Below are 72089 nucleotides of genomic sequence, written 5' to 3'. Positions count from 1 at the left end.
CCGATCACAACGAAATTTTGGGTGGGTAATTCTGAGACCCCCTGGAGTAAAATAGGCTATATTGTTTTTCCAATTTTTCCCCAATTTTCCAGTTTTTCCAAACATGATGGAATAATATTTACCGATATGAACAGTGATGTGGCTTTTATTGAAATTCTACAAATACTGTTTACATTTTGATGATTTGCATGTGATATGATTTAACGGATGTTTATATAAATCGTTTAAAATAAAATAAAAACCTTCAATTTCTGATATTTTGCCTTTTTATTTGGGGCTCCCAATTGAAGCCCCGCCCCTAGGGCGGGTACCATTGCTAATAACATAAACTTATGGTTACATTAGACGTAAAATTATGGTTGCATTGGATATTCTTCCTTCGTATGCAGCACAAGGCTGCGGGGTAGCATCATTGGCTAAGGATGCATGTAATGTAATGCAGTTCGTGCTCCATGTGTGTGTGTGTTGGTTCCGTGTTTTGTGAAATACCATATTCCTTGCGACACAAACGGGATCGTGTGAGATCTCGCGAGAGCACGCCACTCAGCTAATGGCATGACAATGAAGCAGTTATCCTACATGGTGTCAGAAGTGGGATATCAACCCACATTTTACGAAGGTTTACGAGGTCTACCCATACAAACCCAAGCTGTGCCACGGATCTGAACCCATGGGTAGTCCCACTGTCTGCTGGATTGTCTTGTTGCCAAATGTAAAGAAATCTCCAAGTATCCCCAAGACACTGGAGCCTCTTGTTGCCAAATGTAAAGAAACTGCTGTTTAGGAGAAATCTAATTCTTTCTTCAAGTATATATTTTTAAACACAACATGAATATTGATTTTCCTTTACAGACCAGTTTGCTCTTTTTGATAGACTTTAATGGATACTTCATTACCTCCTGCAAATGCTTTATCAAATGCTCCATCCAATGCGGTTATGAGTTTGTCACGTGGAATGTTTGTGTATAATGTGGAAAAATCAAGTTAATAAACATTTAGCCTTACCCTTGTTACCATCGCCAGAGGAGAGGGTATTTCATTTGAGTCCGTTTGTTACTTGGCCTAAAAAAAAAATTGACAAGTACGTAGTGTGTTCAAAAAGTATCCGACCTTTATTTTTCGTGCGTAAAAAAAAAGAAGCTAGGGAGGCGTTGATTGGTGCACGTATGTAGGCGATCCTAATGCACACGCGTGAATTTTTTCCCACCTGCAGAAGCTGTCATTCGACGGCAGACCGCCGATGAGTGAGGACATGTAAGTGAGCGCCGTCGGATTTTCGTTTTTGACAAAATGACGGAAAAACTTGAACAACGCTACTGCATCAAATTTTGTGTTTTTTGGCCTCGGGGATGTTGGATGCTTCCATTGTGATGACTGCAACTTGGTTTCTGGGTCGTACCCATCAACCCAGGACTCATCGCCAGTGATCACTGTGTTGAGGAAGCTGGGATAGCTGTTCACAGTCTCCAGCATGTCCTGTGCGATCTCCAAACGGAGTTGCTTCTGCTCAATCGTTAGCAGCTTTGGTACGAACTTCGCTGAGATTCTCCTGAAGCCCAAATCCTCCTTCATAATGGAATGAACGGTGTTGAATCTTGCGGATCGTTTCCACTTGGGAATCGCCAAGCTTTACACAAAATTTGATGCAGTAGCGTTGTTCAAGTTTTTCCGTCATTTTGTCAAAAACGAAAATCCGACGGCGCTCACTTACATGTCCTCACTCATCGGCGGTCTGCCGTCGAATGACAGCTTCTGCAGGTGGGAAAAAATTCACGCGTGCGCATTAGGATCGCCTACATACGTGCACCAATCAACGCCTCCCTAGCTTCTTTTTTTTTACGCACGAAAAATAAAGGTCGGATACTTTTTGAACACAGTTATGTTGATCCTTCTGGTTTGTGTGTGTGTGTGTGTGTGTGTTTGCCCACACTTATTCTTGCCTACAGGTCACAGTTTTTAATCAATCTTCAGTAAACTTCACCAAATGGTAGAGTTTGTGGGTCCAACAAAATTAAAAAAAAATTTGAGGTCAAAAGGTCAACATAGGCCAAAGGTCAACCACTTTTTTTCAAATTTCTAAAATCCTCCATTTTCATCCGATTGACTTGAAATTTGAATAGGATTTTCATGTCAGCTAACTGAAGTCAACCACCAACTACTTTTGAGGTCAGCATCGGCCAAAAGGTCAACATAGACCAAATTTCTAAAATTGTAATATTTCATCCGATTAACTTAAACTTTGAAGACGATTTGCATATCAGGTCACAGAATTCAACCACCAATTATTTGTGAGGTCAAAAGGATGCTCTACTGAGTGCCATGCTACTTTGTACTATTTTGCCAAGTGTCATCGGTCACGTGGTTCGGCTGCCATATTTATTTCAACACAAAAGCCTTTAAAACCACTGAAAATACGTCCTGGCAAGGGTCTGCAATCTCTGATTGCTCTTTCTAGTTACCCTCACCAGAGGAGAGGGTCTTGCATTTGAGTCCGTTTGTTTGTCTGCTTGTTTGTCCGCACAGAATAAATATGATTTTCTCTGCAACCGTTGGTCCGATTGACAGGAAATTTTCACCATATATGCAACTCCACCTGTATAATTTTTTAATGATAATTATGACGTCATAGGTCACGTGGTTCGGCCGCCATCTTGTAAAAATCGAAAAAAAATTGCTCCTCTATGTCCCTGAAAGCGCTGAATAGAAAAAATTGAGACATGGCTCATTGTAAAGAACTCTCCATGGGGAATAAAATATGTTAATGATGATGTCATAGGTGCCTCCATTATGACATCATAATTCGACAAGTACAAAACTTTATCCAATCAAGATGAAATTTATTGAGCGCCATGTCGGCATAAACTGGTGGAGAAAATAATAATAATGATGACGTCATCGGTCACGTGGTTAATGTTGTGTTGTGGATTAATGTTGTGGATACTGTCGATAACAGGTTTGAAATCATCAATGATCCAGAATTTCTGAATACCATAATAAAATGTCACCTTTTCATGGTAGTTACCCCGTGCAAGCGAAGCCAAAGGCAGGGGTAAGCAATTGGTTCATGTCTGTCTGTCCATCCGTCTGTCCATCCACCACCTGTCTAACTGTCTGTCTTATCATTTTATAATTATCAGTTTGTGATCGAGGAACAACTTATTTAAATTGATTGGTTTATTTTGAACACGAACCGGAACATGAAGAGAAAGACAAGTCTGCTGTTGTACCGTATATTGGCTCTGAATTCATCCCGATTGCACATGAGCAAGGAGGAGTGAGATAATATCTTCACTATGTCTTTGTTAAATGAGACTGGCAGTTAAAGAAAAATGAAAACAATTCAAAACAGAAATGTACCGTTTTTAAGGACGTCATAAACGACACATACAACAGGAACGAATAACTAATGTAACATCTTGGATAGAGTGGTGTAATAGCCGCTGGAGAAAACGGTGGGAAAACCGGGAATATATTTATACGCCTTCAAACCTCTTTAAATCTTTATCCAAATTGAATTATATACAGTGCCTTCAGAAAGTGTTCATGCCAATTGACTTTTTCACATGTTGTTGTGGCACAGCCTGAATTTAAAATAAATTAAATTGAGATTTTTTGTCACCGATCTACATATATTACCCCATAATGCCACAATTTCAAAGTAGATTTTTTTTTACGGCGTAGCCCACAGGGCAATGCCGTCTAGAACAGCCTTTGTCTGTCCGTATATCACGACAAACACACAACAATCAGAGCTCAGATGCAACCTATTTCTTTTGGTCGTCCCTGAGATGTCTCTAAAACATGATTGGAGTCCACCTGTGGCAAAGAACAAGTGAGGTGACCAAGAACCCAATGACTACAAACAGAACTACAGAGTTCCTTGCCTGAGATGGGAGAACCTACCAGAAGGACAAAATTATCTGCCCTTCACAAATCTAGGCTTTATGGGAGAGTAGTCAGACAGAAGCCACTCCTGAGAAAAAGGCACATGACAGCATACCTGGAGTTTGCAAAAATGCATGTGAAAGACACTGAGAGCATGATGTAAAATATTCTGTGATCTGATGCGATGAAAATTGAACTCTTTGGCCTGATTGCAAAGCTCTATGTCTGGCAGAAACCGAGCACAGCTCATCACCCATCTAACACCATCCCCACTGTGAAGCATAGTGGTGGCAGCATCATGCTATGGGGATGATTTTCAGTGGCAGGGACTGGGAGAATTGTAAGGAGAGAGGGAACAATGAATGGAGCCAAATAAGGCAAATCCTTGAGAAGAACTTGCTTCAGAGTGCAAAAGACCTTAGACTGCTGCAAAGATGTACATTCCAACAGGACAATGACCCCAAGCATACAGCAAAGCAACACTGGAATGGCTTCAGAACAAGAATGTGAAAGTACTTGAGTGGCCCAGCCAAAGCCCAGACTAGAATCCCATTGAGAATCTGTGGAAAGACTTGAAGATTGCTGTTCACCAGCACTCCCCATCCAACTTGACAGAGCTTGAGCAAATCTGCATGGACGAATGGGAGAAACTCCCCAAATCCAGATGTGTAAAGCTGATAGACATATCCAAGAAGACTCGAAGTTGTAATCGCTGCCAAAGGTGCTTCTACAAAGTACAATATTAACTCAGGGGGTTGAATACTTATGTAAATTAGATATTCCTATCTTTCATTTTTAATTACTTTGAAAAAATTTCCAAAAAATAATTCCACTTTGACATTATGAGGCATTATGTGTAGATCAGTGACAAAAAAACTCTTTAATCCATTTTAAATTCAGGATGTAACAAAACAAAATGTGAAAAAGTCAAGGGGTGTGAATACTTTCTGAAAGCCCTGTACTTGAAGACTGTAGAAAATAAATTGCCTTCATCATACTTCCAAAAACTATGCTAAATATCGATTTATAGTACGAGAGGGTATGGCATGTGGGAGTGTGCATATTGAGTGAAGAGGAGGCCTCTAATATGGCATACGGGTATGTATGATGCCAATTGACGCTGAGTTCTATGGTGATAAATCAAGTCTCCACATCCTAAATTCTCACCTTATGTCGTCTTATTACAATGTATGAGGGTGACGTCGAAGACTGTTTCAGTCGCGCTACACTACAGAATTTTTTTACTGATCTTTAAGATCATTATTTAATTAAAATTGTATTAAAATTGAGGAACAAGATGGCCATACCGTTGGTAGATTTCCCCTTTGTGGATTCGCGAGTAATTTATTGATGCAATATTTGTGGATTTATTCACCAGATGAATTAAAATGGACCGTTATCACAATAACCCCCTCAAACCTCTAACACCATATTATCACCATCAACTCGTCTTTGTTGTCGCCATCATCAATATCGCTATCACATTATTGGATCAAGTTTATCATAATCATTATTATTATTATTAAAGATAAGTTTCATTATCTTAATAACTCGAAGAAAACAAGTACACATACATTCAAAGTACACCGCCCCCATGCCAAATAATTAAATATCCTACAGCGCAGCATTGCCGGGGCGCCTCCAGCGCCCGGCAATACCGCATTGCAGCTCATAGAGGCTGCATTGGGAGGGAGAGGTGTACACTAATTGATTGATTAATTGTATAATTAAAATCAATAAAAGATTATCACAAAATATTTTCTTAATCAATTGGCCAATAGCATAACTAAACCACTAGTGCTTCATCCGAGGATGTATCTTTTAGAAATTTAATTAAAATTGTCATTAATAAAAAATTAAATAATTAATTGATTAATCAATAAATAATTAATCGATTAATCAATAAATAATTAATTAATCGATTAAATGATTAATCAATAAATCAAAAATATCCTTGATAGCCACATCCCTTGGTCACTGTCATGTCCAAATATTAGCTTCCCAGCTCAAAAGGTGCCTGAGATATTGGCCAAATGAGAAAGAAAATAAATAAATGATTAAACATGAAAATAAATAAATAATAATCATTAAAAATTAAATTATTAATCAATTCGGTCACAGAACACATAAACGACCACCATTTCATCAGAATCTGTAACTGAAAAAAAAAAATTTTTTTTAGTAATTAATCGAATAATTAAATAATTAATCGATTAATTGATTAATTGATTAATCAATAAATCAAAAATATCCTTGATAGCCACATGACTTTGTCACTCATGTCCAAATATTAGCTTCTGAGCTCAAAAGGTGCCTGAGATATTGGCCAAATGAGAAAGAAAATAAATAAATGATTAATAATGAAAATAAATAAATAATAATCATTTAAAAATTAAATTATCAATCAATTCGGTCACAGAACACATAAAGCACCACCATTTCATCAGAATCTGTAGTTCAAATTTTTTTTTTTTTTTAGTAATTAATCAAATAATTAAATAATTAATCTATTAATTGATTCATTGAATAATCTATAAATCAAAAATATCCTTGATAGCCACATCACTTGGTCACTCATGTCCAAATATTAGCTTCTGAGCTCAAAAGGTGCCTGAGATATTGGCCAAATGAGAAAGAAAATAAATAAATGATTAATAATGAAAATAAATAAATAATAATCATTAAAAAATTAAATTATTAATCAATTCGGTCATAGAACACATAAACCACCACCATTTCAGCAGAATCTGTAACTTTAAAAAAAAAAATTTTTTAGTAATTAATCAAATAATTAAATAATTAATCGATTAATTGATTAATTAATAAATCAAAAATAGCCTTTGCAGCCAAATCACCTGGTCATCAGCATGTCCAAATATCAGCTTCCTAACTCAAAAGGTGCCTGAGTTAATGGTCAGAAGAGAAAGGAAATTTGATTAATTAAATAAGTACTTAATGAATCGCTAATAATTAAATAACTCCTCAATTAATTTATTAATCAAAAAACAAAAAATGACGTTTTTGACAAAGGACTTGCTCACTATTGTGCCGAAATTTCAGCTTCCTATCTCAAAGGATGGCTGAGATATCGCCCGGACAAACAAACAAACAAACAAGTACACATACATTCAAAGTACACCGCCCCATGCCAAATAATTAAATATGCTGCAGCGCGGCATTGCCGGGGCGCCTCCGGCACCCGGCAATACCGCAGTGCAGCTCATTGAGGCTGCATTGGGAGGGAGAGGTGTACACTAATTGATTGATTAATTGTATAATTAAAATCAATAAAAGATTATCACAAAATATTTTCATAATCAATTGGCTAATCGCATAACTAAACCACTAGTGCTTCATCCGAAGATGTATCTTTTAGAAATTTAATTAAATAAGTCATTTATAAAAAATTAAATAATTAATTGATTACTCAATAAATAATTAATCGATTAATCAATAAATAATTAATAGATGAAATGATTAATCAATAAATCAAAAATATCCTTGATAGCCACATCACTTGGTCACTTATGTCCAAATATTAGCTTCCCAGCTCAAAAGGTGCCTGAGATATTGGCCAAATGAGAAAGAAAATAAATAAATGATTAATAATGAAAATAAATAAATAATAATCATAAAAAAATTAAATTGGTAATCAATTTGGTCAGAGAACACATAAACTACCACTATTTCATCAGAATCTGTAACTTAAAAAAAAAATTTTTTTGGGTCATTAATCGAATAATTAAATAATTAATCGATTAATTGATTAATTAATAAATCAAAAATATCCTTTGCAGCCAAATCACCTGGTCATTGGCATGTCCAAATATCAGCTTCCTAACTCAAAAGGTGCCTGAGTTAATAATGGTCAGAAGAGAAATGAAATTTAATTAATTAAATAAGTACTTAATTAAACGCTAATAATTAAATAACTCCTCAATTAATTGATTATTCAAAAAACAAAAAATACTGTATTTGACAAAGGACTTGCTCACGACTGTGCCGAAATTTCAGCTTCCTAGCTCAAAGGATGGCTGAGATATCGTCCGGACAACCAAGAAAGAAAACAAGAAACCAGAGTGAAAACTGAGTACTCCCTTTCAGCGTGCGTCACTGCCGAGCCCCCTTTGGTGCCCGGCAATGACGATTTGCAATGCCTGGAGATGGCATAGGAAAGGAGCGGTGTACAACAAACAAGTACACATACATTCAAAGTACACCGCCCCATGCCAAATAATTAAATATGCTGCAGCGCGGCATTGCCGGGGCGCCTCCGGCGCCCGGCAATACCGCAGTGCAGCTCATTGAGGCTGCATTGGGAGGGAGAGGTGTACACTAATTGATTGATTAATTGTATAATTAAAATCAATAAAAGATTATCACAAAATATTTTCATAATCAATTGGCTAATCGCATAACTAAACCAGTAGTGCTTCATCCGAAGATGTATCTTTTAGAAATTTAATTAAATAAGTCATTTATAAAAAATTAAATAATTAATTGATTACTCAATAAATAATTAATCGATTAATCAATAAATACTTAATAGATGAAATGATTAATCAATAAATCAAAAATATCCTTGATAGCCACATCACTTGGTCACTCATGTCCAAATATTAGCTTCCCAGCTCAAAAGGTGCCTGAGATATTGGCCAAATGAGAAAGAAAATAAATAAATGATTAATAATGAAAATAAATAAATAATAATCATAAAAAAATTAAATTATTAATCAATTTGGTCAGAGAACACATAAACTACCACTATTTCATCAGAATCTGTAACTTAAAAAAAAAAATTTTTTTTGTCATTAATCGAATAATTAAATAATTAATCGATTAATTGATTAATTAATAAATCAAAAATATCCTTTGCAGCCAAATCACCTGGTCATTGGCATGTCCAAATATCAGCTTCCTAACTCAAAAGGTGCCTGAGTTAATAATGGTCAGAAGATAAATGAAATTTAATTAATTAAATAAGTACTTAATTAAACGCTAATAATTAAATAACTCCTCAATTAATTGATTATTCAAAAAACAAAAAATACCGTTTTTGACAAAGGACATGCTCACTACTGTGCCGAAATTTCAGCTTCCTAGCTCAAAGGATGGCTGAGATATCGTCCGGACAACCAAGAAAACAAGAAAACAAACAAGAAACCAGAGTGAAAACTGAGTACTCTCTTTCAGCGTGCGTCACTGCCGAGCCCCCTTCGGTGCCCGGCAATGACGATTTGCAATGCCTGGAGGTGGCATAGGAAAGGAGCGGTGTACAACAACCAGAGTGAAAACTGAGTACTCCCTTTCAGCGTGCGTCACTGCCGAGCCCCCTTTGGTGCCCAGCAATGACGATTTGCAATGCCTGGAGATGGCATAGGAAAGGTGCGGTGTACAATAAACTTTATTTTATGTTTTTTATACAGGAATACCCACCCACCCACTCCCAACCACCATCCCACACGAACATCCAGACAAACCTGATGTTTAAATTGATTTTCATTTCGAAGGAGAGGAGATGCTGGTAAATGTAATGGTAAAAATGGTAAAATTGGTAAAAATGCTGGTAAAAGGTAAAAATGTAATGCTGTTCGTGTTCCGTGTTTTGTGAAATCTACTATGTAAGAGAGCCGTTGGTCTGTGTGTCTATGTGTTGCCATTGTTCTCAGAGATGGTTGAACGGATTTTCGTCAAACTTTCAGAGGTTCATCAGTGAATGCCTGGGAGTGTTTTAGGCAAAAAAAATGTTTTTGAAAAAAGAAAGTTCATATTTTTGGATTTTTTTTAAACCGCTCTTTCATGCCTAGGCCTTTTTGACTGATGACAGTATGTACAACATACAAGTACACATTCACATAAATAAATTTAAAAAACCATCACCAGACATTTGAACACAAATAATAAAACAATTCTGGAAGCAGTCGAAGTTGGTGGCAAAGTTTCTTCTTCTTTCTGAGCATCATCATACTTAACTCAGAAACGTGATGAACGGCACATTCAGCAGCATATGTTCAACGAAAAGGTAAAATGATGATTTGACATTTGTGATGGATTCTGATTTGGATGCAATTGCTTTTCCATTATATTTGCCTTCATTTCAAATATGTTAATGTTTCTTTTTCGCTTGAGTAATGCTGGGTACTCCAGCTATAAACACTTGTCTAGAACAGCCTTTGTCTGTCCGTATGTCCCGACAAACGCACAACAATCAGAGCTCAGGTGCAACCTATTTCTTTTGATCATCCCTGAGATATCTCTAAAACTTGATTGGAGTCCACCTGTGGCAAAGAACAAGTGAGGTGACCAATAACCCAATGACCACAAACAGAACCACAGAGTTCCTTGCTTGATGGGGGATTGCAGACATATATAGTGCGTATCAAAAAAAAGGTAATCCGAATTCAAGGGGTTAATATGCAAAGGTTATTTATTTTGACAATTTACATGTGGTTTACTAATTAAGAGGAGATCCTCAGCTTTCCATTGATGCCTTCCATGCATCATTGCTGTCACACATGACCGAGTACATGTTCATTGAAAATGACAAGTTCAAATCGCATTTTTACAAGTTTGGCTAATCGATGCAAGTCAGGATAATTGGTGCAAAATGAACGTCAGATGTGATCTTTTCTCAGGAATGATTGGCCTTTATGCACCCACACCTTCAACATGTCCACCTCCCCTTTCAACACAAAGCTCTCAGCGGCGGAGCATGCCCTGAATTGCTCGTCTCACCAAAGCCGGGTCATTGCGCAAAGCATCCACTTCATGTCGAATACGGCCCTGCAATTCGTCAAGATCATGGGGAGGAGTTACGAACACCTTGTTCTTTAAATGTCCCCAAAGGAAATAATCACATGGTGTGAGGTCAGGTGATCTTGGCAGCCATTCCACTGCATGGTTGAGGGCGATGACTCGGTCTCCAAAGAGTTCCCTCAGTCGATCTCGGACAGCAATAAGACGATGTGCTGGGGCGCCGTCTTGGGCCCACCAGAGATATCTGAAGACACCATGAACCTGTCGCTCAAAGTTCTCCTCCAGCTGTGGTAAAACTTCATCATTGATCATCTGTAGATACCTGTTACCATTGACATTCCTTTGAAAGAAAAATGGTCCGATCACCTGACCACTTCCACAAAGTCCCAACCAAACAGTCCACTTTTGTCGATTCATATTGGTGTCAAAATTAAATTCTGGGGGTTGTCCTGTCGGTGCATATTCAAGAACATTATGGGTATTGACCTTGCCATCCATAGTGAAAGCAGCTTCGTCGCTGATAACGAGATACCGCAGGAAATTGACATCTGCTTCACAACGTGCTATCAACCATCTGGCAAGCACCAGCCTCCTGGCAAAAATCCCCTGGCGTAAGTTGATGCCGGATGTGAATCCGATATGGATGTTGGTGGAGGTCCGGTCTTGTGATTCGGTTGAATGTTGCCGAAGGCAATTCCGTCCCATTTTGTCTTGCGCTGGTATCCCTAGGATGCTCCAAAACTTGCTGCCTTACTGCTGCAATGTTCATTTCCGATCGCCCAGTGCGCCTCCTACCTGAATTCTCCTTTTTGCGGTCCAGGCTAGTGCCATGCTCTTGGTATTTTCTAACATTCGCCCAGATGGTTTTGGCTGCCGGAGGCTCCCGTTCTGGGAAACGTTCCCTGAAAGCATCACGAGTTCGCTGCAAACTTCCAGTTTGGTGAAAGGTTGTAACCATGAAGGTCCGCTGTTCAGTCCTAAGTTGAACCATCTTTTCAATGACTCAGACTGTCTCTGAACCCATACACTGTAGGCCCATCTTAAATACCCATCTTCAACAAAGGATGACGCAACTGATGATTACCAGACCAGCTTAACAATTTTACATAATCAACTTGGCAGTTGACAAGTAATGCATCCATTTAAAACTGTCTTGCACCGATTAGCCAAACTTGTAAAAATGCGATTTGAACTTGTAATTTTCAATAAACATGTACTCGGTAATGTGTGACAGCAATGATGCATGAAAGGCATCAATGGAAAGCTGAGCATCTCCTCATACTTGGTAAACCACATGTAAATTGTCAAAATAAATAACCTTTACATATTAACCCCTTGAATTCGGATTACCTTTTTTTTTGATACGCACTCTATACTTTACTCGGGGTACAAATACAAATACAATTTTGTCTGGGGGGTAACATAGGCTATGTGGCCGCGGCCTCATTCGGGGGGCATGGGGAACCGGGAGAGAGGCATAATTCTCAATGTAAATGTGTACCGTGTAGCGCCACCTGGTGATGGTGGCAAAGGGTATTACAATTTCATTTTTTTACCTGTGAAACACTGAGGTTGTGAAGCACTCTTTGCAACGGAAATTTTTTCCTCCTTCCCTTTCCTCCCTCCCCCAAAACGGAGGGGGCCTGTCAAAGCCAACCCCCCAAAATTTGTATTTAGATAGTACATCTTTCCCCTCCTTCTCCTCTCACCTCCCCTCCCCCTTCCACTCCCTTCCTCACCACACCCTCTCCTTCCCCCACCCCTCCGTCCCACACTTTTACCCACCCATAAACTATTACTCCCGCAATACCCACAACCAGAGCTGTAGATAGAGAGAGTTTGGCCAACTAAACAATAGGCGCCATGATGTTACCCAAGGTCAAGTGCACGCGCGCGTGCATTCAAGCGTGCATGAACTTACTGCTATTAGGGACGGGTTTATTTTTATGTTCCTGAGTTTCATACATTGTTTAGTCAGTTGTGAATGCGTGGAAGTTGGGATGGATGAGTGGACGTTGGGATGGATGAGTGGAAGGAGGGATGGATGAATGGAAAGAGGGGTGGATGAGTGGAAGGAGGGATGGATGAGTGCAAGGAGGGATGTATCAAGCGGGTCAGTAGTGGAACACACCCCTGAATACATTTATGAAAGAAACTATGAAGGAAGTGTAAAATATCTCAGGTCTGTTGGCTTCCTATCCCTACTGACAAATTGTTTTTCGAGCGTGGTGCATTATGATTACTAGCAACGGTACCGGCCCTACGGGCGGGGCTTCAATTTGGAGGCCCAAATGAAAAGGCAAAATATCAGAAATTGAAGGCTTTCTTTGTTTTAAACGATTTATATAAACATCCGTTAAATCATATCACACGCAAATCATCAAAATCTAAACAGTATTTGTAGAATTTCAATAAAAGCCACATCACTGTTCATATTGGTAAATATTATTCCATTGAAGGAGCTGTGCTCCTACGCAAGTTAAAAGGATTGACGCGACAAAAGACGGGAATTCATCCGAGTTGCTTTATTCCACAAAACCAAACTCGGGTACTCTGAAAAGCCCGTTTATCGGGCAGCAACACATAGACAATCAAACGCGGCGAGAGTGGGTGTGCCCGGGCGGCCCGGGCGAGCCCGGGAAAGGCAAGTCTGGACATGCCCGGGAAAAGCGAGACAGAGCGTCTCTGGGCGGCCCGGGCGAGCCCGGGAAAGGCGAGTCCGGACATGCCCGGGAAAGGCGAGACTGAGCGTCTCCGGGCGGTCTGGGCGAGCCCGGCACAGCGATCGCTCCCCGGTTGCGTCCCCGGCAGGTGCAAGGTGATTGTGTATGTTCAGCGGCAACCGCTACACCATCGTGTTTCAAATTTGGGCAATGGGCTCTCCAATAATTAATCGATGTGTTCATGGTTTGAATTGCGTAACGTAACGTTTGTGACGATGTTTTCATTATGACGATGTTGTGACGATGTTTGTGTTCACGGTAGTGTTTGATGTGACGGTGTGAACGTAATTTCGTAATTTTTTTGTTTTTATTTTCGTAATCGTTTAATGAACGTTTAATGTTTAATGAACGTTTAATGAGCGTAAGAATAATGTGTAATGATCGTTAAATGAATGAATGTAATGAATAATTAGATGCGAAGTGAAAGACGCCTCAGAGCTGTCACATTCATAATCGCTATGTCGTATGTACTAGAGTCCCTGTATAAAGAGAGTTGTGTCAACTCAAATTTGGACGCCATTTTGTGTCTAAGTGTGTCGGATTAGATATACATGTACATTCGCGATATGGGGTGATATATTCTAAACCTGCTAAAAAAAAATTTACTACACATATTTAGTCTTATTATTACATACAGGTGATATTTGTTTTGTCAAAAACTCAGCTATTGCCGTGAAAAAGAGCTGTGTGGTGATATTAAAAGTGGTATGGCAATGCATATTACAAGCCAACACTGCATATAAGAGCTAACATTATAAGTAAGACAAACCAATGCTGTCGTTCTCTGAATTTTAATAACTTTTAGAAAGGAGTGTGGGCATATCCAATATTTTTTAAAGGGTGCCGAGACAATTCCGGTGTAGGATTTCCAGCCGACATATAGTCTAACACACTTAAAACAAATTCTGTACGTGGTATTGCCATATTTCTGACTTTTTATTATTTTGTTATTTTTTATTATTTATAATTTTTATTTTATTATTTTTATATATTTTTATATTTATATATTTATATATATTTTTTATATATATTTATATTTTTTATATATTTTATAAAATTTTATATTTTTTATTTTTTATATAATATATTATTATTTTAATATATATAATATATATATTATATATATATATATATATATAATATATAATATATATAATAATATATATAATATATATAATATGTATATATTATATATATATATAATAATATATATAATATATATATAATAATATATATAATAATATATATTATATATATATATATATATATTATATATTATTATATAATTATATATTATATATAATATATATATATATATATATAATTATATTATATATAATTATAATTATAATTATATTATAATTATATTATAATATTATTATATATTATAATACAATATATAATATATAATATATATATAATATAATATATAATATATAATATATATAATATATATTATATATATATTATATATATTATATTATAATTATATATATAATTATATATTATATATATATATATATTAATATTATATATATATTATTTTATTATATATTATATATATATATATATTATATAATAATAATATATATATTATTATATATATAATAATATATATATAATAATATATATTATATATATAATATATATATATATTATATATATTATAATAATATATATAATATATATAATATAAATATAATATATTTTATAATATATTATTTTATATAATATATATTTATATTTATATATTTATATTTATATTTATATTTATATATATTTATATATATTTATATATTTTTATATATATATATTTCTGACTTTATTATTTTTATTATTATTCTGACATATTTCTTTTCCATATTTCTGACTTTATCACTTGGAAATCTATACATCTTATATTTCCCAGATTGGTTTGAACAACCAAAAGCAGAACAACCAGTCATTTTGTTTGGCAATAAACAACATTCCCGTACCAAGCTGACGTTCACGCACGGTGAAGTTAGACACAAAATGGCGCCACGAAATCACATGACCAGAAATCTCGGGTCAGCGCATGGCGCAACTCTCTTTATACAGGGACTCTAGTATGTACTCCCCATACATGTTTCCTTCATTGTAAAAACTACCAAGTCAACAGTTAAAAGGATTTTGAGCCGATAGGTGTTACGGCCTTGGCAAGATCGATGGAGACAGCGATCTGAAGCTTATACACCACCCAAATAGCCATGTGGAATTCTCTCATGTAGAGATTAAACTCACGTCGTTTGAACTTTGGCCGAGGTCATTATTTACTTTTAATGATGTTTATATACGAATCAAAAAGAAGATAATTGGTTTTGGGTCGTCCTTTCCGCATATCTCGTGGGATTGTGAGTTGGAGAGACGACCGTGATGGTGGGGAGGGGGTTGGCATTCTCTCAAGCATGGATTCAACCTATGTCCTTATAAAAGGTCTTTGTCCAAGGTCACCGAGTCCGATCGGTGCAGCTGTGCAGCGATCGGTGCAGCCGTTTGTGCGGCACCTGGGAAAATAACGTTATGCGGGAGTCCAAACCTGAAAATGCTGGAGGCCAAAGCTGAAATTGGAAAAAACAATATAGCCTATTTTACTCCAAGGGATCCCAGGATTACCCACCCAAAATATTGTTGCGATCGATTCAGACGTTTTTGCGGTACCTTCGAACGGACGGACAGACAGACGGACAGACATTTGGTGAATTATAGTAAGATAGAGCCCCGCAGTTCTGAATACGTCACTGTTGGTATGAAAGAGCCTCGCAGTCGCAGCTCTGAGGGAGTCATTGTTGTTTGTATAGAGCTTCGTAGCTTGGAAGATGCGATTGTTGTTATTATAGAGCGGCGTAGTTCTGAAGATGCGACTGTTGTTATTATAGAGCGGCGTAGTATTGAAGATGCGACTTGTTATTAAAGAGCGGCGTAGTTCTGAAGATGCGATTGTTGTTATTATAGAGCGGCGTAGTTCTGAGATACGAATGTTGTTATTATAGAGCGGCGTAGTTCTGAAGATACGACTGTTGCTATTATAGAGCGGCGTAGTTCTGAAAACGCCAATGTTATTATTATAGAGCCTCGTACCCCTGAAGATGCGACTGTTGTGATTATAGAGCGGCGTAGTTCTGTATATGCCACTGTTGCGTTTCGGCAAAGAGGAAGAAGAACACCTTTACTTCACTAAGTCACTTCCTACATTTTCTCATGAAGTGTGTGAGCTTCTGGTTAGCTGGTCGTTCCATTTGCTATGTTGTCGAGCTGGTTCATCCGGATGTTGAGGTAACATAGATGAGATAGTGCTTTCGGTTTCGTTTATCGACATTCTCCAGTGTTTAAGGTTCCGTTCTGTCCTCCTTGACTTCGCTTCCTATCAGTATCACAGCTCGCGGAGTTGATGGAACCATTTGGGCCTGTCATCAGGGTAGGTAGGGCATTATTGTTATTTTATTACTCTCTGTACAGTATATATATATGGATATTGTCTCGTGCTGATATAAATGAGTGAACCTTTTGGGTGGTGGTTCTGTGGAGACGACTCACGCTGTCCCAGCATTTATTTATATTCCTAGTAATAGTATGTACTACTACAGTTACCTGAGTCTACAACTTACAAGACGAGGTCGTCACTAGTTAATGTGTTCTTAGGTTTATGATTCACGGCGACCGAAGTCTTTTGTGTGCGTGCTGCGTAATATTCCTTTATATGGGACATCGTCCTTTTTACATAAACATTATATTAGTTTTAAAAGTACAAAGTCTTCCTTAGATGAGACAAGAACCTAAACGTACGTGCTTTAGCATGCAGTCTATGTTTTTAATGGTGGATAAAACTACCTCGTTTATTTATTGATTATATGCACATTAACTCGACTTTTGATATAAAATTGTTCTTGAACCCCCCTCGCCCCCTCTTGTTATGTGCAGCACAAAGATTCCTGCACCAGCCAGCAATGTTGGGAAATACTCATTGATGTCTCCGGATAACAAACCGGTCCTGGGCACAGATCATGGTGGAGCGGATTGGTCAGTACAAACGTGTGTGTGTGTGTGTGTGTGTGTGTGTGTGTGTGTGTGTGTGTGTGTGTGTGTGTGTGTGTGTGTGTGTGTGTGTGTGTGTGTGTGTGTGTGTGTGTGTGTGTGTGTGTGTGTGTGTGTGTGTGTGTGTGTGTGTGTGGTGTGTGTGTGTGTACACGATGGGTCCACATTGAGACGTGATCCATAGCTGGAGTTAGCACAGGTGCAGGAATGACTGATGTGGTTGTATTGTTCGATTTGGGTTGTCTTACCATGGTGATCTCGCATTTCCCTTGTCAATTTTCTGCCATTTTTGTCGTTCTCCATTACCTAAAATTGCAAACCTGCTTTACACTATTCTTCAAACTTAGCACCATGCCATTCCTGCTTTGCACCATTCTTCAAACTTAGCACCATGCCATTCCTGCTTTGCACCATTCTTCAAACTTAGCACCATGCCATTCCTGCTTTGCACCGTGCTATTTATGCCATGACTCAGTCTGGTATTTTAAACCTTGCCATTTTGGCAGATTGCTGCTTGCTTTGCAAAAACAAAACAAAACAATGGTCAATATTGAGATTTAAATGCTAAGATCAAAACACTTAAGAGAGGTTGGGTTGGTGTTAACTGTGACGTCGATTGAGACCTGTTCCTTTTTGGCATAGCGAATGTGGTATTTGTTTGATTTATTGTTATTATTATTATTTTGGTGATGTAATTTTTAAAAAGTTAATGTTTTGTCAAGTTCCTTAACATGCAACTACTGGTGTTTACGTGTGCATGTCACTTACAACCGTCTCATCAAAGGGGCACCACAGGAATTGTATTGTAAGCATTTACCATATTGAGGGCAGTAACGCAACAATTCTGATAGTCCATGCCATCTCTAACTATTTTTTTTCATGATTTTGTCAATTTGTACAATTTTTTATCAACATTTATGAAACGAGACGAAGCAAAAACTGTATGGTTATTTGGGCACACTGAAGAATATGCTACATTGATGGAGGATGACGAATAACTTTTAATGAAAAGGGAATACTCGGACAAGGGGTGTGACAGGCAAAGTGTTAGTTTTTTTTGTGTGCAGAGTTGGCAAAATTGCCACCAACACCCTGAACAAACCGCTGTCCTAACTAGTGCTGGGAAGGCAATAGGGAACCGGCCCAGGGTCATTCTTGTCTTTGTGTCTGCTTTAGCAACACTGAACTTTCCTTCAGGCAAAATACCAGAGAGAAATAGCGTTCGATTAAATCATAGCATTTTCCAACATTCTTTTCACCTCCTTCCGAACAGGTTTGATGTTACATTATCGCTAATTAAACTAGAGAGTTCATAGAACACCTTACTCCACTCGGTCTTGAGAAATAGGGCATGGGAAGCGTCTTTAAAACTCTTGCTTTGTGTTTCCAAGTACAAAGAACGTTTCCTACAAGATGCCATTTTATCTGAATCTCGATATTCTCCAACACTGAGAGTGCATGTGGCAAATTTTATTGGTCAATATGGCGTATTTTGTCCATGTACTCCTAAATTGGAGGTTTTTGGAAATGTGAACAAGGCGATTTGTGTTTTACAGTGCTAAAGTATATAATGAGGCCAAGCAAAGTGAGGTCGAGGCCGTTTATTCCTGATACGTGAAATACCCTGCAACCCATGCCTGTAGAAAACAGACTTTTTGGTCCACAGGCCGCATTTTTAATCCATTACGAAGTCATATAACTTTGTTTATTTTTAAAAAAAAGAATTTTTAAATTGAACTAGAAAGAGCAGTCGGGGATTGCACAACCTCACCATGGGTGTTCAGTTGCAAAGGTTGTTGCAGAACACTTAAGCATTCCATTTGAAACGGTTGATAAGGAACGGCTGGCTTGGCAAGCGCGAGATAGCTGTTTGGGAACTGAACACATCCCAAGACTTGTTTTGGGTGGCAAATAAATGGAAGGATGTTTTGGTCGAAATGAATGATAGCATATGAACGGTCTAAATGAGTAGAAAGGGGTCTTCTGGGTCTAGTGGGGTATTTGGGTCCTAAAGGATCTAGACTCAAGAAGGTCTTAGGGGTCTACAGTATCTTAAATTGTCGTAGGGTTATAAAATGTTTTTAGCTTCGGTGTCTCAAGGGTCTCAGGGTATAAAAGGGTCTAATGTCATTAATACACCGACTCGCGTTAAGTGCAGACAACCAAACACGAAAGATCTCGTGCATAGCACAATACTTGAGAGATCCAAATAAACAATAGTTGCCATGGAAACAGCAATTTGGTCATTTGTAAAATTTGACCTATCAATTGTTTTAGATGATGGAATGTCGTGCATAACAAATTTGGTTGAGACATTTTCTAAATGCTGCTTAATAGGTATTTTGGATGGCATGAACCTTGACCTTTGACTAATTTTGACCAGATTTTACACACGACACCACACATGCTTACAAACTAGAACGGCACTCGGTGGAGCACATACCTCCGCCAGCTCAACAGTTTGTTTTGTATCCCACTGATAGGCCGGATCTGGATTCGGACCTAAACCCAAATCGAATCGGCTTGTTCTTGTCACTGAACCGACTCGTCCACCAAGTTTATTCATAACTCGTCCATAACTTTTTTTAATATAATGTTTTTTCTGGCTTTTCGCCCGATCTCTCAATGGTGAAGAATCACTTGAAAATTAAATAATTTTCGTATCCGAATCCATATTCAGATCTTCAACAAAATGGAATTGATTAGTCCTTCTCACACATCCAACCTCTCCACCAATTTTCGTACAAATCTATGCACAACTTTTTGAGATATCCTGCTATGTATCGTTTTTGGCCCCATCTCCCAATGGTGATGGATCACTTTAAAAATTATACTAGCCGGATCCGAATCCAGATCTTCACCAAAATATATTCATTTCGTCCTTGTCACACACATTACCTCTCTGCCAAATTTTGTCCGACCATAACATAACCTCCATCCTCCTTCAGTGGTGGAGGTAATAAGCTGTGTAAGTTTCAATCTGATATCTTGGAAAATTCCTGAGGTTTGACAATAATAAAATCACAAAAAAGAAAAATACAATTTCATCATAATCGCGTGAAATTGTCATGGACAGCATTTTCCCGATTCCTCATGGGACCTTTCCCTATGCCACGTGGGACTTTTCCCTATGCCACTAACCAAGATGAGTAGAACCTGAAAAAAGAGAAATTAAAATTCTATCTTGCACCCTAAGCTTGGTAGTGAGATGGTTTACCAATGAGGAGCCTTTTGATTATGATTGGGGAACCTCAAGTGTTATTGCAGAAAGCCCTCAGACAGAAGGTCTAACTGGGTCTATTTGGCTTTGGGGTCTAAGGGCTCTAATGGGGTTTGTAGGGTCTAAGTTCTAGAGGATATTAAGGATCCTAGGAGTCTGAGAGGTATAAAATGTCTTAAGAGTCTTGGGGGTCTAAAAGGTGTAAGGGCTCTAAAAGTCGACATGTCGAAAAGGTATGTTCCAATAGTCCATAAATAGACGCCGTCAAGGTCTAATCATCTATATATATAAAACTGTGTGTGTGTGTGTGTGTGTGTGTGTGTGTGTGTGTGTGTGTGTGTGTGTGTGTGTGTGTGTGTGTGTGTGTGTGTGTGTGTGTGTGTGTGTGTGTGTGTGTGTGTGAGAGAGAGAGATACCGATAGACTCCTAAACGGAGAGGCTTACGTGCTTGATATTTGACATAGACATGGCCATTGAGCCTGGGACGAACATGGCCGAACTCAAAATATTTGACGATCCATATTTTTTATTCATATTTACCTCAGCGCATTTCAGCGAAGTACCCGCTAATCTCAGCCGGTTCCAGAGCAGCTCGCTGATTCGCTCAGAGCGATCACGTGATGTTCCATTACCGCCACCAGACTGATTCGCTCACAGCGATCACGTGATGTTCCATCCCGTCACACGTCACACGTTTTTTCACCTTTTATGCGATCGTGTTTTGTATCGATTTTGTGCGATATGAATTAAATGTCTTTGAAACAGCTGTGAAACGTCTTTCCACAACCCTTCCGTAACCGATTGGAGCAGGTTATTGCCGCACAAAACGAGATCCGCGAAGCGAGTTCGTCGAGTCGTGCTGACCAAGATGGCGACACGGCGGCTTCACTTTTCACGGAGTATGAGCGTTCTATATATTTTCAATTCAGTGCGCCCGTGATTTGTGGCATAGACATGACCATTGGGCCTTCAGGGTGTAATTTGTGCGAGGCTTTTGTCCGAGTGAGCTTGAGTCGAGAGGGCGAATGTACGGGTTGGGAATGTACGGGTCTCCCTTCCCCCGCCCGGCAACGCCGGTACTGGAGGACGTCACAGGATCAGTGAGTCTCCAAAATCCGCTTTGTGCTGTTGCGAATATGCAGGACTATGTCCGATTGTTGTGCTGCTCTCCGACCATGAGAACTGCAACGTCATTGTTGACTGGCCATCCCCTTCCCTCCCCCTTCCCCCTCCGTCCCCCCTTCCCTTCTCCCCTCCCCCCTACCCCCTCCCCTTCTCCCCTCCCCCTCCCTTTTCCCCCCTCCCCCTCCCTTTTCCCCCTCCCCCCTCCCTTTCCCCCCTCCCCCTCCCTTTTCCCCCCTCCCCCTCCCTTTTCCCCCCTCCCCCTCCCTTTTCCCCCCTCCCCCTCCCTTTTCCCCCCTCCCCCTCCCTTTTCCCCCCTCCCCCTCCCTTTCCCCCCCTCCCCCTCCCCCTCCCTTTCCCCCCCTCCCCCTCCCCCTCCCTTTCCCCCCTCCCCCTCCCCCTCCCTTTCCCCCCTCCCCCTCCCCCCTCCCTTTCCCCCCTCCCCCTCCCCCTCCCTTTCCCCCCTCCCCCTCCCCCTCCCTTTCCCCCCTCCCCCTCCCCCTCCCTTTCCCCCCTCCCCCTCCCCCCTCCCCCTCCCTCTCCCTTCCCCCCTCCCCCTCCCCCTCCCTTTTCCCCCTCCCCCTCCCTTTTCCCCCTCCCCCTCCCTTTTCCCCCCTCCCCCTCCCTTTTCCCCCCTCCCCCTCCCTTTTCCCCCTCCCCCTCCCCCCTCCCCCCTCCCCTTTCCCCCTCCCCCCTCCCCCCTCCCCTTTCCCCCTCCCCCTCCCCCCTCCCCCCTCCCCCCTCCCCTTTCCCCCTCCCCCCTTCCCTTTTCCCCCTCCCCCCTCCCTTTTCCCCCTCCCCCCCTCCCCCTCCCCCTCCCTTTTCCCCCTCCCCCCCTCCCCCTCCCTTTTCCCCCTCCCCCCCTCCCCCTCCCTTTTCCCCCTCCCCCCCTCCCCCTCCCTTTTCCCCCTCCCCCCCTCCCCCTCCCCCTCCCTTTTCCCCCTCCCCCTCCCCCTCCCTTTTCCCCCTCCCCCTCCCCCTCCCCCTCCCCCTCCCCCTCCCCCTCCCTCTCCCCCTCCCCCTCCCTCTCCCCCTCCCCCTCCCCCTCCCTCTCCCTCTCCCCCTCCCTCTCCCCCTCCCCCTCCCTTTTCCCCCTCCCCCTCCCCTCACTTTCCCCCTCCCCCTCCCCCCTCCCCTCACTTTCCCCCTCCCCTCACTTTCCCCCTCCCCCCTCCCCCCTGCCTTTCCCCCTCCCCCCTGCCTTTCCCCCTCCCCCTCCCCCTCCCTTCCCCCTCCACCCTACCCCCTCCCCTCCCCCTCTCCCCTCCCCCTCTCCCCTCCCCCTCCCTTTCCCCCCCCCTCCCCCTCCCTTTCCCCCCCTCCCCCTCCCTTTCCCCCCCTCCCCCTCCCTTCCCCCCCCTCCCCCTCCCTTTCCCCCCCCTCCCCTCCCTTTTCCCCCTCCCCTTCTCCCCTCCCCCCTCTTCTCCCCTCCCCCTCTTCTCCCCTCCCCCCCCGTTCCCCTCCCCTCCCCCCCCCGTTCCCTCCCCCCCCGTTCCCCTCCCCTCCCCTCCCCCGTTCCCCCGCCCAGCAATGCCGGGTACTTCTGCCAGGTCCCCCCTCCCACCTCCCCCTCCCCCTCCCCCCTCCCACCTCCCCCTCCCCCTCCCACCTCCCCCTCCCCCCTCCCACCTCCCCCCCTCCCCCTCCCACCTCCCCCTCCCCCTCCCACCTCCCCCCTCACACCCCTCCCCCTCCCCCCTCCCCCCCTCTCCCCCCCTCCCCCCCTCTCCCCCCCTCCCCCCCTCTCCCCCCCTCCCCCCCTCTCCCCCCCCCTCCCATCCCTCACCCTCTCTCCCCCCCCCTCCCATCCCTCACCCTCTCATCCCTCACACTCCCCTTCCCCCCCTCTTCCCTCCCCCCTCCCCTCCCCTCCCCCCCTTCCCCCCTTCCCCCCTCCCCTCCCCCCTTCCCCCCTCCCCTCCCCCCCTCCCCTCCCCCCCTCCCCTCCCCCCCTCCCCTCCCCCCCTCCCCTCCCCCCCCTCTCCCACCTCTCCCGGCCCATCCCCCCCTCTTCTCCCCTCTCCCTCTCCCCCTCCCACTCTTCTCCCCTCCCCCCCGTTCCCCTCCCCTCCCCTCCCCCCCGTTCCCCTCCCCTCCCCTCCCCCGCCCGGCAATGCCGGGTACTTCTGCTAGTAAGTAATTAATAGATGTACTCACATTCAAACAGCATGTAATCAATAGATGTACTCACAGGGATTGACCAACACTTCACCTTGATTCACCGTCCACACGTGTTTTTAAATTTTATATTCAGTATATGTACAAATGTTAATGATTTGTGGCCTTGTCATTTTGACCTCAAAAATAATAGGCTTCCATCTTGTCACTGCCTCTGCCAGGTGGTGTAAAGTCTCGTGAAGATTGGAGTGAAAATGTGACCTGTGGGCGATTGACAAACAAACAGACCAAATAACAGACCAGAAATAGAACGCCACTCAGTAGAGCGCATACTCCCGCCGTGGGTCAAGTTGGAATAGTACGATTTCACAAAAGTTTGAGGGAGTAGTTCAGTGACAACACAACACAAGACAGACACTGCACAGATATATATTTAGAATATATAGAAGATAATGTTTAAAAAAAAACAAGGCAATTTCATTTACATTTTCGGATTCAGCGTCAATTCTATATAAGTGAGTGTATTTTGAGGCATGTGTGACTTCAAATAAATTTTAAGCGTTCGTTTCATTCCTTAGGGCAAAAACTAATCAAGCTAATGCGACCACTCATTCTTCTGGGAAGAATCCCGTGCACATGCTGGTCACACTTATAACTCACCTAAGTCTTTATAAGTTCATCAAATACTGACACCGCGATTGACATTCGCTGAGGTAAATGTTGATATCTCTTCTGAGGTAAAAAAAAAATATTTAAAAAAACAGTTTTAAAGCATTATACGTATCAAACGATACATTTTATGAAACGGGGAAACCTAATACACACTTTGGTGGTTTTAAAATGACAGAATACGTCTTTATTAGAAAGAAAGAAAAAAAGAACCTTGAAGACGACGCTGCTAACAAAATACACCGCTCTAACGCATAACCACGAGTTTAAACTACATTTACAACAAATATGAAAACTATTTTCATATCACAATGTTAAATATAGAATATATAGAAGATAGTGTTTAAAAAAAACATGATCCCCATCTTCCAATGGTAAACAATCCTTCAAAAAATTCCTGGATCCGGAATAATATCCTGAGCTTCACCAAAAACTAATCATTTCTTCCTTATTCCAAGGGCAATCATCCCACCAACTTTCATCCAAATCCGTTCAGAACTTTTCCAGATATCTTGTTCACAAACACGCACACACGCACACGGACACAATCGAATGCATTACTCCCTGGCGGGAGTAACAACCAATATACTTCCGAATCTTCGATTTTGCAAGTAACCAACAGACACAAATGCAATACCCTCTCCTCTTGCAAGGGTAACAAGAACAAGTACAAAAAGTTTTAATTAAAACAAAAGCCGCGTCGATGTTACACAATGCCTAGATGCAGCTGTGCCTATAACGTCGATGTTATAGGCACAGGACATTCCTATTGATTCGATTACTTGATGTTATTTTTGTGCAAAGTGAAAATATATCTCGGCAATTTCCCGTGTGTGGCGACGAATTTTTAATATATCTCGGCATTTTCCAGTCTGTTATTTCAGGCGGTGTATGACTGACCATGCCGCGATTTAAAAAAATATATCTCAGCAATTTCCCGTGTGTGGCGCCACGTGAACGAAGCTATGCTCCTCTCTCCACATTATTGTGACGACGTATAAATTAAATATTTCATCGTGACGATTGTCATCAAATGGACGAAATTTTAATATATCTCGGCATTTTCCTGTCTTATTTTGGGCGGTGTATGACTGACCATGCCGCGATTTTAAAAAAATATATCTCAATGGACTTGAAGTTACAGGCCTTTGAGAATTCATTTCGTTCTATAAAGGGCAACTTTCATCGGATTTTCTTCCCGTTTTTTTTCAACCGAGTCTAAAACTATGTTAGCGACTGTGAAAAATGAAATGATATATCGAATTTGATTTGAAATAAAACTGTGTGAGAGAGGAAGACACCACGGGCCTACAAAACAGGCCTCAAAGCTATGCGAGTTAATAAAATGGTGGATATTTGTTTATATGAAGCCTCTCCCATAATGGGTGGAGCTATGGTTCCCAGAATGGGTGGAGCTTTGAGGTTTTGTCTTCTCTGCAAGAACAAGAAGAAGAACAAGAAGAAGAACAACAACAACAGCAGAGGGCACTCTATGACCAGCGTCTGCGACGCGGCTAAAAAGAGCAATCGGAGATTGCAAACCCTCACCAGGATGTATTTTCAGTGGTTTTTAAGGGTTTTGTGTTAAAACAAATATGGCGGCCGAACCACGTGACCGATGACGTAATCATTTTTTTGTAAACTAATTTATTCCTATATTATGCTCAAGAAATTTCATCTTGATTGGATGAAGTTTTGTACTTGTCGAATTATGACATCATAATGGAGGCACCTATGACATCATCATTAACATATTTTATTCCCCCATGGAGAGTTCTTTACAATGAGCCATGTCTCAATTTTTTCTATTCAGCGCTTTCCGAGATATGGAGGTGCAAAAGTTTTTGGTTTTTCCAAGATGGTGGCTGAGCCACGTGACCGATGACGTCATCATTAATTTTTTTTTCTCCGCCTGTTTATGCCGTCATACCGTTCAAGAAATTGGATCTTGATCGGATGAAGTTTAGTACTTGTCAAATTATCAAATGATGACGTCATAATGGAGGCCGAGAGTTAAAAATTGGGCACAGTCTATTCCAGGGCAAGACAAATATGTGTGTAAAGTTTGGCGATTCTAGGTGCAACGATGTAGACGTAGTGCTGTGCACAGACAGACAGACAGACAGACAGACAAACAGACAAACCAACCGATCAACATACTTGCCGGAATCTTTTCCGGCAAGTAACAAACAAACAAACGGACTGAAATGCAATACCCTCTCCTCTGGTGAGGGTAATAATGGTGAAAAAGTGAAGGTAGAAGAAAAATAACAGTGAGGGCCTCAGCTGACATTCCACAACATGGGCGAGGATGCTCGTGGATGTCTATTACTAGTATAATCATTAATTAAGCAAGTCCGCTAATTTTATGCATCATTATCCTCACGATTTTTGGGGGGGGGGGGGGGATGGGGGGTGGGGTGGGGATTTTGTAATTGGCTCCTGTCTGTCTGGGATCTCCTCCTAAATGGTGGGGCAGAAATTCACCAAACTTTGTAGTTATGATCAACACATTGCATGGAGGTGCAAGAGTGACATCAATTTTGGCCCCGCCCCTGGTGCAGGGTCAAATAATGAAAAAGGTCAAATAATGAAAAATGCAATTACGGGCACATTTTAAAACGTTTTTAAATGAAACTTTGTATATGCCATCAAGATTAGGGGATGCATGAAACATGTAACAATTTCTTGGATTTGACCCCAGGTGTTGGGGTTTAGGGGTCACCGGTCAAAACGAGCAAAAAAAAAATTCCACTCTATTTGATATTGGGTCATTCCTGGTGGAACTTTTTGCCACCAACTTTACTTGAGGTGGGAAGTGTGGGAATTTGTGATGGCGTGCCATCTACTTCGCTCTAGTTTAAAGTTTGTATGCATATTAAATTTGGTTTATGCTTCACGCGTTGAGTAGTTACAGATTGCTGATTGAAATGTCAGACTTGTAGGGATGGATATGATGAGTGCCAAAGAGGATGTATGTGTACATATTTGTAGAGATGATGTTTCAGTAAGGACCATATGACTAATGTTTGCATAAGAAAGGGTGAGAAATCATTTTAAAAAATCCTTATTTTGGCATAAAATAGAGATGGTTCTCATTGGTTAACATTGTACATCCTTGCTTTTTTATAAATTTCTGCTGTGTGTGTGTGTGTGTGTGTGTGTGTGTGTGTGTGTGTGTGTGTGTGTGTGTGTGTGTGTGTGTGTGATTTGTCATTATCTTTTGGTGGAAAATCCACTATACTGTTTCTCATATATTTATATGTTTATTCTTTGTTGATGTGATTTTAATGTGTTTGTTAAACTACATTTATATGATATTTTATGTTTGTTCAACGACATTTCAAAGCATGAAACCCACAAACAATATAATTAATTGCACAGTAACGGCTAGATGTTACAAGTTAAAAGAAACTAAAGAATTAATTACATGTAAAACCTCAAATATAGTTTACCTATTGACCTGTAGCAAATGTGCGATGCAATATGTTGGTGCATTGATAGGTTGACTGACTGCCTGGATGCAACTGAGGTTGTGGATCTACTGATGTACCATCAATTGATGTGGATCCATGATCGAGGTTGTGGATCCGCCGTTTGGAGAGGTCCTGGGCTGAAAGGATCGACACCTCGAGGAGGAACGGTGCCCAGCTGATGATCCATGCAGTCGGGAAACTAGTCAATTGCTTACGGGTTAAGGTTCTTGCTTTAGGTGGAGAAACTGTGTTTGAGGTTTGCAATTTAAATAAAGTTGAATATGGGAAGTTGTGAAATTAACATCGTTTACAACAATCCTTTAAATTATTTATATTTAAGTTTAGGAACAACCGATAGTGTGTGTGTGTGTGTGTGTGTGTGTGTGTGTGTGTGTGTGTGTGTGTGTGTGTATATATGTGTGTATCTATCTATAATTCCAGTAATCTCTGTGTGTATGTATGTATGTATGTCTGTGACCGCTGTTTCTCGACAACCACGGGTCCGATATACTTTAAACTTGCCAGGTATATTGCTGGGGACCCGAGGATGTGCCTTTTCAAGGTTTCATATTAATCGGAGAAGTAGTTACCGAGCTATGTCCAAAAAAACTATTCAACCAATCAGAGAGCAGCGAGCTATCACGTGTGCCGAACGTGGCGAACAGACTCTGCCTCGGACGGCACATTTGAGAGCGTATTCATTTATTTCACGTTGGCAAACTATGTTGGCGTTAAACTATGTTTTAAAACTAATTAAAACTAATTCGCGATTCATCGTAACTGCGATTTGCGACCTTCCGGACAGTGAAGACTTCACTTCCGGCAGCCAATCACAGAACGCGTTGTTGCGTAGGCGTGGCCGATGTGAGAGCGAGCCGAGCCGAGCGCGTGCGCCATTACGGTTCGTAATTCGATTTCTTCCGGAGAAAATAATAATTTCTCGATTTCTTATGCGCATTATTTCTCCCAATTCAGTCAGAGCGAAGGGCGGAAGCGAAGAGCGTTGTTTTTTTTGTTTACGGGCGGGGTAGAGCGTACGGGTAGCGTTTTTTTTTTTTTTTGGCAAGGAACGGGCACCCACGTACGGGCATGCCCTAGTATATAAAAAAGAGAGAGATAGAATTGTGAAGAACAGAAATGAAAAAACGAGATGTGTGTGTTATAAAAGGAGCCGTGTATGCCTGTTTGTCATGTTATAACTTGAGAACGGATTTCAATAAATCCAACTACGGTGGATTCGGCCGGGAATGTTTGTGAGCCCAATTTTTTTTTTTTTTATGGGTACCTGTTTACGCGTGTCAAAACTGCAAATTCCAACACGTGACATTGGTTATCCCTGCACGTAGAGCAGGATCGCCCAGGAATCCTTCTTTGTTAACTTGAGATTGGATTTCAATGAAACCACCCTCAGGAAGTAAACCTTACCACTTATCCCTCTCCCTACAAATAGGGCTGTCAACCGAGCCGGGACCGGGACGAAATCCCGGCGGTTTCGGCTTTCGAGACGGTCCCGAGATAAATTGATTGACGCAATTTCTCGGTAAAAAAATCCCGGTTAAAATTCCAACTTCTTGCAGATATTTTCCATAATAGAGGCATTTATTGAGCCTTGCTTTCATTACTCTGCTTCTGCACAAGCATCATTTTTCGCAAGTGCAGCTGAACTGACACAAACGATGATAGATAAAGTAAACTCACTGTTCCAGGATTTTCCCCTTGTCAACAAACAATGCACTGCAAACGAATCCGAATTCCGAATCCGGATCTTCACCAACATCTAATCATGTCGTCCTTGTCACACACGCTGCATCTCCACAAAATTTCGTCCGAATCCGTCCACAACTTTTTGAGATATTGTGTTCACAAACAAACGGACAAACAGACAGGAGTGAAAACATAACCTCCATCGACCTTTGGTGGCGGAGGTAACGAAATCAGGATCAAGGTCCCAATGAAAATCCCCCGCATCGCGGCTTTATTTAAACCGTTGAATCCTTCCGCTGTATCACTCCGCCTCGCTCCGCTTTACGCTGCGGTCACGTGTCCATCCTTGGAGACGAGTTACGGAATGTGGTTGCTATGGTCTTTAGCACATTAATATCGAGGGACTCGCTCGAGGCTCCGTGATTGGAGGGACGATGTTTATTTAGATTAAAAACACGTTTATAACGGATTATTCTACACACAATGTATTAATACAAGTACAATACATTATGTAGTTTTATGAAATGAGTTTTTGATGAACGTTTATGTTTAATTGCAACGCTAAATCTATAAATTGTAAGAATCCCTCGGGGTTTGGTTTGACGGTTTGAATGTGAAAGTATTTTGGTTATCTTATCCTACACTTTAGGCCTGATAAGTTGATTACGTTTACTTTAGTCACAGAGTCAAAATAAGGAGGGGGGGGGGGGTGATCACTACACCGCCTGCTTTATAATTTACTAGCAGAAGTACCCGACATTGCCGGGCGGGGGAGGGGAGGGGAACGGGGGGGGGGGGGGGAGCCCCTTGGCGATCACAACTCACAAAATGATAATGAAACTCCAACCGGGACTCGAATATGCCTGGGCAGAAACATTTTCTCCCTCTCTCTGACATTCCGAGCAAGAAATTACACGACAATACAAACTGTAATGAGATAACCCGGTCCCATCGGTGGCCGATCATCTGCATGTAAGCGGTGTATTTTATTTCATCCCGGTAAATGGAAGCTAAGTCGGAATTTAAGTACTCAACATCAGAAATGAATTTTTTTCATTGTTGTTTATATATTGTAATGAAATTCCATTATTTTTGAATCCTTATTATTATTATTATTTTTATTTTTTTTTATTTTTTTTACTTTGCCGGGAACCGAGCCGATCCGAGATCCCGGTATGAAAATTTAAAATTTATCGAGACGGTTCCGAGACGGGATTTTGAATCTACCTAACAGCACTACCTACAAATATGTTTTATATCCACCACGTCGATTCCAAATCTCCACGAATCTCCACATATCCAAATCATACTCATCTACAGTCACGTGAAAAAGTAAGTACACCCCATGTAAAGTTTTGACTTTTTCAACATATTTCAACATACAGCTATTTGATCTTCATTTCAACAATATTGATAGATAAAGGTGATATAATATAACAAATATCATGAAACATTTACATTTTGTAGTCCATTGTATAATTTAAATAAACATAAATGCAAATTTTGCATGTGGAAAAAGTAAGTACACCCCTACATTTATCACTACTTCAAATACCTAAAATTAGAATCAGGTGCACCAGCTCAGGTGCAAATGATTAGAACATCATTAGAGAGGAACTTGGAGGAACCTGTCTTATTTAAACTTCAGACATTTAGTTTGGTTTGCTCTTTGTTGTTGAAGTGTGTGGCATCACCATGCCTAGATCAAATTAGCTCTTTGAGGCCTTCTGAAAGAAAGTTATAGATGCCTACGAGTCTGGGAAGGGATTTAAAAAGATCTCCAAACAGTTTGAAATCAATCATTCGACTGTCTGGAAAATCATCGACAAGTGGAGAAGATTCCAAACAACTGCCAACTTGTTCAGGCCAGGCCGCCCCAGCAAGTTCAGCCCGAGAGCAGACCGCAAGATGCTGAAAAAAGTCTCTAAGAACCCCAGAATGTAATCATGGGACCTAAAGGTAGCTCTTGCCACTGTTGATGTCAAAGTGCACGAGTCTACCATTAGAAAGAGGCTGCACAAATTTGATCGACATGGGAGGTGTGCCAGGAGGAAACCTTTGCTGTCCAGAAAGAACATCAGGGCAAGACGAAAGTTTGCCAATGAACACCTAGGCAAAGACCAGCACTTCTGGAACAATGTGCTCTGGACAGATGAGTCAAAGGTAGAGCTATTTGGCCACAGTACCAGAAGACATGTTTGGCAAAAACCAAAGACAGCATTTGACCACAAGAACCTGATACGAACTGTAAAGCATGGTGGTGGAAATATTATGGTTTGGGGCAACTTTGCTGCATCAGGGCCTGGGCAGCTCACCATCATAGAATCCACTATGAATTCTTCATTGTATCAGAGTGTGCTTGAGGATAATGTGAGGCCATCTGTCGGCAAGTTGAAGCTCAACCGAAGGTGGACCTTGCAACATGACTGACCCTAAACATACCAGTAAATCCACTAAGGAATGGCTGAAAAGAAAGAAATGGAGGGTTCTGGAATGGCCAAGTCAAAGCCCAGATCTAAATCCCATCGATATGTTTTTTTTTTTGTTTTTTTTTGTATACTGAATCGAGGCTCGTGAAAAAGCTAAAACAGTGCGGAACAGTGGGGGGATTGTTGTGGGGGGATTTGAAACGAGCTGTGCGTGCAAGAAACCCCTCAAACATAGTATAGCTGAAAGAATTCTGCATGGAGGAGTGGGCAAAAATTTCTCCCAGTCAATGTCAGAGACTGGTAGACAGTTATAAGAAACGCCTACTTGAGGTTGTTTCTGCCAAAGGGGGCAATACCACCTATTAGAGCCAAGGGTGTACTTACTTTTTCCACATGCGAAATTAGCATTTATGTTTATTTAAATTATACAATGGACTACAAAATGTAAATGTTTCATGATATTTGTTATATTATATCACCTTTATCTTTCAATATTGTTGAAATGAAGATCAAATAGCTGTATGTTAAAATATGTTGAAAAAGTCAAAACTTTACATGGGGTGTACTTACTTTTTCACGTGACTGTATATATACGTTAGTCAGTTTATTCAAAGAAAGAAGAGGGGGGAGGGGGAGCATTTTTTTCATTTTGAACTTCCTCTTAATGTGTTGTATATTATTTGCAATTCAGCATCTAAAAAGGCTGTGATGAATATTCCTTTAACAAACACGTCCTAATTGTATTTTTCCCCATTTCTTTCATTTAATGTAAGGCTAACCCCCGCTCTAGCGGGGAAAATGGCCTTAAAACGATCATTCATTCATTCTTTCATTTAATGTCTTTTTTAACACCAAACAACAGCAACCTTTATTTATTTTTTCAATTACGCAAAGATTGGTGTTCCCATCAGTGAAGTGCCTGGTCTTATATGCTAGTGTATATATATATATTTATATAAAAATAATATATTTTTTTTTACATGGACATCATACATGGCAAACAAATTCTGAATTGTAAAGCATGGTGTCCCCACCTCAACCCTAGCCTGCCCAGAGAGAGCCCCTTTTGCCGTATTTGCCATGAAGTGGGCAGCCAGGAGGACTTGCTGTCTCCGTGTGACTGCATCGGCACCCTGGGATCTCTCCACCAGACGTGCCTCGAACACTGGCTTGCTGCATCAAACACAAGCTTCTGCGAGCTCTGTCACTTCCAATTTGTGGTGGAGCGCAAGCCACAGCCTTTCACCAAGGTGTGAGAAAAATGAATCGCTTGTGATGGGGTTTTGGTCATGTGGTTCATGCTTTCGTTAACAACTTGGTTGGTTGCTTCAGAATGCTGTGCCACTACAGCATTTATCTGCTGCTTATCACAAACACGACAATCGCTTCATTTGCTTTTATCTTGATTGTCGTCTCAGTGGTTGCAGAGCCCAAATCCCAAACGAGAGCGCCGTACACTGTTGAGCGACATTTTGTGCTTCATATTCATCACGCCATTGGCCGGCATATCTGGCTGGCTTTGTCTGCGCGGTGCTCTTGACCACCTCTTGGCTAAGCATCACAACCAGCTTGAGGCTGCTGGCCTCATCGGGCTCACAGTAGCATTGCTGGCAATCTACATGTTCTGGACCGCTGTAAGTACGTACTTACTTTAATTAGTGTTTCACTAGAGCGGAATGGTGGGGTGCAACGGCCTGCCCCTTTTCCAACTGACCCATGGCTTTTCAAAACCACCTCCCTGTGCCATGTTCTGAGAACCTCGCATCTGCACATACAAAATCAATATTACCATATGTATCAAAACACTGACATGACATCAGCATTAACTTCCAACCAATTGGAGAAGGTTATTCTGTCATTTTATAATACACTAGGGCATGCCCGTACTATATCTATATCTAAAATTATATCCCCCCCTCTATTTACATGAAATGGTTTGGTCCATGAAATGTTTTGGTTCATTCGCAACGCCAAAGCGAACGGCGAACGCTTTACATGAAATGGTTTGGTGCATGAAATGTTTTGGTCCATTCGCAACGCCAAAGCGAACGGCGAACGGCTTGCGAGTACAGTGACAATCCCCCCGGGGTTTTTATTAGTTTTAAAACATCGTTTAACGCCAACATAGCGCCAACATAGTTTGCAAACGTGAAATAAATGAATACGCTCTCAAATGTGCCATCCGAGGCAGAGTGTGTCCGCCACGTTCGGCACACGCGATAGCTCGCTGCTCTCTGATTGGTTGAATCGTTTTTTGGACATAGCTCGGTAAGTAATTGTCCGATTAATATGAAACCTTGAAAAGGCACATCCTCGGGTCCCCAGCAATATACCTGGCAAGTTTAAAGTATATCGGACCCGTGGTTGTCGAGAAACAGCGGTCACAGACAAACAAACGTACAAACGTACAAACGTACAAACGTACAAACAAACACACAGAGATTACTGGAATTATAGATAGATGTATACCGATCACAAGATGCAGCTTCTGCGATTGTAGAACTTATATACAACAAATGCCTGGAGCTCACATTCACCAGCACACTGTAGTAAGATTGGTTAACACTGTAGCTGTTACCATTTAGCCATACCACCTATGACCAATGGCCTTTCCACTCGTACTCGATAAAAATAACACCAAACAAGTATCGCACCAGAAGGATAATTTTAGCAACGGAATTTTTTTTTTAGAAGAATTTTTTTAGCTCTTTCACGAGCCTCGATCTTGTATTAAAAAAAAAAAAAAAAAAAACACAACAACGAGATTATGAGAAAACCAAGGGATGGATTTCTGTGCCGACTAGCAATTTGTTCTCTACGTGCATGCGCAAGTTAACATAACAAATCCAGCAATGAATATCTATGAAAGTTCACGTAGTGGTTGTTTCTGTGCAGCATTGAGCAGAGATTTCCTTAATCCAGCAAGTATATTCACTGACTGAATCTATTCATTGCCTCCGTCATCGAAGGTGGCATTTGCTTGTCTGTCTGAGCAAAATATCTCAGTTTTGGATGGATTCGGATGAAACTTTGTGGACACGTTGGGTTTGTGACCAGGATGAATTGATAAGATTTTGGTGAAGATCCAGGTCTGGAGCTGAATCCAATAAAAAAATTTTAGGTGATTTTTCACCAGTGAGAGATAGGGTAAAAAATGATGTCTCAAAAAGTTGTGGACAGATTCGGACGAAACCTAGTGGACAGGTTGGGTGTGTGACAAGGACGAATCCATTCGATTTTGGTGAAGATCCGGAGGCAAGATTTTTTTTAATTTTTGAAGTGATTCTTCACCATTGAGGATGGGGTGAAAAACTATATGTAGCACGATATTTCAAAAAGTTGTGGACTACTTTTGACAAAACATGGTGGATGAGTCGGTTAGGTGACAAGAACAAGCCGATTTCATTTTGGTTCAGGTCCAGATCCAGATCTGGCCTATCTGTGGGATACAAACCATAAACTGTTCAGCCTGGTGGAGGTATGCTGTGCACCGAGTGCCATTCTAGTATTTCTTGTTTATTTTGTTTTTCTTCATGCTAATCACAAACTGTTCCTCATTCATTTCCTTGACCATTTTAACTCTGCACAACCTTTCCCCGTGCCATTTTATTTATGCACAAAACTAAAATCGCATTCCTTTATATTACCCAGATGTTACCTTTTTTTTATACAAAGTCAAGGTTCATGGAACAGAAATAAAACACTGGAAAATGGAGGACACACCGATGGATGGGTAGAGGTATACATGGAAGAATGAGAAGAAAGGGAGAGGAATAAGGATAGACCAGGGGTGGTAAACAAGATGAAACACAACAAGAAGGGGAGAATAAAGCAAGAGATGAAACAAAACAAAAAAAAACAAAGAATAACCTGGAAATGAAGGCGTTGAGGTTTAATAAGGGTAAAAAATATTGAGTATGGATGTGGGATGATCTGAGGTGAACAGACATCTTTAACACTGGATGGGAACGTTTGTGAAAGTTTATAATCTGTACATAAGTTTCTGCAACCATTTGAGGCCCAAATGGATGTGCTAGCTGAACTACAGATTTGATAACAGATTTGCTTCGAATGTTGGAATATTTAACACCAAATGGCCAAATTCATTATATGGTGTTGAACCCTTGTATGGAACCAACTTTTGGCCAATGTTTAAATATCCTTTGCAGGTATCCCTCCGGTATCACATTCGTTTGTACCAAGAGTGGAGAAAAACTCATCATCGAGTGAAGCTTCTCACGGCGAGCCATGGCAGCATGGCCGTGCACAACCCACTGCTCAGTTCTAGAGCTGCCAAGCAGCTTTCCGAAACGGTCGTTTGACGACAACGGAGTTCAATTCAAGACTTCTAAAAAAAAAAAAAAAATCTAGACTCGCAACTGTCTCAGAGACTTCGACACAACCTGTCGCAGGTACACACTACAGACGCAGCAACTCCATAAGCAATGAGAGTCTCGCTGTGGTCGTTTGCACTCGGGTACCAATCAGTGCCTTAAAGTACGTGGGTGATCCTTTATGCAAAGCAAGACTATTTGAGGTTTAGTCGTACCTCGTGGTAGGCCATTTATTTTGTGTTTTGCACTCAAGCTGAATTTATTCCATCTGCAGGTGCAATTTATTTCATAGTCACCATGTATGGAATGTAAATACATTCTGTAGTTTGTTTTTTAATGACGAGTCATCCTCATTATGGCGATGCAATGATGTTCTCGTAATCATCGACACTCTTCGTCTTTACCTCTGTTGATGTAATTGTAATGTTTGTCTGTGTCGTCTTCAGCTGGTTTACAAATGCATTTTGCTACAAAGTTCTTCTGTCTCCTATGTAATAGACATTCTTTAGATTGAAATGTTTGACAAATCCTGGGTAGTGTGAGTTTTCAGAAATGCTGATAATGTTCAAAATCACTTTATTGTTGTAGATGGTGCTTTACGCTCTGATAATAGTTTTATCTTTAATTAGTGAGTTGTTTGACTTTTAAAAATCACATATTTGCTGTTGTTGCATATTAAACGTTGTCTATGGATGTTTAAAATCTTGTACCGATCCAGTTTCCATTATAATCCTTCACGTCACAAAACGACAAGCTTGTGTACAAAAACCCACTGTATAGGAAGTGATTCACATTTACATAGTAAAAACTATCACTGATGAGCTCAAAGTACAGCGATACTTAAAAATACCCAATCAACCTTGAAAGTTTCAATCGGGCTATTTGAGAAGAAGAAAATAGTCATGTCAGCAGTGATGATGGTTATGATTGAAGATTGTCAATGATATAATCTTTTTGTGAATGGAAGTGATATTAGCCAACGATCAAGCAGATGGCGGCAGCAAAAGAAAGAAAGAAGCTAAAGGGCACAAATGAGGGTGAAGTCGGAGCCCGGAGCAGGATTTGAAGGCACGGGCACTGGTGAGACCTGTGCCTGTCACAAATGCAAGGCCAAGGTGGAGGAGGAGGAGGAACAGGAGAGGTTGGATGGAATGTTAGTCATTACGTGGTTCAGAAGGGAGGATGTTTTGTTACCAGAGTTTTGGGGGTTGAAAGGTTCACAGATTGGATCAGTCACAGTTGTCCTTAGTTGCAGTGCTCTGGCTGGTTGTTGCACAGCTCTGGCAGTTAAAATTTATTTTGATGAGCAAAAAAAGAGTTGGGGTGGATAGTTGAGTTGAACCATTGAGGCAATAGGGGTATATTGGAGGAGTTACAAACAGGATTACCAACAGACAAATGTGTGGTTGTGAAAAGGAATGTGCACAAAGTTATTCCATTGGGCTACAAGGGAGTAACAGACTGTAACAATGGTATTCTTGACACACACAGCAACTACTCAACTAGGACAGGGGGTAGGTTGTGAAAATGGAAGGGAATAACCCAGGAGAGACAGCAGCTGGCAACAGCGTGAGGGGAACATTTCTATCAAGTTACATTAACTGCAGATAAATAAAAAAAATCGATTGCATGATTGACACAAGCAGCAAAGAAGACGAAAGTATTCATGGATTTAAATTCCTGGCAACCCCAAATTGATTGAAAATAGTGTTAAAATAAAATATTTGATGGAACTGCACTTGTACAGATTATGAAAATGAAGAGATGTCATCGAAAATCATTTACAGTGCCTTCAGAAACTTCACACACCTTGACTTTTTCTCATTTTGTTGTTAGTGAATTTAAATGGATTAAATTGAGATTTTGTTTGTCACTGATCCACACATAATACTCTATAATGTTAAAGTGGAATTTCTTTTTTTATAAATTTTTACTAAATAATAAAAAATTTAATACAGAAATTTACATAAGTATTCCAATTTACATAAAATTTACATAAGAAATTTACATCTAATTTACATAAGTATTCAGCCCCCTGGGTCAATACTTTGTAGATTCGACTTTGGCAGCGTTTACAGCTTTGTCTTCTTGGGTATGTCTGTATCACCTTTGCACATCTGGATTTGGGCAGTTTCTTGCATTCCTCCTTGCAGATTTGCTCAAGCTCTGTCAAGTTGGTTAGGGAGCGTTGGTAAACTGCAATCTTCAAGTTCTTCCATGATTCTCAATGGGATTCAAGTCTGGGCTTTGGCTGGGCCACTCAAGGACTTTAATGTTCTTGTTCTGAAGCTCTTCTAGTGTTGCTTTGGCTGTATGTTTGGGGTCATTATCCTGTTCGAACGTAAATCTTCACAGCGGTCTAAGATCTTTTGCACTCTGAAGCTGGTTCCTCTCAAGGATTTGCCTGTGTTTGGCTCCATTCTGTGTTCCCTCTATCCTTACAAATCCCACAGTCCCTGCCGCTGAAAAGCATCCCCATAGCATGATGCTGCCACTACCATGCTTCACCATTGGGATGGTATTGGGCAGGTGATGAGCTGTGCTCGGTTTCCGTCAGGCATAGAGCTTTGAATTTAGGCCAAAGAGTTCAATTTTTGCCTCGTCAGACCACAGAATCATTTGCCTCATGTACGGAGTCTTTCACGTGCCTTGTTGCAAACTCAAGGCATGCCGTCATGCGCCTTTTTCTCAGGAATGGTTTCCGTCTGGCCACTTTCCCATAAAGCCGAAGTTTGTGAAGTGCTTTAGAGACCGTTGTCCTTCGGGCAGGTTCTCCTATCTCAACCAATGAACTTTGTAGTTTTGTCGGAGTGGTCATTGGGTGCTTGGTCACCTCCCTGACTAAGGTCCTTCTTGCCTGGTTGCTCACTTTGATCGGCCAGCCAATTTTAGGAAGAGTCTCAGTCGTTCCATTTTCTTTCCATCTCTTAACGATGGAGCTCACTGTACTCTTGGGAACTTTCAACACTCTATAAATTGTTTTATACCCTTTCCCAGATCTATGCCTCCTCTCAATTCTACGGACAGTTCTTTGGACTTCATGGTAGAGTTTCTACTCTGACAGGCACTGTCAACTGTGGGACCTTGTATAGAAAGGTGTGTTTCTTTCCAAATCATGTCCACTCAATTGAATTGGCCAGAGGTGGACTCCAATCAAGTTGTGGAGACATCTCAAGAATGCTCAAAGGAAATTGTATGCACCTGAGCTCAATGTGGTACGTCATAGCAAAGGAGTTCAATACTTGTTGACAAGACATTTCAGCTTTTAATTTTCAATTAATTTGTAAACATTTCCAAAAAAAAAAAATCCACTTTGACATTATGTGGTGTTATGTGTAGATCAGTGTCAAAAAAAATCTAAATTTAATCCATTTTAAATTCAGGCTGTAACAAAACAAAATATGAAAAAAGTCAAAGGGTGTGAATACTTTCTGAAGGCACTGTATATGTATATATAACGCATAAAAATAATACGTGTGCATACAATACACAGCATATGTCACACAAAACAAAAAACATGCCAAAGCAAAGCCAAACGTGTATAAACCATAATTGTGCATGTGTACGTGCAACTCACGACCCATTCTTGTGTGTGTGCATCACTTCCAACGGTCCTCATATTTCTCAGCTCCCCTCGCACTCTGGTCCGTCAAATCTCAGGCCCCCCTCCAATTCGAGTCCGGCAAATCTCAGGCTGCCCTTCCTGTGAACACATGTGTGTCCTCCTCGATGGGTTGGAGTTGGCAAAACCCATGAAGCCACGGGTACCTGCCCCTTCCCCCACCCAAGCCGCCACCGAAGCTGTTGCATTTGGCACAATACTGGATCTCATGGAGCTCAGTTTGCTGCAGGCATAACATGGCATAAAGGGAGTTGCCAAATCCCGGGAGCACACTCCCAGCATTATGAGGTTCGCTCCCAACATGACGAGGTTGTGTGTGTCTGTGTTTGTGTCTGTAGCGGCATGAGCCATAGATCATGTTTTTTTTTTTTAAAGGGAAGCATCATCACAAACAAACTATAATAAAGCACGTAGACTCAGGAATTCTACAGGAAGAAAAAGCAATTTACTGGTATTTCAAGAACGACAAAAAACAATGAAGATCTGCCAGTAACTATTGACAACATTCATTTTCCACTAAAATGCTTGAAAAGGGCAAAGGAATGTGGAGGATATTAAAGTATTACATGCGAGGCAATCAAAGTTCAAGGGTAGCCTCAAACCACATGATTTATTCTCATAAAAAGGTATGAAACAAGTACAGATACATTCAAAGTACACCACCTCCATGCCAAATAAATAAATATCCTCCAGCGAGGCATTGCCAGGGTGCCTTCCGCACCCGGCGATACCGCCATGCAGCTCATTGAGACTATTGGGAGGGAGAGGTGTACAATAATTGATTGATTAATTGCATAATTAAAATCAATGAATAATGATCATAAAATATTTTTGTAATCAATTTGCAAACAGCATACCTAAACCACCAGTGCTTCATCCAAAGCTGTAACTTTTTGAAAATTAATTAAATAAGTCACCAATTGAAAAAATTAAATAATTGATTAAGCAATAAATAATTAATTGATTAATAAATAAATCAAAAATATCCTTTATAGCCAAATCACTTGGGTCATTGTCATGACCAAATATCAGCTTCCTCACTCAAAAGGTGCCTGAGATATTGCCCAGAAGAGAGGAAATATATAAGTACTTAATCAATTATAATTAAGTAATTAATTGATTAATCAAAAACCAAAAAACTGTTTTTGCCAAAGTACTTGCTCACTATTGTGCCAAAATTTCAGCTTCTTTGCTCAAAGGATGGCTGAGATATCGCCCGGACAAACAAACAAGAAAGAAAGAAACCGGAGTGAAAACTGAGTACTCCCTTTTAGTGCGCTTCATCACCGGGCCCCCTTCGGTGCATGGCAATGACGTCATGCAGCGCCTGGAGATGGCATAGGAAAGGAGCAGTGTACAATTGCCTTTATTACTTGGACTTGTGTTAAAATACAAACCAGAAGTTTTCTACATCACAGATATGGATCTTATCAAAATTAATCCATCGAGGTATGCAACATTTTTATGCTAAGAATGTGCCAGCTTCAAAGAAATCCACAAATGTATTGTGACCGTGTATAGCGAATGTGTGTACCCTCATATTCTACAGGCAGTGACTAAGCATAGACTCTACATCTTTGAAAGTGAGCCCAGCTAGGTCACCATGGCCAGTAGATGTGACCAAGCCACAAATTTGCCTGGGCCGAAGCATTGATAAATGGAGGATCATCAAGGTGCCGACATCTCCATAGACCTGGGAATGTGTCAAGACAGTTATTTTATCATCCACAAACACTTGTGCATGTCCAAGTTCCAAGCTAGACAGGTCACCGAAACCTTGACTATCACAACAAACAGTAATGACTTAGTCATTCCACAAGCTTCTCAAACTGTTCAACGCAGATCCTTCCGACTTTATCACTTTTGCTAGCCGGTGATCAATTGTGGCTTTAGCAGATTTCACGCAATGGAAGCATAAGGGATCATCAACACCATAAATTTTACACTCAAGCCTAAGCCAGCAAGATAATGACTTCTATTTCTTCGGACGTTGGCTTAACGGTTAACGTGGCAAGCTTAAGCTCTTAGGGTCTTGAGTTCAAGCCCCTGTCAACCATTGAATTAACATCAGCTGGGTTGATTCAGGTTCTTGTCTTTCTTTGAAGGTTTTCCATGGCTGTGGGACAGACTGCTGTGTCTCTTACTAACTGACACCACGTGATCCGAAGTTGATGACGTGGTATTGGGGGTTGTTTGGTTTGGTTTAGAGGTGAAGCGCATGCGCAGTAGAGAGCTTGACATTACTCGAATAAACCCGCTTGCTTCTCGCTCGTACTTTGTGCTGATTACTGAGTCTACGGACATCATAACACAGACACTCCCGTTTTATGATATACAGGGTGTTCCAAAAAAAACCCGGACAACTTTGGTTGTTAATATTTTTAATACCACAAATGATACAATGATACCCTTTGGTTTATATGATACAGACACTCAGTTTTGTGCACACCATCAATGCACTTCAATGTGAGCTCTGTTTGTCGCTCACAGGACATCAAGGTGGTTCACCTTTATTGAAACGGAAGGCCGGTAACACCGAAATAAAGCGCGACGCTCAAGTAAATGTTCTATAATGGGACGTCCCCCACACCAGACTTCAACACACAGACGAAGGGATGATTAAATGAAAAGAACCGTTGTGTGATTTATCATGCACTTAGTTCTGATCAGCTTTTGAGGGTCGCAAAAAGTCGTCCGTGGCGTTGGCAGGAACCTCTGGTCATTGGCGCGAATAGGCCTCCGTTGGCGGGAACCTCTCGCTCCGCACTGGTAGGCCAGCGTACACTGCTGTGGCAAGCCTCGCGTCCCCGCGCGATCGCTCGCAAGGTCCGTACGTGAACGCAGGGAAGGAGAATCGTCAGCGCTCCAATGTCCGTCGTCGTCCAACGAGCAAGGGTCCAGGGTCAAGAACGCATGGGAAGTCCAGGGCAAGAGGGATCCAGAATGAGAGGGGAAGAAGGGCAAAAGGGAGAAAATGTCGGTCTCCTCGAACCTTTATCGTCAGCTCGTGACGTCACCGGCGCTTCTCCTCCAATCAGCGCGTCGCTTCTTGCTCGCCTCTCAGGTCCTCCAATCTGAGGGAAGCTTCTTGCGCCTCCCTTGGCCAATCACCACTCCTTCCTTACTCTGCCAATCGGTGGCCTTCGTCCTGCCTCGTGTCTTCCTTCAACCAATCAGTGGCCAGCTTCTTGCCCATACCTTGACCAATCACGAGCTTCATCCTGCCTCGTCTCCCTATTGGTGGTGTCTTGTCCAATGGTGTGATCTCCCCATAAAACCCTTCGACCAATCCTTCATGATGTGGGCGTGGCCTCAGCCTGCCTGAGCAATGTGTGTCTGCCAAGTCGGGGTTGTCAGCTCAAGTGCGTCATCTGGGTTCCGGTTAGTATTATTGTTGGGGGGGGGAAGGGGTTTAATTAGTGTGTGCGCTAATGGGCCTAACTACTCTACGTGTCTGTGTGCGTTGCCATACGGGACAATGGATAGATCACAGGTCTCACACACAGGGGAATTAGCATAATCCCTACTCTATTTAACACAAGGCCATCCTCGTATGACCACAAATATACACTTAATCCGACATCCGGGCTAGACAGGTCCCTGCTTATGTACATCGAGATGGTTCTTCTTCTTCGTGACAGTAGGAGCATGATACCTACACAGATCTACCTGGTCTATTTCACTCTACCCCAAAATTCATAACAATATATAAACAATCAAAGTTGTCCAGGTCGTTTTGGAACACCCTGTAGATGCAACTTGAGGCTGCAGGTTGCATTATTGCTGGGATCAAGGCTGTGCCACTGATGCAGTTCCCCCTGCAGGTGAAAGCAAAAAATTTTAATTTGTTCAGGGTGCCGGCGAGAGCTCATCTACTCTTCCTGAAGAGCCCAGTAGAATCTTCAGCATTCAACAGGTAATGCTGGCAGATGGGATGCTCAACTTAGCATTCCTTGGAGGAATGACACACACGTTGATACAGAGTCCGAGCCCAACCTACGAGACACCAGAACGAGTTTAGCTCAGCCAATATTTAAGTTCAGGCCAGATGGTTCAGCATCCTCTACCTCTCGCATCTATAGCTAGACCATCCTGCCAGCACCAAGTTCCCTGTGTATAGTAGCACACATTTGGAGTACACTGCAGATGTTAGCACTGGTAAGGATGTAGGCCCATGAGATTTATGCTTACATTGCAGGGCCGATTAAACGTTTCACGCACAATGTACATCTCCCCTCGAAATCGAAGTGTTGAGCAAATTCGTATTGAGAATGCGACCTGGAGCTGCCCAAAAATGAAAACAACCTTCAGCGAATTTCATGGAACACGACACAAATTATAGGTGTGAAAGAGGGAAATGTGGTTCATGGCTCGACAACCAACGATAACGAGACATTTGGCTCTATGCATGCTGGGAAATGGCATTTCGATTTGAACAAAAACTCGTGCACCAGGCAGTGGAGGGACTTTCAATGAGCCAAAGTTTTAATTTACGCAACACTGGCAGAACAAACAGTAATTAAAATGTTTCTGGCTGTACAAGTCCAACATTTAATTATCCCGTGCACACGAAGTGAACAGCTGGGGGGGTTTTACATATACATTCGAGGCTCATCATGGTAGAGCTACGAATACACTGAACGGACCAGGACGTAACGGCACGAAAGGAGCAAAGAGAAGGAGGCGAGGGTGGAGGGGGCCACCAACAGCAGAACTAAAGGCCAAGACAGAGTGAGGTGGGTCCTTCCCACGACATGGCATTCTAATTGCAACATATACAAGATGGGCCAACTACGCTGAGCCACTTTATAACTGCGGGCAGTTATGACCGACCGGGATCCATTCTGCCCCGCTTTGATGTGACACGTGCGCCTTGACGTCATCTTCTTCTTCTGCATCAAATGTTAAAAAAAAAATTCTGGCTGCCAGACCGTGTGACCGATTATGTTGAAATTTTAAACATGTATTTCCCTTGATGACGAAATCATACTTGTAAAGTTTGAGTTGAATAGCTTTGGCAGTTTCAGATAAATACTTGTTTATTTATTTTCCTTTGTTCCAACATGGCTGCCAGACCATTTAACCTATGAGTTTCAAATTTACACCTTATATTCCCCAAGTGAGGTAGATCATGTGCATGAAGTTTTGCATCGATCTGGTCATGCGTTCTGGAGAAGTTGAATTTTTTTTTGTGTGTGTTCAATTCTATAATGCTGCGAAACAACGTGATCTACGACGACGTCATCGATTTACATTCTCTTATATTGTTGTGTGGAACACAATAAATTTCAAACTGATCGGATAAGTGGTGTACTTATCGAATGAAAACTTTATAATGAAGGTACTAATGACGTCATCGTTAACACTCATTCCCCATGCGGAGTGCTTCACAACGAGCTATGCTTCAATTTTTCTCCAGAGCAGTTTCGGGGATGCAGAGGTCCAAAGTTTTTTTTGAGTTTTTCCAAAATGCCACCCGTACCACATGACCTATAATGTCACAATTATCACTAAAAAAAATCTATACGAGAAGGCGCATTCTATGGTGAAAATTTTGTTTATATCGGACCAACGGTTGCCGATAAAATTTATTTAAAAGCGAATAAACGTGCAAGAATGCGTCAGAATTACTTATAACAAGCTATACAATAATAATCTTCATCTCTTCCTGTTCCCTTTATAAGGGATGAAGTCCAATGGTACCAAGCTCCTCCCCTGCCTTGACCTAGATACTCCACTACATACTGTCCTCGGCCAACTCTCCCCACCAACCACCCCCACTTTGCTGATATCCCTCATCACACAAACCTCCCATCTCAACCGTGGTCTACCTCCTTTCCTCCAACCTTGTTCCCTAAACCTATCCGCTCTCTTTGCCATTCTCCCTTCCCCTATACACACCGTGTCCAGCCCATCTCAGCCGGCATGTCACCAATCTCCCCATCAAGCTCATTTGCACACCAATCTCCTCTTTCAGTTCATCCATCCTTCTATCCACCCTCTCCACTCCCACAATCCTCCAGACCCAGTTGTTCTCGGAAACCTGCAGCCTCTGTTGTTGACTCTGTCAGTACCACCATCTCCAGACCGTAAAGGTAGGCCGGTTACACACAGCAGAACCTTTCCTTTCAATCTCCTTGAAACCTTTCTGTCTGCCGTTACTCCTTCCATACATTTGTACCCACCCGAATCCTCATCGGCAACTCTGCCTCACCATCCCTAATCACTGTACCCCCCAGATATTCAAACCTATTTCCCTGTCTGATCTCCTTCCCCTCTAACCTGATATTCATTCATTTTCTCTGCTGCCCAATCCACATCACCTCTGTCTTCTCCGTGCCCATTTTCTGCCCTCGTTTCTCAAATGCCTCCTTCCACTCCTCCAGTACTTCCTGCATCTGCAACCCACTCTCCACCACAACAACCAGACCTGCATACAATATCCTCCCCCGAATATCTGTCATGTTTACCTTCCTGCTTACCAGCTCCATCACGATGATAAACAGGTGTGGGTTGAAAGAGCTTCCCTGCCTCAAACTGATGATGTTCACATTGAACTCCTCCAACATCCCAGGATCAACCAAAACTCTTCCCTTTATTCCTTGTACATCCCTTCCACCGACCTAACTTCTGCCCATCCATGTCAGTGTCGCCATCACCATCTCTCTCTCGACAGTGTTGCAGCTCTTCTTCAGGTCAATAAATCCCAATGCCGTTTCACCTTGCACCTACAACTTCTTCTCCACCAGCTGTCTCCACGCGAGCATCCCATGTGTCATTCCCCTACCCTTTCTAAACCCCTGCTGCTCTTCTCCAATCTCGTTCTCCACACTCTTCATTATCCCCCCGTCAAGAACCCTCTCCAGCACCTTCAAAACAACAGAATAAGTAGAACAGCACTCGGTAAAACGCAAAACGCCACCAAGCTGAACAGTTTACATTTTGTATCCCACTGATAAGGCCATATCTGGATTCGGATCTTCACCAAAATTGCATCTACTCTTCCTTGTCACACACTCAACCTACATTACCAAGTTTTATCCAAATTTGTCCATAACTTTTTTAGATATCCTGTTCACCAACAGACAGGGGTGCAAACATAACCTGCATCCACCTTCGGTGGCAGAGGTAATAATGAACATAAAAACAATAGGGTCCCAGGCTGGAAGGCTTGGTACCCTAATAATAAAAATAATAACATTGTAACAAAACATATATTAATTCATACTAATAATATTAACAACAATAGTATATCTGGTGTCGGCCTAATGGTTAGGGTGCGGGCTTGGGATCCTAAGGTCCTGAGTTCGAATCCCGTTGAATTAACGCCAGGTGGGGTTGACTCAGCCTGTCATCCTTCCGAGGTCGGCAAAATGAGTACCAGATAACTGGTTATAGAGAGGCATTGCATCAGCAGCAGACGCGCCCACAGAAATGATGCAACCAGCAGCCGGGTGGCTGCACACGAACCACCCACCAATAGTAGTATCATTTGGCAATAATATTAACAAACGTATAATCTCCACCCCTGGCCCTGGCCCAAGCACATGTGGCCAGCATGTGGTAGAGGATTTGATGAAAGGCAGGCTAATGCTCAAGCAGTGCAGCAGGTATGCCACATGAGGCCATGAAGACCAATTAAAATTTGGTCCAATGGATCAACAGGCCCACATAGTAATTTTGAAGGCCTTCATTTCCATGGTGTTCAATCTGAGCAAGATGTGACGCAGGGGAGCCAGTCCAGAGGGGAGAGAAGTATTCCATCAAGCTGCAGATGAAAGTTGTGAACATGGATAGGAGTTCGTGTGTGTCAAGGAATGACTTTGTATGACGGAGGATACCCAGTCGGCATCTAGATTTGTAGGCCAAGTTTGAATTGGTTCACTTGCAATTTGAATTGGGTTTAACAATTGAATCGAGTTAAGCAATAATTGGTTCACTTGTCTGCATGTCTGTCTACAAACATCAGTTTATGATCGAAAAACAACTTAATTTCAATTAAATGTTAAATTTTGAACACAAAACTGAACATGAATCTGGAAACAAACCTGTAGTAGCACTAATTTGGCTCCGAAATTGTCCTGATCTCTGCCTGATCAATAAAAAAAAAATGACTCTCTCTGCCTGTCTGGCAGTCAAACAAAATTAACGCTTATTATTTTGAGCGATGTCAGAAAGGACACAAACAATAGGCATGAAGAACTAATGCAACTTCATTTTGTTTTCAAATCTTTATTTTGTTCAATTGAACTTCAACACTGCAGAGCACAAATCACCTTTTGGCACTTTCAAAACCCTTCCATTTTGCAGTACTCGGAGGGTGGTCCCTCGGAGGGTGGTCAGATGACGGAGGCGGAGGGTGGTCAGAAAGAGGTTGTGGGTACAAAGTCGTGAACGTGGAGGTTTGTACAGTTATTATTTGGAAACCGATTCGTTAAAGACAAACAATTATCCCATAAATCAAATAAAGCATTTATTGGGTTTAAAAACTTCTTCTTTTTTTTTGCATACAATGTGTTCAAGTAGTGCAAACCTTCACCAGACCCTGCCATTGCATATGTCTGTCTGCTTTTACTAACATTACATGCAATGCCTTTTCTAAAAAATCCCCAAGTATTTAAATTCTTCCAAATCATGTCAGAATATAGTGAGTGTTGTTTTCATGAATTTATTTGCAAAAAAGTATATTTCTTTTCGGGAAAAAAGAAAGAAAAAAGATGGAAATAAATTCATAAAACTTGACGTGCACCAATGCAGTACAGCAATGAAACGTTTCCTCACGAGCCAAATTAGAGATGCAAATGTGACATTCAACTTTTTTGTGTTTGTTTGGTGGAAGAGAAGGATTTTTTTTTATTTTTTTTTTTAAACAGGCAGCAGGAAGCAGGTTGTGAACCTTAGCGGTGTCTATAGTCAAGAGTGCATCGTGAATCCGCCCGGCTTTGTGTGTAATCACACAAGTGCAGCACCAGCGTTTCTATAATTCACATAAAAGTGCTTTCAAACACCTCACCCCATGATGCTGCACACTGAAAACAACAAGCAACAAAACAAGCTAGCAACAAACTAAACAAGTTGGTACAAAATTGCTTTGGAATCAACATCCAGTACCAAGCATGAAGCATTTAGAGTTTAAAGCTTTCAAACTTTCACTGTTACTCACGTAGCAGTAGTAAACATCCGCAAAGTAAATTGCAGCACAAGTGTTTTTACACAAATTGTTATAAAGTTTGAAATATGTGATGATAATTATAAATAACAAAAAAAACAAAAAAAACCTTTGGAAGGTTTAATGTTCAAAACCAACATTAAAATAGCGTTCACTCAGATACATACAATGAAACCCCCATTACATCATCACGCATTTCCTCCCTCGTGAAGTGGATTCCACCTGGTAAAAGAAACAGATGAATACCATAAGGTTATATCCGTCAACTTAAACATCCTGTTGTAAAAGCAAGATGCTAACAATACACCTTTCCCTCATATCACGAAACAAAAAGAAAACACACACACGCACATGGTCTAGGCCTATGGAAGAGCTAGGACACCACAGGGAAACGTCAACAGCAGGGCAGAGGGAGAAGGTAGATGGAGACAAAAATCAGCTGACCGCCTATTGGTTTCCACGGCATGAAACTGAGAAAGATGTGAGGCATGGGTGCAGTACTCCATCAAGCTGCGGATGAAAGCCTTGTAGGTGGATAGGAGCTAAAGTGTGCCAAGGAATGACTGCATGACGGAGGATGCCCAGTCACCATCTGGCTTTGGAGGCCAACTTTGAAATGTGGCTTGCCAAAGAAAGATCATGGCTGAGAGTGAGACCCAAGAGTTTGAGTGACTGAACCTCTGAGACGGTTGTTGAGAAAGTAGATGTGAGGGTTTGTGGAACGGTCCCTTCAGAGAGACAGAGAGACAGAGAGACGGAGAGAGAGTGAGCGAGAGAGCGTGTGTGATTTCTCAGGATGGAAAGACATTTTTGAAGTGTTTGAACAGTTTGTAATTTTGTCAAGGTCTGAGGGAGAGGGTAGAGGCTGCTGCCTGTCTGTCTGTCAGAAAGAGTGCATGGAGTCAACAGCAAAAAGATAAAGATGATTTTCCAGAGTGTCTGTGAGATGATTGATAAAGATTAGAAATAGGATGGGACCCGAGAACACTACCTTGGGGCACTCCAACCTTGACAGAGAGAACAGAAGAAAGGGTTCTGTTGAGCCACATATTGACTGAGAATGGAGGAATTCAATAATCCTCCACTCGCATAGTCTTGTATTCCTTAGGCACACCGTTTGGAGAGCAAGACTGGATGCCAGACTGTATCGAAAGCTCAAGATATATCCAGCTGAATGGCCCTGATCTCATGACTGATATTGAGGGCCTCAATCCATTGTTGGGAGAGTAGAAGCAGCATGTCCAAAGTTCTCTCGTAACCTGATCTGAATCCAAATTGATGATCTGATATGAGTGTTGGAGAAACGGATGGTTCTAGGTCAACTGCAATGATGGATTCCATGACCTTGCTGATTGTAAGTAAACCAATTGGTCTGTAGTTAACCAATTGGAGCTGTGATGATGGCTGATTTACAAGCAGATGGAAGATGACCTTGGGTAAATGACAGGATGAAAAGGGCAGAGATGAATTGCAAGAGCAGCAGAGCAGATTTTTCGGACACGTGAGCTAATGCCGTCTGGTCCAGTTGCATAGTCAGTCGCGGGTTACCAGAAACATTTACAACTTCTAAGGTGCAAAACACAGAGAACTCAGGAGCAGTTGGGTACAACTGGGAGGGTGGGTACACAGAGAGGGGCTAGGACACAAGATTTTGAAGCAAACACAGAATTAAGGCATTCGGCCTTCTCACGAGCAGTCATAATTCATAATGATGTATCAGTGAGGAATTTCAATACTTGTACCGACAATGAAATGGTAAAAGCAACCAATTCAGGGGATTTTCTATTCAAACATCTCAACATAAAATTAAATTAACTAGCAACGGTACCCGCCCTATGGGCGGGGCTTCAATTGGGAAGCCCAAATGAAAGGCAAAATATCAGAAATTGAAGGCTTTTTTTATTTTAAACGATTCATATAAACATCCGTTGAATCATATCACACGCAAATCATAAAAATCTAAACAGTACATGGTGCCCATTTTGAAAAAAGATTGAATTCTGCAAAACGGAAGCGGCCGCTACACGTCTTTCTCAGTCGCACGTTTATGTGTGAAGAGTGCGCGCCGAATCTGTAACACGGAAGCGGCCGCTACACCTGTTTCTCAGTCGCTTTGCACACCCTGCCATGTTACTTCGGAGCCGCACGTTAATATAGGAGAAGTTCGTCAGGAGTCGATCTACTCTCTCCTGGTACTAGTCAGGTTCACTATGTCAATAAATTATATTTCATTCAAAATCATGGTAGATTAGCAAACCTATACATTTTTGGAAAGGTTATAGCATAATGAAACTAAAAATCAATGTTTACATTTGGAGAGATACCTGTATGGCGGCCATTTTGGATTTTCAAAATGGCCACTGTAAAATACATATTTTGTTCTATTTCTGCCTCTAATTACCCTAAAAACTTTTTAAAATATACTAAACCTATATTTTCAGGGACAAGGAATCCAATGAAAGTATCAAATTAGTGCTATGGGGAATGGTAAGACACAAATCAAAGGTTTTGAATTGCAAAATACTGTCTCTATATTCGCGATAAGTTGCATAATCAAATACATGTTATCATTTTGTACAGGCAGTTAATAACATCAAAATGTGTCACAATAATTCATATCACCAAACATACACAGGCAGTCAGCAAAATCATATATACACATGCAGTCAGTATAACTTCACATCTACACAGGCAGTATATAAATAAAAATAAAATAACCACCTTTAGAGGCCATTTTTCCCCGCAAGGCGGGGGTTGGCCTTTTTCGGGAACCGTGGTTGTTGTTGTTTTTTGGTCCCCTTTTTGAAGCAATGTTTTACGGCCGGATGCCCTTCCTGCCGCCAACCCTTTTTGCCGCCTTTTACGACAAACAGGGAATTACCAGTGAACTGGTACTCAATTAGCCGACCTCGGAAGGATGACAGGCTGAGTCAACCCCCCTGGCGTTAATTCAGCGATCGACCGGGATTCGAACCCAGGATCCTAGGATCCTAAGCTGGCACCCTAGCCGTTAGCCCAGAGACAGGCAGTCAATGACAAAATATACACAGGCAGTCAATGGCATCAAACATACACGATTACAGAATATGCCATTTAGAGTTCGTCATCACTGTCCTGTGTGTCGTATCCGACAAGATAGTCCACATCGTTTTCACAGTCCGTTCCACACAAGCAAAGGTCGGTCAAATTGATTGGCAAATCAAATTGGTCGAATGGTCGATCGAATCGAATTCGATGAATCGAATCGAATCGATCGAATGGTCGAATGGTCGATCGAAGCGATTGGTCGAATGGTCGAATGGTCGAATTGGTCGAATGGAATTGGTCGATTGGTCGAATTGGTCGAATCGAATTGGTCGGAATTGGCAAATGTAAACATTGATTTTCAGATTTTCCATGTAATAACGTTTCCAAAAATGTATAGGTTTGCTAATCTACCATGATTTTGAACGAAAAAACATAGTGAACCTGACTATACGTAGAATAAACAGTATTTGTAGAATTTCAACAAAAGCCACATCACTGTTCATATCGGTAAATATTATTCCATCGTGTTTGGAAAAACTGAAAAATTGAAAAAACAATACAGCCTATTTTACTAACAGGAGTCCGAGGAATACCCACCCAAAATATTGTTACGGACGCGGTTAAAGGATGTTATTTTACCGAGCGGTGGTATTACCGCGACCGAACAGTTATTCCCCGACTAGAACCCGATTCCACCCAAACGTTGGCCGTATCGCACCGCGGCTGCTCAATATGGAAAACTCTAAAGTGACCGAATACAAAGAGGAAGAAGACGTACAGAAGAGTAATTGGATTTATTATTTACACATATAAGCAGGAAGAAAGCAGTCACGTTTATTTACAGAAGATATTAGATACACAGTGCAACGCTAGCTTACCTACAGTCTTAATTAACCCAGGGACAGAACAAACAAGGACAGACTCACGCGGGGAATGATGATAGGACTGGCGGGAGATGGATGGCTGGCGGGATAGGGAGGTCCAACTGGTCCTGCAACCGATCGACTCGTTGGGCAGCCGCCGCTCCTTCGCGGCCCTGCTCCAAACTGCCGTCCAGGCCTCACGCTGCTGTGGCTGCAGTTTCGGTGGCTCCAGCTGCAGTAAGTGCAGTTTCGGTGGCTCGAGCTGCAGTAAATGCAGTTTTGGTGGCTCGAGCTGCAGTAAATGCAGTTTCGGTGGCTCGAGCTGCAGTAAATGCAGTTTCGGTGGCTCGAGCTGCAGTAAATGCAGTTTCGGTGGCTCGAGCTGCAGTAAATGCAGTTTCGGTGGCTCGAGCTGCAGCTCCACTCTGGACTTCTCTCGGACTCAACTCAAAGCGCCTCTCTTGGACTCAACCGCTTGGACTTCCTCTCGTCTCTCTGTAAAAGCTCATCTCTTCGGGAAACGCCCTAGCTGCGGGTTATATTGGCCCCCGCCCCTCAACCTTTGCGAACCTCCCCGATCGCTCTTCCTCCGCCCTCTCTAGCCAAACCCCTGGCTCATGGTTGGTCGAGTGGGGCTGGCTCACTCCTCCCCTCTATGACGAGGTGGAGACACGCCTTTATTCTCCGACCCTGCCTCGTGGTCAATGGCGGCAATTGGAGGGGAGGTTCTTGGCAATGGCACTCGAGGCCTGGCAATGACGAAAGGGGAAATGAAAGTTTTGGGAATGGGAATGAAGGGAATCTATCTCTTTCACTGGTGCAATGGAGTATTTCAATTAATGGGAGACACAGCCTTACCCTAAAACACATAATAAGATATAACTATCGAACAGGGGTATTCTATGATGGGCTGACGTGCATGCTCTTGGACTAATTATGGGACGCCCTTTGACCTTTACACAGCTCCGTAGGCAGGAGGCGCAGAATAACAATAACAATAATAATAATAAAGCACACAATAAAAAAAACACAGTCCTCATATCCGCAACAATATCGTTGCGATCGGTTGAGCCGTTTTTGCGGTACCTTCGAAAGGACGGACGGACATTTGGTGAATTATATTAAGATAATTATAATGCAACATAAGATTGCAATGGGAGAGGAAGCTTGGAGGTGTGCGCACTAGCCTCTGATTGGTCTATCCTGGGTTTGAATCCCACTCGACCCAGCTACAGTCGTGGCCAAAGATATTGGCACCCTTGAACCTTTTTCAAATAACTCACAATTTTCTCTAAAAATAAGTTGAAATTGACAAAAGTATTTGGTCTCCACAATTCATTATTTCACTGTTAATATTACAGAACCTTTGTTTTTGATTCAGAACTTAATATATCCTTTTAAATCAGGAAATAAAAAGAAATGGCATTGACAAAATTATTGACACCCTCAACTTAATATTTGGTCGCACAGCCTTTCGACAAAATAACTGCAGTCAAGCGCTTCCTATAACCATGAATAAGCTTCCGACACCTCTCTACTGGCAGTTTGGCCCACTCTTCTTGTGCAAACTGCTCCAGTTCTCCCAGATTTGAAGGGTGCCTTCTCCCAACTGCTGTTTTCATATCTCCCCACAGGTGTCCAATGGGATTTAGATCTGGACTCATTGCTGGCCACTTCAGAACAGTCCAGCGTTTTGTCTTGAACCATTCCTGGGTGCTTTTTGAAGTTTGTTTGGGGTCATTGTCCTGCTGCAAGACGCATGGATGTCAGAAAGACGGAGACCCGGCTTTCTGACATTGGGTTGAACATTGCACTCCAAAATACCTTGGTAATCTCCTGATTTCATGATTCCATGCACACACTCAAGGCACCCAGTGCCAGAAGCAGCACAGCAACCCCAAAACATCACTGAACCTCCTGCATGTTTGACTGTAGGGAAGGTGTTCTTTTCTTTGAAGGCTTCATTTTGTTTATTGTAAACATAGAGATGATGTGCTTCACCAAAAAGCTCTAATTTGGTCTCATCTGTCTTCCTTCCTGATAACATTGCGTACGGTGGACACAGGAACATCAAGGTATCTGGAGATGGACTTGTAGCCTTGAGATTGTCCATGCTTGGCGACAATCTTGTGTCTGACCTCCTCAGACAATTCTCTGGTTTTCTTTCTTTTCTCCATGCGCATTGCGGTATACACAGTGCCACAAAACACCAGAATGACTCATTTCCTCTATTCAAACTGGTTGAATGAGTGATTTTTATATTGCAAGCACCTGCAACTCACCACATGTGAGTTCAATTCCAAAGTAAAGGAGAATCGCCTGCTTGAAATCGAATTATTACTAACAACTTCCAAAGGTGCCAATAATATTGTTGCGGATCCGGGGGTCGGCGCTCCCCTTACCAAGGGGGGGGGGGGTTAATCCCCTTGTCTTTACACTGGCCGATCCTCCCAGTCCTCGAAATTACACGCTCCTTTGCGGGGTTGAGATTGGCCAGGGTGATTGGTCAAGATGGGCTCCCAAATACCTGCTTGCCAATCTCTCCGCAAAGCAGGGAGATAATTTCCGCTCGAACCACGGACAGATGGAAATTGCCGAGCGGTTTAGCAATCCGCGATTCGAGCCGTTAACAAAAAGACTAATCCCGATTCTGAGCGGTTTTGATCGTCCCACCGGTACTCAATTGAGGAAATCACGAAAGCGATCGGATGAGAGGAAACCAGAGTAGGAAGAACAAATATGATTTATTGATTACACTAAGAGAGGAAACGAAAGGAAAAGCATGTGCAAGTAGAGGAAGTAAAAGGACACAGGGCAAGCTCACACAGTCTTACTTATCATGCCCAGGACAGAACAAACAGACTTACATGGGAGTTGGTAATGGTAGGAGGAGAAGGGTCCAAGCAGATGGCAGGCGTCACGGTCCGGCTCCAAGCTCACGCTCCGGTCCACGCTTTGGGTTCGAGGCGAAACCTGGCAAACAGCTCCGCGTGTCGTTGGACGCGACCGGACAATTATATAGTGGGGGAAAGCTGGTATGCTGCGTACGTAATTCAAATTTCTGCCGCTCTGCAGGTCAATCTCCGTGGCTCTCTCTGCCGCTCGCCTCCGTGGCTCTCCTTGGCTCATCTGCTTGTTCGTCTGCGGCTCCTCTCTCAGCTCATCTGCCGTGACGTCTCCTTGGCTCTCTCTGGAAGTAGTCCGCGGCGGCGCTTTTATTACATGCCTCGCGTATCAAGCCGCGTCCGCTTCGCTCCGCCTACCGGTGAACACGCCTCGGCCTGGATTGGTCGCGAGGGTTCATCGGTACCTCCCTCCGTGACGCGTTGATGGGGCCACGCCTGCATTCCTGGCGCTCCTCCCCCCTTCTTCTCCAACTCGACCGCGTGGTCAATGGCGTCTTGAGATGAGCGCTGAGGCGGCTGCGTCTGGCAGAGGCGCAATACAATTTGGAGAGGGTAAAGCTGCAAAATGAATGCGATTTGGAAAAGGGGACCTAGGTTATTTGATTAATGCAACGCAGAGTCAAACTATTGGGAACAGATCCTTACCTGAAACACATATTAAGGACATAACTGAAGAGGTTTCTATGGTGTCCTACGTGTTGCTTGTGGCCTATCTAGGGTGCGATCTCTGACCTTTGGGAAGATGGGGATATTTACAGGGAATTATTTACAAGGCTTATTATTTTACAAGTGAAGGTTCTAAAAACCGTAACAATATTGTCCGGGCCATTTTCGGATTTCTGTGTGGAGTAAGCTAAGATTTAGTAATTTTTTCAGCTTTTTTTGTTTTGTTCCACTGCAAACCAAAGAAATACATATGTGGATACCAAAATATATTTTTATTTCAACAATTTTCTCGAAAAAATGAGTGCATTATTTGAAAAAAGGTCAAGGGTGCCAATATTTTTGGCCACGACTGTATAAGCACTCATCCTGGTGTTTTGCACACAAGGATAGGTATCAGAGTGCATGCACGCGGTCTCTCGGATGGATGTTAAGCCGACGGGCACGTCAGCCATCACTGGTTGTTGGTGGACGTTAAAGATCCCAAGTTGTCCTTCCCGAAGAGTAGGCGAGTTATCGCTGGCACCTTGAACAAATTACAAGTTCCTGTTCTAACCAACAAATACTGGAAATGTCCACCTCGGGCTGCAATAACTGCATTGCACAGTCACCTCATGACATTGTCCGAATGAGTACTCAAATCTGAGCCAGGGGAATACCATTACATTCCTGAATCGGCTTCTTTTCCAACTCATTGAGAACTTGTGGTTGCCTTGAAAAGTTCAATAATGTGCCAAAGATGTTCAATTTGACTTCAATCTGGGAAGATGGCAGGCCAGGGTGTCTGATTTTAGCATTGCCATTAACAAGGTTCCTCGTTTTAATGGCCCTGTGAACAAGAGCATTATAATGATAATTATCAGGGTGATAATTATCGAGGGTGATAATTATCGAGGGTGATAATTATCGAGGTCGAGGGTGATAATTATCACCCATAGAGAGGGTGATAATTATCAAACATAAACATGATTCCTGGTCCATGTTGCTGAAGGGTAGGCAACACATGTAAGATCTCATTGCATCGATCTGCCATCAGACTGCCATGGATATTCAGACTGCCAAGTTAGCACGAAAGATTTCATCAATGCCACCCCACATCATGACACTTCAGTGTCCAAAATTGATGGCTTCCAGACATACTGGGACGAATCACTCGTGGCATCTTCTGTAAACCATCATTGCCTTTCAAGGAGGCACCTAGATTAGTCACTGAACATAACACTTGCCCATGGTCCATTAGACATACCAATTTTGCCACTGCAAGCATGCTTGGATGTGTCAGAGTGCAAGGCCTGGACGCTGAACAGGAGGACAAGCATCATGTCACAGTGCAAGGCCTGGAAGCTAAACAGGAGGACGAGCATCATGGACATACACTACTCACAATAAGTTAGGGATATTGGCAGGTGCTTCGGTGTGGTTGATTTTGTGTGTTAATTATGTTGAAAAAAGTTGTTGGTCCTAATTCTATGGTTATTAATGAGTGTGAAAAAACACAGCATTCTTGATTTCAATACCATAACCCTAACCCCTATATATAACCACCTTTAGAGGTGGTTCCTCACATGACCTCCTCACATAACCCTAACCCCTATAATAATAATAAAAAAACTCACTCCCACAATATCCCTAACTTATTGTGAGTAGTGTACTTCAAGATGGTGTTGACATTGATCTTCTAAGGTCCAGGGAGTGTGTCTGCAGTTTGAAACTAATTGTATCGGTCCTGAGTGTGAGTCGTTATCCTTGGACATCCAATTATTGGCATATCTGTTGTTGATCGAGTGGCTTGACAACATCTTCTGAGATTATAAACAGTTCCTCTCCTCACATTCAAGAGTTTTTTGCAAAATGGCTAATGGAGGAATCCACCAAGGTGTTAAATTATTTCATCCCTATAATTTTCTGACAGACAGTATTGCAATGGATTCCTAAATAATGTATTCAGTGTATTTTTTGGATGATCCAAACAATGGTGTCTCAAAAAGACCGTTTCAACTTTGCTTAGAATGCCTATCACTTCTATAAAAACCTCAGGGTGCACGAGTTGCAACTACTGAACGGTTATTGCATGAAGCAACTAGAACGGCACTCGGTAGTGTGCATACCTCCAATTTACTTTTTGTATCCCAATGATAAGCCGGATCTGAATCTGGACTTTTAAAACCAAAATGTAATCGGCTTGTTCTTGTCATTACCAAACTCATCCACCAAGTTTTATCATAACTCATCCACAACTTTTTGAGACATCGTGCTATATCATTTTGGCCCTATCTCTCAATGGTGAAGAATCACTTATGAGTTATCGCATCCAGATCTTCACCAAAATTGAATCAATCAGTCCTCGTCACACACCCAACCTGTCCACCAAGTGTCGTACAAATCCGGCCACAATTTTTTGAGCTGCTCACAGAAAAATAAACACACAGAGGTGAAAGCATAACCTCCGTGCACCAACGGTTGCGGGTGTATTTATGTTGTTTGGAAATGTGAAATTGGGTGTTCTGCACATCGCTCATGCCATCAATTATATAAGTTCAGTTTCTCACGGTGGAGAGCGCATAACACTTCCACCAGATCCTTCACCTAAACAGTCCATGAAACAGACTTAGGAGATACAAAAAGACAGTAGAAATGCACAAGCAGCGTGACAAAGCCAACTGACCTGTTCCTGAAGACAATCTTGGCGTTTCTTAATTGCATGTTCAACATGTTCGATCTTAGTGTGAAGCACATTCTTTACAGAGATTTCCTGTCGAGGTTAAAAGACATCAAAATCCATGCCAAACAAACATGGCAATCGACAAATGAATGTATCAAGACGTGCGAACTCACCTTGCCCATATAGTCCAGGAGGAATGTGCGGATGTCGTCACCGGTTCCCCATGAACTCTGATTCTTCCACAGCAGGTCTGTAGGTGGGTTGTGGAAGACTCCTCCGCTGGCTGCCCACACCTGCTCACAAAGAAACGTGAGGCACTTAGTCAGTAAAAGCTGGGTCGCCCGATCAAGATAAAGTTAATTTGGCTTCAGTAAACTATCAACAAGATTGAGGTTTAAAGCTGTAGCAAAAATTAACTCAGGAGTGCACCAAGGCAATGATGGCCCAAATGGCTCCATTTCCTTGCTTGAGGTCATACAGTATGGTGCGATGACTACTTACACACAGTGTAAGTCCCATGACGACTATGGCCCTTGGTATATTAATTTCCATTCTGCATACGGAATATAAATACCTGTATACAATTGGTTCAATTCCTGGAAAACAATCCACCATCGAATACACGGAAGGGCCTAGGCATAAGTGTCAAGGACTTTATGGCTTTCTTCCCTACTGATGAATTGGTGAACATTGAAATGCCGACAATGCCCAAATTCCAATGATTACCATGAATGTACAAGAATAATGGTTTGAAAATAAAAAGAAAGTAGAACAGCACGCAGTAGAGAGCATACATCCACCGGGCTGAACAGTTTACATTTTGTATCCCACTGATAGGCCGGATCTGCATCCAGACTTTAACAAAAATCGAATTGGCTTCTTCTTATCACCTACACAACTCGTCGATCAAGTTTCTTCCGAATCCACCCATAACCGTTTGAGATCATGCTATATACTGTATCGTTTTTTTTTTTTTGGCACAATCTCTCAATGGTGAAGAATCACTTAGTTTACTGAAAATAACCTCTGACATTTCACCTCTTGATCCAAAAATCTAATCAGTTATTCTTTACATAATTGTACATACTTGTACCAAGTTTGACTTAAGAACCCTTCGGCCATTCAACTGACATGACCTCTGACCTCTTGTTGCTGAAATCTAATCAGTTCACCTCTGCATCATGATATGTACTTTATCAAGTTTGGTTAAAATCCTATCAATGGTTCATAAGTTAGCAAGGTAACAGAATTTTTAACCCAGCAGGATGTCTGACTTGACCTTTGCCCTCTTGACCTCATCAATCAGTTTATATTTACATCATTAGACATACTTTTACCAAGTTTGACTTGTATCCCTTCAGCCGTTCTTAAATTTTAGCGGTAACGAAAATATATTATGGATGCATGGAGGGACAACCCAAAAACAAATGCCTCCAGCAACTTCGCCAGAGGAGGCATAAAAAAAAACCTTTATACGTACCGGCAGGGATGTCAGCTGGTTAGGAAGAAATCTGCGCTTCAATGTTGAAAGGAATTCACCCCACCCGCACAATCCCCAACTCTCCTCTCAACAATTCACAACACATGATAATGAAAATAAATAAATAAAGTAATGCAACTTCTGCAAAATCATGAAAATTCTGTTCTCACCCAAAGTCTTACTGTACATTCAAGTTTTATTCAAGGATTTTCGAGTTTTGTTTTTTGGAACAATTGCTGTGTGAAATGCAAATTAAAAAAAATTAAATAACTGCATTCTCCAAGTGTCTCAAATTTATCATCAATTTGGTAATATTTGCTGCATCGCATTCGCCAGAATCTGAAAAGAACACGCCTTATCAACGATCTTATAAAAAATGAAGAACACCACCAGCACATACCGTAACTGTTTTTCCAGCACTCAAAACACAATCAGAGGGGAAGGTGTACTCTATTTTGGCTTGGTGTCCGATTTGTCTCTTCAACGTCCAACCTTCCATGCACTGGTCCTATGGGAAAATATCATTTGATATCAACACCCAGCCAATCATGTGCGTGAACAATGTAGGAACATCCACATAACAGTACTCTGGAGTGAACATTTCTGGACTATTACGATTTATTTAACTGTTACCAAGTTGCATTGCTCGAATGATGAACATCAAGGTAAAATGCTAGTCCATTTATTACTGACAATAGCATAACTTTCAAAGACTTTGTAAATTGTGACAATGTCAAAAAACACCATAGGTTTTCACCATGACATTGTGCGCACCTCCTGAGACTTATTAACCAGTCGAACGAACATCCCGTCAATATCCACATCTTTGATGCCGATTCTTCCGCTAGTAGTGGCTTGCACGGACAGGTTCCGACTCTCACCAATCGGCTCCAAGAACGCAACGCGTTTTCGCTTGCGTGAGCCTTGAACAGAGTGAGAGGGTGCTTCCCTCTTCCTCAACACCAAGTTGGGCGACAGGTGTAGCCTGCAGTCCATAAAGTGATCTTCAAACTCTAATCCTTTGTAATGCAAGTACATACTCCATTCACTTACTATTTAACGATGTGCCAGATGGAGCTGTAAACCATCCATTGTGTTTGAAACGTCAAAACAAAAACAGACAATGTTGTATTATTAGGAGTTAGAGTACCCTTACAAAAATCTACAATGCAGAAGGCCATTCAGCTCATCAAAGCCTGTGATATGCTTGTCCATGCTCTGTCTTTTTTAAATACTGAGCAAAACAACACCTGACACAGGGCGGTTGAGCTCCCTTCGGGATCCAATGGCCATCTAGTATGGAGATGATATCTCCTAAAATGCCCAATGGGGGTAGGAAAGTTCTTTTTTTTGCCAAGTTTATATTTTGTTTTTTATTAATATATATATATTTATTTTGGCCTAATTAATCCCTCCTGCACAGTGGTGCTGTAAAGAGGTTTTCTTGTTTCAGGACTAGGTAAAGGTTTTGCCAGGTTTCCTCTTCTTCTTTTTCTAGCCCTTCACATTCGGTGGCTCGAAGCCTTGCTTAGGCTGAATTGAACCTAAAAATAAATAAATAAATAAAATCAAGCAAGAAAGCAGCATGCACCATTTTTCCAAATCCTTGGTACGGTTCAGCTGTGGTGCGAACCGCCGACCTCCAAAACTTAGAACGGATGGTCTAACCATTAACGCACCGAGTCAAGTTAAGAGGTGTGCTTCTATAAGCACACTTCTTGACATCAACATTCTCAAATCAAAGTAGTACAAATTCCTAATGGAAATTCTGCTATGCTCACCACTTATCGGTGGAATACATGATATCGACACCAGAGAAAATAAATGTTTTATACTTTAAAGGTTCAACTATGCATGTGAGGATACACCAGTTGCATTTTCGAAAATCATTTTGGTAAACTTATAAAACATGACTTTGGGAACATTCTTTGCAGATAAATCACACAGGTTTACATAAAGATATATTTCTACTTTTATCCAAACAACAGTGTCACGAAACAGCACAACAATGATATTTGCGAGTCCGTTTTACCAAAATGCTGCTGGAATGTTATACAGGTATCCCTCGATTTACGAATGTGATGCGTTCCGGGAGAACGGAATGTAAACCAAACAAATCTAAATCGAAAACACTTTTCCCATTATTTTAAAAGTAAAGAATAGGGGACACATTTCTGCCCCAAAAATGTTGGCCTCCCTAGCATAATATTGTTGCGGGTCGCGGACAAGATGTTATTTTGACCGAGCGGTTGGTATGACCGCGACCGAACAGTTATTCCCCGACTAGAACCCGATTCCACCCAAACTTTGGCCGTATCGCACCGCAGCTGCCCAATCTGGAAAACTCTAAAACGACCGAATGCAAAGAGGAAAAGGAATAAGACGAGAAGACGTACAGAAGAGTAATTGGATTTATTATTTACACATATAAGTAGGAAGCAAAAAGAAAGCAGTCACGTTTATTTACAACACATAAGACGCAGGTGACACAGTGCAATCTTTAGCTTATACAGACTTAATTACCTACCCAGGACAGAACAAACGAAGACGACTCACACGGGGAATGATGACAGGAATTGGCTGGAAGGAGAGGAAAGTCCACTGGGTCCGGCAGCACGATCCGCACGTTGGGCAGCCGCCGTTCCTTCGCGGCCCTGCTCCGAACTGCCGTCCAGGTCCCTAAGCGGTTGGCGAGCGTTGTTGCTGCTGCTGCTGTAGACGCTGCCGCTCGCAAGCAAGGTGACGAATAGCAGGCTTGGTGCTTCCTTGAATGATCTCTGCTTCTTGGACCTCACAACTCAGCTCTTTCTTGGACCCTCTCTCTTCTCAGCTCATCTGCCTTGGACCTCCTCTCGTCTCAATGGCTTGGGCTCCCTCTCGTCTGCCTGTAAAAGCTCATCTGCCTTGGACACGCCCTGCCTGCGGGTTATATAGGCCCCGCCCCTCAACCTTCGCGAACCTCCTCGATGTTTCTCTCCACACCCTCTCCAAGTCCAACCCCTTGTTCGTGGTTGGTTGAGTGGGGCTGACTCACTCCTCCCCTCTATGACGAGGTGGGGACCCGCCTTTCTTCCCCAACCCTGCCTCGTGGTCAATGGCGGATGAAGGGAAAACCGCCCAACATGCAGTTGGCAATGCGAATTGCAATTGACGAAAAGGGGGGAATGGAAGTGTTGGGAGTGGGAATGAAGGGAATCTATCTCTTTTCACTGGTGCAATGGAGTATTTCAATTAATGGGAGACACAGCCTTACCCTAAAACACATAATAAGATATAACTATTGAACAGGGGTATTCTATGATTGGCTGTGGTGTGGATGCTTTATGGACTAATTATGGGATGCCCTTTGACCTTTACACAGCTCCGGAGGCAGGAGGCGCAGAATAAACAATAATAATAATTCACACAATCAAAAAAATATACAGTCCTCATATCCGCAACAATATTTTCTTTCACAATAACGCAATACAAATACTGCTACAAATAACACCAACAAAAACCTGAAATAATAAGACATATTTCTGGGATGGTTGGTCTGTCCATGCCACCCAACTATGATATGGTTCACGATGCACCAAAGATTATAAGCCTTGAACGTTGCAATGATGCCCTGGTCCATTGGTTGCCACAAATAAATTGTATTGAGTGGCAAAAACACCACCATACTGTTGTCAGCGACATCCTCGGTGTTGGGTGGATGACCATGGGCATTGTCAATGATGATCAAGGCCTTGTTGTCCAGGTTATGTTTCACACAATATTCCTACATGGCGGAGGACACATGCTTCAATGGTACAGGGGAGAGGACTCCCGTCATCCAAGCTTCCGAGTTAGACCCACACCACAGGAAGATTAGGCTAAGCGTATCCCTTTAGAGCACTCGAGTTCTGGGAGGGGTAAACCGAGAGAGACGAGAGCATGAAGTCCTCCACTGCTTTCCTTCCAAGGAGAGGAGTTAGCAGATAATTGCCTGCCTTGAAGCTCAAGGCAATCGTCTTGTCGCCCTTGGGAGGAAGGTGTGAATGAATGATCGTTTTAAGGCCATTTTCCCCGCTAGAGCGGGGGTTAGCCTTGCGGGCCCCATGACAATCATGGTTCCCTGTTTGAGGCAACGTTTTTATGGCCGGATGCCCTTCCTGACGCCAACCCTTGGTCACGCTCTTACGATGCGCAGGGATACGGTGTACCTATTCTAAATCGGGGTACACACCGTGATCATTCATCCCAGCAAGCTGGTACTCAATTTGCCGACCTCGGAAGGATGACAGGCTGAGTCAACCCCCATGGCGTTAATTCAGCGATCGACCGGGATTCTAACCCAGGATCCTAGGATCCCAAGCCGGCACCCTAACCGCTAAGCTAAGCCAACACGAACACCAGAGGAAGGTGTGTGACAGCATATTCTTCCAGAAGAGCCCGATGTCATTGAGATTGAAAACTTGCTTGCTGGAGTAGCCACCTACCTCAATGATAATCCTCAACTCCTCCGGGGAGTTTTTTTTGCACTCGCTGCCTCCTCCATCAGCTTGATGTTAAGCAAATTAGAATGTGTTTTGAAACGTTCTCACCAGCCATTGCTGGCCTTGAACATATCAGCAGCACCTTTGGAAGATCCTTCATCACCCTCCCGTTGCTTAAAATCTTCCCATCGGGACTTGGCTTTCTGCTGGATCAGTGAGGATAGGGGAACATTCCACTGGTTTTGATCCTCTATCTAAAGGTTCAGCAGGCTCTCCATATGTTCCATCAAACTTCAAAATGTCTCTTCCTTTCGTATATGAAAGCAACGTCCAGGTGTTGCTATCTCTGCCGTCTTCTATATACTATCGGCATTCTTGATGATGGTGCCACAGTTGACGTGGCGAGACCTAATAAACGGGTAATGGCGGTGAGTTTCTTACCCTTCCCATTTCGTTTTATAATACCCATCTTGATGTCCAGTATTATAGCCTGGTGAGAATGTTTCGCTGTGGCAACAGTTGTGCTTGAGGATGGTCTCTTGCTGGACATCTTGAGGGATAAGCGTGATTATGACCAATTATAAAATGACGGAGCATTTTTACAATGGCACACACAAGAACGTGCAGTAGACCGATGCATCATATGCATGTATGCATGGCTGTGACCTGGTTCACTAAAGGATTGGAGCAAAGTTTGTAATTTCGTTCATAGCGCACCACTGCACTGTATAGAATTTGATTTGTGCAAAAGTAAAAAATGTGAATGCAAATCGAAAAATATGCCATAAAAAGGCAGTTTGGTTGTCGTGAAAAAACGCAAACCAGGCGTTTGTAAATCGAGGGATTCCTGGACTAGGTTTTATGAAAAACCTATACCAAAGCAGATAATTATCATTAGGCTTCAGAAGTGCATCGGGCTAAGAAACGACAAGCTGTCGGTCGGTTTCCAAATAACAAACTTATTGTAAACACAAACAAACTTAAAATAAAAAACAACAAAAACCTTTCTATAAGCACACCACCAAATTTCCCAGTAGCATACCTCTCCTCTTCGACTTCAAGCAGTTTATGATAGGTCGCAATCTCCATGCTGAGGGACAACTTGATGTCGAGGAGGTCTTGGTAATCCTGGAGTTGCACCTGAATAGTTGCTTGCAAGTCCTCAACCTTCTGCTCATACTGCGCCAGCCTCTCCTTCGCTGCTTTACGCTCGCTTTCCAACTTGGCCTCTAGCTCATGGGCACGGTTTCCTGCCGCATTAGCCTGCACAGAATAAACACCAAAATCACTACAACCTTAAAACCATAACAGTAAGTATGCAAAAATAGTTTAATTTTTTAGCACATACTAGTTCATTCAGAACATTTAGAGTGGGGTTTATCCCACAGGGACCGACCTCCCACTGTGTGGATGAGAACTGAGAGGTCAGCTCAGTGATCTTCACACTGGCTTCCCTGAGCTCTTCCTTCACCTCTCTCAAGGCTTTACCATCTATCGCTGCAGCACACCTGGCATTGTCAATCTGCAGCATAAAAATCAAATACCTCAGCTTGTACTTACTAATAACATTATTAAACTCTTCCCCAGATGTTCAACGTTCATTTAATTTTTAGCAATGTTTATTTTCCCTTTGGCGGGAATTAAAAGAAAAGTTCCAAAAAAAAATCCAGATACAGTCAGCACAGTCCAGATACAGTCCAGATACAGTCAGCATTGTGCAAGGTATTTCATACCAACCTTGGCCTGCAGGGTCCACTCCATTTCCTGCCGGTAAGCCTGCACCTGCACCTCATGCTGCTCCCTGATATCCTGTAGTACGTGCAAGAGATGCTGTTGGAACCTGTCATCTGCGCCAGAGTCGGCGAGTGGAAAGGAGGAGTGCTTCTGCACCACACGAAGTTCCTGCAATGTGTGCAGCAAAAATCACACCCATTACGAAACAAGTTACCTGCTCACAGTAACAGGTTCCTGAGCAAGCTTGGCAGGTGATTTCATGCGATATCTCAAGGGCAAACGGCTGTCTCTGGGCGTGCAAGTCCAATCCAGTCACCCCCTCCCATTCCCCCACCAGGAGACATCAATTACCTCTTCATAAACCTTTTTTCGAAAGTTGAGCTCCTCCTTCAGGCTCTGGAGTCGGTTTTCCACGTCCACTCTTAAAAGGATCTCTTCTGCCACCTTAGAATTTGCCTCTGCCAACCTCACTTCCAGCTGCAGAAAAAGGCAAATGGCCAACAGACGTATAATAGCTGCGCAGGACATAAGAATGAAACAAGAGGGAGATTTGCTTTACAATACATGTTCCCTGCCAAGTTTCAGTTCAATATTAGTAAACACATCCCTTTATTTGGACGGTGTTTCATGTTGTTGATGTGCGTTCGGTGCTGAAAGTAATAAATAAATAAAAACCTGATGTAGATTCATTAAGCACAAACATGCACACTGCTTATGTGCATATATAATATATTGTTGCGGTTTTGCAATGAAGGCAAACCCCCTTTTTAGTTAATTGCATGACAACATGTAGCCTGCAGTAGTTAGTTATTTCTTATTGAATGTAAAGATTAGCCCTTTCCCATTGTGTAGTAATCAAGACCAATATGCATTGAGAGTTAGGCAGGATTTCAAACCTCCGTGTGGTTAAAGGAGGACATTTTGATGAACAGGAAGGCGTGGCCAGCACAGGCCCACGTGACCAATGACGGGTCGGAACACGTCGCCAGCTTGCGACAAACCTCAGCCAATGGGAGGCTGTGGAACATTTTGGAGGCGTGGGCGGATCTGATGAAACCCCCGTCGATCGCATTTCCAGCCTCTTGCATTTCGCCTCGCCGACAAGACCTCTCTTGCTCTTGCTTGTGGATTTTGCATCGCCGAGGACTCCTGCTCTTGCTTTTGGGATTTTGCTGCACCACGAGATCTCTTGCTTTTTGCGTCGAGGCCCGACACCCATCGCTCTTCCCCGATCTCTGGACTCTTCCTCTTCCTCTTGCTCTGGACTCTCGCTGTGGACTCTGGACTCTTGCATTTTTGCTTCGCCGACGCCTCTTGCTTGTCCAACCTGTGCTGAAGTTTGTCCGTGCCGACTTCGAGGCGGCGGTTCATCCTTCGGACCTGAACTCATCCAGGCTGCACATCTGGATCGAGGATCGAGCTGTGCACACCAGACCACATGGCCACCTTCGGAGTCAATCCCAGCACATACATCGGTACGATAATAACCAGCGTGTTATTCCCTGTGTGAGTGTGAGAGTGTGAAGGCGCCAGTGGGGTTTATTATTATGTAAGAATTGATAAGGTGCATCTTCGTCTTTATTATTATGTAAGAATTGATAAGGTGCATCTTCGTCTTTTTCTCTGTGCCTTCAAAATAAAAGGCTGCACATTTTGTGTTACTTTTTTTTTTTCTTTTTTTTTTTTTTTACAGAATCGAGGCTCGTGAAATAGCTAACATTTATTTCACAAACAAATCAAACAAACAAAATATATCAAAAGAGGGAGCGGAAGACAAGATGGGGAGAAGGGGAAGCACACAAGCACAACATTTGAGAGCAGGTACATCGGGAGATGTGTGGGAGGGAGAGGGCTTGGGGAAAGGAGGCGTGGGAAGGGGGTGGGAGAAGTATAAACACAAGGACACCAAGGACTTCCAGGACAGAAGTTGGTATTTAAAAAAAGTGGATTTGGGGTGAAATTAGCGGGGGTAGAAAAGATCAAGGTTTTGGATGGGGGAAGATAAGAGATGGTGGTGAACAGCTGTTTTAAAGACCTGGAGGGTGGAGTGGGATTGAAGAGAGTGAGGGAGTTTGTTCCAGAGGCGGGAGAAAAGAGGAATGAAGGAGTGAAGGTGAGCAGAGAGTCTTGATTTTGGCAGTTTAACAATAAGAGGGTTGCAGGCAGATCTTGTGCGACCTGTAGGAATATTTGGGGGACAGAGCCCAGAGAGAGCTGGGAGGAGTGGGGGGGGGGGGGGCAAGGCCAGAGAGGGGTCTGTAGAAGACGGAAAACCTGTTCTTTCAAACCTTCTTTCAAAAACCTTTCAAACCTTCTTTCTTTCAAACTGTTCTTTCAAAAAAAAACTTTCAAACCTGTTCGGATACGTCTTTTCTCCATTGGCCTAGCATCATCCGAGACCGAATTTGGCTTGGATCAGGTCCGTAAATCACGTGAGGTAACGCCGCTTTCCACACCATGCAATTCCGCTCAGCACTCAATAAAGTGTGGGAAGCGAGGGTTCGATCCCCGGTTTTCTTCGGTCGTGTGTCTTGAAGGTATTTTGGATCTATTGACCAGCAAACTCTTCAGCGCGTGGCTGGGAGGTTGGCGATCGGAATTGCTTAGCAATCTGTCAATCACGAGTCTAGTCGCTCGCGGTCGGCGGCCTCAGTGGAACCGGAGTTCGAGGGGGGAACGGGGCATAAACCCCCCTTTGTACGTCGACGAACCCGGCATCCGCAACAAAATTGGTGTCAGGAGTGGGATGTACCCTCGTAAAAACAGATGGGCCGGTGGTGGCTGTCCGAGTAATTAATGTTAGTACAGAACCACACACTATAGAACGGGGCACGAAGATAGCCGGCTGCACCCCAGTTAGTGAAGTCGCGGAGGTGAGGGACGAGAACATCCAGCTGAGTCGGTCCCAGAGGGAATCTCTCGAAACTAGTAAGAATTGGCCCGATCCCATTTGCGAGATGGTAAACCGGAGTAGTGTCGAGTTGGAGGAGACCCAGCGGGAGGCCTTACACAAATTAATAGAAACCCATTTGGACATGTTCTCCTTGTCCTCCGAGGACATTAGACGTTCGGGCCTGGTGAAACATCAGATCCACACCGGTGAGGCCCGACCTGTTCGCCAGCTCGCCCGACGGCTCCCTTGGAGCAAGATGGAGGAAGCTGATGAGCAGGTAGACAAAATGCTCAGTGCAGGTATCATTGAGTCCTCGGGAAGTCCTTGGATGTCACCGGTTGTGTTGGTTAAAAAGAAAGATGGAACCACCCGGTTTTGCGTGGACTATCGCCAACTGAACAACGTGACACTCGAGGACTCGTATCCCCTGCCTAGAATTGACGATACCCTCGATGCCGTTGCGGGCTCAAATTGGTTCTCAACCTTGGAAATGGCAGGTGGAAATGGATAGGGCAGGGAAGGAGAAAACGGCATTTTCCACAGGTAAGGGACTGTATCAGTTCACTGTGATGCCGTTTGGTTTGTGCAACGCCCCTACCACCTTTGAGCGATTGATGGAGCATGTGCTGGGTGGCATGCCATGGCAATCATGCCTGGTGTACCTGGATGACGTCCTGGTACATGCTAAAACATTTCCCCAGGCCATAGCTCATTTGGACCAGGTGTTTGAATGCCTCAGACAGGCAGGGTTGAAATTGATTCCGGCCAAATGCACTTTGTTCGCCAAGGAGGTGGCCTATCTAGGTCACATCATAAGTCGTGAGGGGGTAAAAACAGACCCAGAAAAAATTACAGCAGTAGAGGAGTGGCCCGCACCTCATAACATCAAAGAGGTGCGGGGGTTTTTGGGACTCTGCTCCTATTACAGGTGCTTTGTGGCAAAATTTGCGGAGATAGCCAAGCCCCTTCACCGGCTTACGGAGAAGGGGACGAGGTTTAATTGGACAAGGGAGTGCAATGAGGCCTTCCGAGCACTGAAGGGGTGTTTGACATCCACACCCGTTCTAGCTTACCCCACCGATTACGGGGCGTTTACCCTGGACACGGATGCAAGCCAGGAGGGTTAGGGGGCGGTCTTGTCCCAGACACAGGGGGGCGTGGAGAGAGTGATCGCGTATTGCAGTCGGGCCATGAGTTGGCCCGAGCAAAATTATTGCGTCACTCGTAAAGAGTTATTGGCTATGCTTTCTGCCATGAGCCATTTCCACCCATACCTATACGGGCAGAAATTTTTGGTTCGAACTGACCATTCCTCCTTGCAATGGCTCCTACGGTTCAAGGAACCAGAGGGCCAAATTGCAAGGTGGTTGGAAAAGTTGCAGCAGTATGATTTTAGTGTGACCCATAGGGCCGGGAAGGCCCATGGGAATGCTGATGCACTCTCTTGACGTCCCTGTCTGGGGGAAAACTGTAAATTCTGCGCGAGACACGAGGACAGGGAACAATTGGCAAACCCCACCCCTGCTCGTGTAGTCCGTGCAGCCCGGGTTAGAGGGCCAATCTTGCCACTAACCGCTGATGAGGAATTCGGAACTTTGGCTTGGATCACAGCCCAGCGGGAGGATCCCGTACTGGGACAGGTGTACGAATGGGTTCGATTGGGAAAGAGACCTAGTGGGGAAGAGGTCACCCCCCTCGGAGCACCAAAAAAGGCGTACTGGGCTCAATGGAAGACCCTAGAATTGAAAGATAACATCTTGTACCGCAAGTGGGTATAGATTCCCTCCGAGAAAACTTCCTGGTTATTAATAGTCCCTGAACAGTCCAAAACCACAATCTTACAGCAGGTGCATGGTACCCGCACCGGCGGCCATTTGGGCAGGACAAAGACAACATCTCGGGTCCGCCGGGGGTTCTATTGGGTGAATATGGGGCGCGATATACAGGACTGGTGTCGGAGATGCGACGCCTGTACTGCTAAAAAGGGACCAGCACGGAGGATGAGGGCCCCTCTTCAATTGCATCAGGTAGGAGCCCCCCTTGAGCGGGTGGCTATGGACATATTAGGACCGCTACCCCGCATCCGCCAAGGTAATAAGTACATCCTCGTGGTTATGGACT

General features: G+C 42.6%; 2 protein-coding genes and 1 pseudogene across 8 annotated transcripts in view; 1 reads left to right on the top strand and 2 right to left on the bottom strand.

Moving 5' to 3' along the window:
• The first annotated feature begins 16373 nt into the window (after nucleotides 1-16373).
• On the top strand, nucleotides 16374-37191 carry MARCHF3 (membrane associated ring-CH-type finger 3). Of its 4 annotated transcripts, none has more exons than XM_068107978.2 (5): nucleotides 16374-16800; nucleotides 17304-17402; nucleotides 33201-33405; nucleotides 33574-33789; nucleotides 36325-37191. In XM_068107978.2, exons 2-5 carry the CDS (start codon nucleotides 17350-17352, stop codon nucleotides 36475-36477), a joined length of 627 nt encoding a protein of 208 aa, XP_067964079.2. In that variant the 5' UTR covers nucleotides 16374-16800; nucleotides 17304-17349; the 3' UTR covers nucleotides 36478-37191. The 4 variants fall into 4 exon arrangements, with proteins under 4 accessions (XP_067964079.2, XP_067964080.2, XP_067964078.2 ...); XM_068107979.2 differs by having other exon boundaries at nucleotides 16375-16804; XM_068107977.2 differs by having other exon boundaries at nucleotides 16527-16658; nucleotides 33574-33793.
• A 1690-nt stretch (nucleotides 37192-38881) lies between these two features.
• Nucleotides 38882-46680, bottom strand: LOC144890776 (uncharacterized; annotated as a pseudogene).
• Nucleotides 46681-48327: 1647 nt separating this feature from the next.
• LMNB1 (lamin B1) overlaps nucleotides 48328-72089 on the bottom strand; it is a 90122-nt gene continuing 66360 nt past the window's right edge. For 3 of the 4 annotated variants that reach the window (XR_013622686.1, XR_013622688.1, XR_013622687.1), the window contains exons 3-12: nucleotides 67427-67552; nucleotides 67079-67243; nucleotides 66738-66863; nucleotides 66384-66604; nucleotides 61656-61866; nucleotides 61282-61389; nucleotides 59575-59694; nucleotides 59405-59491; nucleotides 56038-56598; nucleotides 48328-49502 (exon numbers count right to left, since the gene is read on the bottom strand). Coding sequence is in view for 1 of the 4 variants with exons in the window: in XM_078773427.1 (XP_078629553.1) it covers nucleotides 49461-49502; nucleotides 59405-59491; nucleotides 59575-59694; nucleotides 61282-61389; nucleotides 61656-61866; nucleotides 66384-66604; nucleotides 66738-66863; nucleotides 67079-67243; nucleotides 67427-67552 (1206 nt within the window). In the remaining 3 variants the exon portion in view is untranslated. The remainder of the gene's footprint in view (nucleotides 49503-56037; nucleotides 56599-59404; nucleotides 59492-59574; nucleotides 59695-61281; nucleotides 61390-61655; nucleotides 61867-66383; nucleotides 66605-66737; nucleotides 66864-67078; nucleotides 67244-67426; nucleotides 67553-72089) is intronic. The other variant, XM_078773427.1, reaches the window with a different exon arrangement.

This window comes from Myxine glutinosa, chromosome 2 (assembly GCF_964187855.1).
Source record: "Myxine glutinosa chromosome 2, kmMyxGlut1.1, whole genome shotgun sequence".
Taxonomy (NCBI): domain Eukaryota; kingdom Metazoa; phylum Chordata; class Myxini; order Myxiniformes; family Myxinidae; genus Myxine; species Myxine glutinosa.
Note: the sequence above shows the minus strand (reverse complement) of the source record. Positions and strands in the feature narration are given on the sequence as shown.

Coding starts and splice junctions, on each gene's coding strand:
- MARCHF3 (XM_068107976.2), top strand. CDS start 16,627: ATGTTGTCGAGCTGGTTCATCCGGATGTTGAG. Junction 16,659..17,303: donor TGGTTCATCCGGATGTTGAG/GTAACATAGATG, acceptor TGTTATGTGCAG/CACAAAGATTCCTGCACCAG. Junction 17,403..33,200: donor GATCATGGTGGAGCGGATTG/GTCAGTACAAAC, acceptor CCTCAACCCTAG/CCTGCCCAGAGAGAGCCCCT.